This window comes from Triticum urartu, chromosome 2 (genome assembly GCF_003073215.2).
Source record: "Triticum urartu cultivar G1812 chromosome 2, Tu2.1, whole genome shotgun sequence".
Taxonomy (NCBI): Eukaryota; Viridiplantae; Streptophyta; class Magnoliopsida; order Poales; family Poaceae; genus Triticum; species Triticum urartu.
The window spans coordinates 676,224,189-676,296,277 of NC_053023.1; the positions used below are offsets into that span (position 1 = coordinate 676,224,189).

A 72,089-nucleotide genomic window follows, 5' to 3' on the forward strand; every position below is an offset into this window, starting at 1 on the left:
TCAGTTAGAACGGTTGTAGCATATGTTATCGTTGCTTGCATCACCGTAGCACCACAACTACGACTGACTCAGTTCAATAGTTTTATGTTCCAAGCTCCAATTGGATGGTCTTGATCTGTCCTCTCGCTCTGAACGCCAAGCTCCAACTGGATGGTCTTGATCTGTCCTCTCGCTCCGAACGATCTCCTCCTCTCTCTCTCTCTCTCTCTACTATCTTCATGTAGTTGGGGGAACACTCCACTATCTGCATGTAAATATTTGGGGGAAATCAAGCTAGGGTTTCCGGCGAAGTAAATTAGTAGGGGATCGAGATCAACCTAGGGTTTCCCGCAAGAAACTAAGAGAAGAGAAGTAGATTAGTAGGGGACCGAGAAGAGGAAGGAGATGGGGTCGCCGACCTCGAACCGCCGGTGACTGGGTTGAGATCGCCTCTTTTTCGCTCGGCTCCGGTGGCCGTTGTGCTGAGAGTGGAGACTGAATGAGCTGAGCGACTCTTTGGCTAGAGCGCCGGCATTCATACGCACCACTGCTTTGCTATCCAGCTCCACATCAAGTTTGTTCACGTCCATTTCTGAGCATCTGATTCTCACGCACGCCAAGCGAATAAGCAAGTACTCATGTCACAAATTACGAATCAAATTTTGTGATGAAAACAGGCAAGAGCACTGGACTCACAAATTACTAGTACATCAAAGGTGCATTTTACAACTGACCGATACATTTTATTCGGGCACACGCATGTGCGCACAGCATACACGCGCGCGCCAACTACGACACACGGGCAGGATCACTAGCCACACACAAAAAACACTAGCTGCCAGCTCCTGATCCCCCGATCATCTGGCGTCTAGACGTACTTGTCCGTGGTCGGGTACGCGCCGGTGCCCGTGTACGCAGGGTCGGCGGCGGCGCCCGCAGGGCGGTGGTGGCCATGCGGCCCGGTGAGGGGCACGTGCGTGGCACCGTGGCGCCCCGCGGCGGCCTCGGCGCGGTGCTCGGCCTTCTCCTGGTGCATCTCGGCCTTGGCCTGGGCCTCGTTGGCGCGCGTCTCCTCCTTGGCCATCTCCTTCTCGCCGTGCGTGGTCGCCGTGGCCTTGCCCGTCTTGCCCTGCGCCTTGGCCGTGCCCTCCTTCGCCTTCTCCTTGGCCGAGCTCACCGCGTCCTTCACCTTCACCTTGGCCGTCTGCATCCTCGCCGCTCTTCCTCGGGAAAAAAGCTTCTTCCGCTTGCTGTGTGTATGTGTTCTTTGTGTGGGTGCTTGGGTGTCTGGGAATGTTGGATGTCGTGGCGGTCGTGTGGTGTATTTGTAGGCGGAGGATGGGTTGGGTTGGGATGGCGGCGCTGGCGTTTTGGGTTCCGTCGGGAGCGAGACGTGGGGTGCTAGGTGGCGCGCATGCGGTGGTTCCAGAGCAAGCCGGAGTTTACACGTAGCAGCGTGAGGTGGCGCCCAAGGTTGGGGCAGGCGGGCGCGTGTGCTGTGTGGCGCTCTTCGAAGGAGCCGCGTGCCCCTGGGGTGGATGACGGCGGCGTGCTCGTGCTGCGGATCACTCCGGTGCACGTGATGAACGGCATCTGGATCAACATCAAGTGAGTGTAGCTGTGCAGGTCCTGTTCCAGTGCGTGTTTGCTTTTTTTAGGGTGAAAAACAATTTATTTTTTTCATATCATTTCATTGATAGAAGTTAGAATGAATACAAGAGATGATACAATCGCATGACATGAACGCAATAGGCGTGAACATGGTGCCAGAAATAAAGAGACATGAGACATGAGATGCTCGACCCAAATAAAGATAACACAACTAAACTCGTCTACCAGAGAAGCAGTCCCACCGACAACTTGACGACCAACATTTCTAAATCCAACATCGAGGACACCACGAGCAAACAAGACAACGCCTTCACGAAGGAGAACGACATCAAGACGTCGTCGTCGTCCGATCCGGGAACCCGGACCTAGGGTTTCCCCTGATGCTCGAAGAGGGGCACAGTTAACGACCATGACAGCGCCTCCAAGAAGGGAACGAGACCCGCAGGTGTCGCCGCTGCCAGCATAGGATGCAGGGATTTCTCCCTGGCCAAAATCCGAGCAATTCCAAACCATCGGAGCACGAACCGGAGAAGTGGAAGTTTAGCATAGGCCGGAGCTACGACTGCAGGAAGGGGAGCCATGCCCGATGCCGAAGGAGGCACCGGGCGCCGCCGGACGCGCGGGCCTCAGAGGAGGGCAAAGTTGTGTGGCTGAGCGGAATGAAGGCGAAGGGGATGCGACGGTGGCCAGAGACCCGGGTGAGCCATCATCCGGAAGGGAGCGCAGATCCAGGCCACCGGAACCGGAGCAGCAGGGACACCGTCTTGCTCAAAGAGCTAGAAGAGGACGCAGCTCTCAAAGCATGAAGGAATCGACGATGCGCCGGGATGGACGGCCAACCAAGGGCGCCAGCAGGGTGATGGTGGTGCGGAGATGCCAGGGAGTCAACAAACCGAATAGGTCGGAAAGAGCGCAACTTCCAAGGCTTGTTGGATCCAAAGCCGCGCCGACCAACCACGAACACAGGAGGGGCGCAAGTCCATGGTCGTCGGGCCGAAGCCGCCCCTGCCGGGGGTGGGTGGGTGGTGAAGAGGACACACGGGAACTTCCCGACGCGCTACAGGGAGCAGACGCCGCCGGGCACAACCAAGCACCTCCATGGCCGCCTCCCGAAGAAGTCGAACCGAAGCCTAACCAGGGGATGGGGAGGGTCGGGGGAGCGGGGGTGGGGAGCCGCAGCGAGTTGAGCGCGCCCGGCCATCACGAAGGATGGACGGGGAGCACCGTGACCGGTCGGGGTGGCCCCAGATCCCATCTGGGGTGGACCGCAGCAGAGGAACCGCAGCCGGGGGAGGTGACCCAAGCAGTCAGCGCACCGAGGGAGGCCTCCCCTGCCGCCGGTAGAGGCCGCCGGCGCCGCCAGGGTCCGGATCTATGGGAGGGGGCGGAGTGGAGGAGGGGAGGGCAGGAGGCGAGGGGAAGAGAAACAACCCCGCCGCCGCCACCCCAGGGCCCGACGCGGCTTCACCGGCCGTCCCTTCGGCGACGGCGATGAGGGGTTGGAGGGAGGTGGGGACGGGCCGCCGGCGAGCAGGGTTCCCCCCGAGTCGCCCGGCTCGGGCGACGCGAGGGTCGGGAAAAGGAGAGGGACGCGAGGGTCTGTCAATATTCTGTTTAGTTTGGGTTTTGAAGTGGGATACAAGGAGGGTCATGGAGATTCCCAAACCACACATGGCGTCCTGGACCCTGAGAAAGAGCAAATTTCGCTAGTCTATGTGCCTCATAGTTTGCGGCACGACTCTCAAACCCAAACTTACAATTAAACTTAGTAGCTTTGAGATTTATTTCGCTAATGATAGCGCCATACCGGCCTCTGGCCCCCTTAGAAATGTCTAAGACAACTTGCTTGCAATCCGAGGCAATGATGAACTGTTGTAAATTGAGGTCCTCTGCCAATGCTAATGCCTCTCGACATGCAATCGCCTCCAAAACAGTAGGGTCGCAGACATCAAAGATAACAAGTGCAGAGCTTCCAAGATAAAATCATTGGTCATCCCTACAAATAGCAGCTGCGGAACATTCACGCTCGAATCTAACCCCTGCGTCAACATGAATTTTTGTATAGCCCACTGGAGGAGCCTTGGGTCTAGAATTAGGCACCACATGCGATAAAGGTCCCGAGACAGCACGCGTATTGCTGCTGCCAATGATTTCCAAGTCTGATATGAACCTGTTTATAAACGCATGTGTGGAGTGTGGGCTCTAGAATATACCTTCATGTATTGCCTTTCGTCGTGTCGACCAAATAGCCTATATAGTTATCGCGAGCAACGTGAATTTCTGATGTGATAGGGATTCTATTAGAGTAAAAAAGGCATTGTTTGGCTGAGGGTTCAGCAACTTCCATCATTTGCTGCGCCAGTTCACTGTCGTTGAGAGCCCAGATGCATCTTGAAGCGGCACATTCGATGAGCGAATGTCGCCATGAGTCAGGCGCGCCACAAAGCCCGGCTGAATCTGTCATTTGGCGATGCATGCGTACGTCATTCGTTGGTAAGAGTGTTTGGATAGGCGCCACATGAACATCCTCACATTTGCTGGGACACTCGTCCTCCACAGCGTTTTCCAAGCTTTCTCCGCTGTATTGGAGCTGGAAAAGCCCGAGGTTCCCTCCAACCATGCTTCTCTCCATTGTTTTGTCGCTACTAGCATTTTATAAGATGATTTCACAGTGAACGATCCATGCTTCTCAAAATGCCAGCACCAAAAGTCAGGAATATTGCGGGTGCAGAGAGGAATCCCCAAAATAACTCAAGCTTCCATTGGCATGAAAGTCGCCTCCACCATCGCTCTGTTCCAAGTTGCGGACGTGTGGTCAATTAGTTCCGAGATCAAAGATGGCGGGTTCTGTACTCGGTTGCCGTATGGACGAAGCATCTCGTCCCTGGGAAGCCAGTTATCATTCCAGATGTGTGTCGTGTTACCATTACCCACACGCCTTATCAAGCCCTGCTTTAAGATATCTCTTCCTTCAACAATAGCCCTCCATATCTGGCTAGGGTGGCTCCCGAGGCTAGCCTGTAAAATATCAGAGTTTGGGAAGTATATGCTTTTTAATAGCCTTGCACTCAAAGCCTCTGGGTTATGTAGCAACCTCCAAGCCTGTCTAGCAAGCATAGCAAGATTGAACAACTCAAAATCTTTGAAACCTAGGCCCCCCATTCCTTTCGGTTGAGTAATAGTTTGCCAAAAGACCCAATGAGGTTTGCGTTTGCCCTCTTTGCTCCCCCACCAGAATTTCCTTATCAACATGTTGAGGTGTTCACACAATCCTATGGGGAGCTTGAAGCAAGACATAGAAAAACGGGCACTGCCTGAGCTACAGCTTTAACAAGGACTTCTTTACCCGCTGTTGACATTGTGTTTGAAATCCACCCCTATACCTTACTCCACATCCGATCATTTAAATATTTGAAGGCCCCATTCTTTGAGTTACCAATGTCAGACGACATTCCCAAATATTTCTCATTTAGTTTCTCGTTTGGGATGGTAAGCAACTCTTTAATCTGCACTCTCACATTCTCAGGCACTCCTTTGCTGAAGAAGATTGATGATTTTGAAAAATTTATGTGTTGACCAGTAGCCTGACAATTAATATTCAGAACCTGGTTTACCTCATTAGCACCCACACCATTAGCCTTGAAGAACAGCAGACTGCCATCAGCAAATAAAAGATGATTCACTGGTGGAGCTGAGGAAGCTACCTGCAAACCACTTAGATTGGATGACTCACTTCTGGATTTAAGGAGGCACGAAAGGCCCTCTGCTGCTAACAAGAACAAGTATGGGGAAATTGGGTCCCTGACAACCCGAAAGTATAGGGGATCGCAACAGTTTTCGAGGGTAAAGTATTCAACCCAAATTTGTTGATTCAACACACGGGGAGTCAAAGAATACTCTCAAGTATTAGCAGCTGAGTTGTCAATTCAACCACACCTGGAAACTTAGTATCTGTAGCAAAGTGTTTAGTGGCAAAGTAATATGATAGTAGTGATAACGGTAGCAAAAGGTAACGACAGTAAAAGCAATGTTTTTGGTATTTTGTAGTGATGATAGCAATAGCAACGGGAAAGTAAATAAGCGAAGAACAATATGTGGAAAGCTCGTAGTCAATGGATCAGTGATGGAGAATTATGCCGGATGCGGTTCATCATGTAACAGTCATAACCTAGGGTGACACAGAACTAGCTCCAGTTCATTGATATAATGTAGGCATGTATTCCAAACATAGTCATACGTGCTTATGGAAAAGAACTTGCATGACATCTTTTGTCCTACCCTCCCGTGGCAGCGGGGTCCTTACGGAAACTAAGGGATATTAAGGCCTCCTTTTAATAGAGAACCGAAACAAAGCATTAACACATAGTGAATACATGAACTCCTCAAACTACGGTCATCACTGGTAAGTATCCCGATTATTGTCACTTCGGGGTTAACGGATCATAACACATAATAGGTGACTATAGACTTGCAAGATAGGATCAAGAACACTCATATATTGATGAAAACATAATAGGTTCAGATCTGAAATCATGGCACTCGGGCCCTAGTGACAAGCATTAAGCATAGCAAAGTCATAGCAACATCAATCTCAGAACATAGTGGATACTAGGGATCAAACCCTAACAAAACTAACTCGATTACATGATAGATCCCATCCAACCCATCACCGTCCAGCAAGCCTACGATGGAATTACTCACGCACGGCGGTGAGCATCATGAAATTGGTGATGGAGGATGGTTGATGATGACAATGGCGACGGATTCCCCTCTCCGGAGCCCCGAACGGACTCCAGATCAGCCCTCCCGAGAGGTTTTAGGGCTTGGCGGCGGCTCCGTATCGTAAAACGCGGTTATTTCTTCTCCTTGATTTTTTTCTCCCCGAAACTCAATATATGGGGTTGGAGTCGGAGAGGCAACAGGGGGCCCACGAGGTAGGGGGGCGCGCCCTTGGGGGGCAGGCACGCCCCCACCCTCGTGGAGAGGTGGTGGGCCCCCCTGGCCTTCATCTTTTGCAAGTATTTTTCATATTTTCTAAAAAGTTGCTCCGTGAAGTTTCAGGTCATTCCGAGAACGTTTGTTCTTGCACCTAAATAACACCATGGTAATTCTACTGAAAATAGCGTCAGTCCGGGTTAGTTCCATTCAAATCATGCAAGTTAGAGTCCAAAACAAGGGCAAAAGTGTTTAGAAAAGTAGATATGTTGGAGGCGTATCAACTCCCCCAAGCTTAAACCTTTGCTTGTCCTCAAGCAGTTCAGTTGCCAAACTGAAAGTGATAAAGAACAGTTTTTACAAACTCTGTTTGCTCTTGTTGTTGTAAATATGTAAAGCCAGCATTCAGGTTTTCAACAAAGATTATAACTAACCACATTTGCAATAACGCATAGGTCTCAAGTTTACTCATATCAATAGCATAATCAACTAGCGAGCCATAATAATAAATCTCGGATGAAAACACTTTCTCAAAACAATCATAATATGATATAACAAGATGGTATCTCGCTAGCCCTTTCTGAGGCCGCAAAACATAAATGCAGATCATCTTTAAAGACCAAGGACTGACTAGACATTGTAATTCATGGTAAAAGAGATCCAGTCAAGTCATACTCAATGTAAACTAACAGTAATGAATGCAAATGACAGTGGTGCTCTCTAACTGGTGCTTTTTAATAAGAGATTGATGACTCAGCATAAAAGTAAATAGATAGGCCCTTCGCAGAGGGAAGTAGGGATTTGTAGAGGTGCCAGAGCTCGGTTTTGAAATAGAGATGAATAATATTTTGAGCGATATACTTTCATTGTCAACATAACAACCAAGAGATGGCGATATCTTCCATGCTACACACATTATAGGCGGTTCCCAAACAGAATGGTAAAGTTTATACTCCCCCTCCACCAACAAGTATCAATCCATGGTTTGCTCAAAACAACGAGTGCCTCCAACTAACAATAGTCCCAGGGGGAGTTTTGTTTGCAATTATTTTGATTTAGTTTGCATAAAACATGGAACTGGGCATCCCGATGACCAGCCACTTTCTCGTGAGTGAGGAGCGGAGTCCACTCCTCTTGAGAATAACCCGCCTAACATGGAAGATACGGACAGCCCTAGTTGATACATGAGCTATTCGAGCATACAAAATAGGATGATTATTTGAAGGTTTAGAGTTTGGCACATACAAATTTACTTGGAACGGCAGGTAGATACCGCATATAGGAAGGTATAGTGAACTCATCTGGAATAACTTTGGGGTTTAAGGGATTGGATGCACAAGCAGTATTCCCGCTTAGTATAGGTGAAGGCTAGCAAAAGACTGGGAAGCGACCAGCTAGAGAGCGACAACAGTCATGAACATGCATTAAAATTAATCAACACCGAATGCAAGCATGAGTAGGATATAATCCACCATGAACATAAATATCGTGAAGGCTATGTTGATTTTGTTTCAACTACATGCGTGAACATGCGCCAAGTCAAGTCACTTAAATCATTCAGAGGAGGATACCACCCTATCATATCACATCACAACTATTTTAATAGCATGTTGGCACGCAATGTAAACCATTATAACTCATAGCTAATCAAGCATGGCACAAGAAAATATGATCTCTAGTTGTCATTGCAAACATGTTTGTTCATAATAGGCTGAATCAGAAACGATGAACTAATCATATTTACAAAAACAAAAGAGGTCGAGTTCATACTAGCTTTTCTCATCTCAGTCAGTCCATCATATATCGTCATAATTTTCTTTCACTTGCACGACCGAACGATGTGGATAATACTAATAGTGCACGTGCATTGGACTAAGCTGGAATCTGCAAGCATTCAATAAACATGAGAAGACAAAGCAATATGGGCTCTTTTGTTAGATAAACAATAATGCATATAAGAGCCACTTCAATAATTTAATCACGGTCTTCTCCTATCGACCCCAAAGAAAAGAAAAGAAATAAAACTATTTACACGGGAAAGCTCCCAACAAGCAAAAGAAGAACATGAAATATTTTTGGGTTTTCTTTTTAATTACTACTACAAGCATGGAAATTAAACTGATTAAAAGCTACAACTAATTTTTTTTGTTTTTCTTAAGGTTTATTAAACACACAAGAAGAAAGCATAAAAATAAAAATAAACTAGCATGGATGATACAATGAAAAAGTATGAGCACCGACATCTAGCAATGAGTGTGTTGATATAAATGTAATGTCGGTGGGAAATACGTACTCCCCCAAGCTTAGGCTTTTGGCCTAAGTTGGCCTATGGCCACGGCTGGCCTGTCGGATATCCATAATAATAGCAGGGGTCGTACTGCGATGCAGCAACTATCGCCTGCTGAGCTGCAGCATGGCGACGAGCGGCCTCCTCTCTCCTCTCGTATTCATCTGTCTCCTCTCTGGTAATAGTATATCCTCCTCTTTCCTGATAATCAAAGAAGGCAGGGGTAGGGAGAGTAATACGGACATCACGGCGTCTGTCAAAGATTAGTCGATACTGGAGAGGTGATTCGTTCCTCTCAACAAACTGGTGGTGAACCATAGCATTAAAATCTAGATAAGCAGGAGGTAATTCAATATCATCTTCGCGTATGGCTATACCAAGAAAATTAGCTATGCGGGTTGCATAAATTCCACCAAAGAAATCTCCATTAAGTCTATTAAGATGCAACCTACATGCAATAATGGCTCCCAAATTATATGATTTGTCTCCTAACACAGCACTCCTAAGAATACTAAGATCGGGGACACACATGTGACATGCCTCATCTTTACCATTAATGCATCTACCTATGAAGAGAGCAAAATAATGTATAGCAGGAAACTGAATGCTCCCTATGGTAGCTTGTGTAATATCTCTAGATTCTCCCACAGTTATGCTAGCAAGAAAATCTCTAAATTCATATTTGCGAGGATCCCTTATACTACCCCATTGTGGAAGTTTGCAAGCAGTGGTAAAATCCTCTAAGTCCATAGTGTAAGATTTATCATAAAGATCAAACAGGACAGTTGGAGAATTAGGTGAAGTTGAAAATTCAAACCTCCTCACAAAGGTACTGGTGAGGTTGTGATACTGGCTGCACTTCTCTTCCTCGAAGCTCGCGAGATTAGCGTTACACAAATATGCGTTGAATTCTTCCTTAATTCCCGCTCGATCCATAAAGTTCTCAGAAGGCCATTCACAAGGACGCACTGGAGCGTCTCTTGGTGGCTCTTCATCAGCATCACGCATTGCAAGTCTGGGTCCTTACTTCCTTGAGGAACCACCTTGGAACATTTTCCTAAGCATTTTTCTTTCTCTGAAAAATTCTGAAATTTTTTAGTAACTTCAAAATAAAAGTAAACCAAACTCAATAATATTGATAGCAACTACTCCTACAAGTGCCTAGGGCCTATATCATGCATCAAAACTACTTTTGACCATATAAATTTGACATGCAAGCTCAAGAACAGGGTCACCTAAACAACAAAAATTTGCAATGAATAAAGCACTAGAACAAAAACTAATTGGACCAATGGAGGAGTCACATACCAAGAAACAATATCCCCAAGCAGTTTTGTGAGAGGTGCTTTGAGCAAGGAGATCGAAAATGGCAGCAAAATGAGCTTGGACTCGGGTTTGAGCTGGTTATTCGTGTTTGTGGGAGGAAGAAGAATTGTATGGGTGAAAGGATAAGTGGAGGAGGGCCACCGTGGGCCCACGAGACAGGGGGCGCGTCCAGGGGTAGGGCGCGCCCTCCACCCTCGTGGGCAGGTGCTTGACCCCCCTGCTATGTTCTTAGTGCCAAATATTCTAGAAAAAATCATATTTAAATTTCAGGGCATTTGGAGAACTTTTATTTTCGAGGTATTTTTATATTGCACGGATAATCAGATAACAGACAGAAACATATTTATATTTATTTTATTTAATATAAATAACAGAAAGTAAAAGTGGGGTACAGAAGGTTGCGTCTTCTAGTTTCATCCATCTCATGATCATCGAAAGGAATCCACTAACAAGGTTGATCAAGTCTTTTTAACGAACTCATTCCGAATAACATGGAACCGGAGAAATTTTGAATAACACTATGTTACCTCAACGGGGATACGCACATCCCCAATAATAAGAATATCATATTTCTTCTTGACAGTAGGAATAGGAAATTCAAAACCTCCAAATATAATCGATGGAATTTTTCCAATAGAGTTGATACTATGAACTTGAGGTTGTTTCCTCGGAAAGTGTACCGTATGCTCATTACCATTAACATGAAAAGTGACATTGCCTTTAGTGCAATCAATAACAGCCCCTGCAATATTCAAAAAGGGTCTTCCAAGAATAATAGACATACTATCGTCCTCGGGAATATCAAGAATAACAAAGTCCGTTAAAATAGTAACGTTTGCAACTACAACAGGCACATCCTCACAAATACCGACAGGTATAGCAGTTGATTTATCAGCCACTTGCAAAGATATTTCAGTAGGTGTCAACTTATTCAAATCAAGTCTACGATATAAAGAGATAGGCATAACACTAACACCGGCTCCAAGATCACATAAAGCAGTTTTAACATAGTTTCTTTTAATGGAGCATGGTATAGTTGGTACTCCTGGATCTTCAAGTTTCTTTGGCATTCCACCCTTAAAAGTATAATTAGCAAGCATGGTGGAAATTTCAGCTTCCGGTATCTTTTTTTTATTTGTAATAATATCTTTCATGTACTTAGCATAAGGATTGGTTTTGAGTATATGAGTTAATCGCATACGCAAAAAGATAGGGCTAATCATTTCAGCAAAGCGCTCAAAATCCTCATCATCCTTTTTCTTGGATGGTTTGGGAGGAAAAGGCATGGGTTTCTGAACCCATGGTTCTCTTTCTTTACCATGTTTCCTAGCAACAAAGTCTTTCTTATCATAACGTTGATTCTTTGATTGTGGGTTATCAAGATCAACAACAGGTTCAATTTCTATGTCATTATCATTACTAGGTTGAGCATCATTATGAACATTATCATTAACATTACCACTAGTTTCGGGTTCATTACCAGATTGAGTTTCAGTATCAGAAATAGAAAAATCATTTGGATTCTCAGGTGTTTCAACAATAGGATCACTAGAAGCATGCAAAGTCCTATCATTTTTCTTTTTTTCCTTTTAGAAGGACTAGGTGCATCTTATATTATTTATCTGAGAATCTTGCTCAATTCTCTTAGGGTGGCCTTCAGGATACAAAGGTTCCTGAGTCATTCTACCAGTTCTAGTAGCCACTCTAACAGCATTATCATTATCTTTACTATTCAATTCATTGAGCAAATCATTTTGAGTTTTAAGTACTTGTTCTACTTGAGTGGTAACCATAAACGCATGTTTACTAATAAGTTTAAGTTCACCTTTAACATTAGCCATATAATCACCCAAGTGTTCAAGCATATTTGAATTGTATTTCAATTGTCTACCAAAATAAGCATTAAAGTCTTCTTGCTTAGCCATAAATTTATCAAACTCATCTAAGCATGGGCTAGCAAACTTAGTAAATGGGATTTCAGCTTTATCATATCTATAGAGAGAATTTACCTTTACTACCTGTGTCCGGTTATCAAGACCATGAGTTTCTTCAATAGGTAATGGATTAAGATTATATGTTTCTTCAACAGGCGGTAAATTAAGATCATGTATTTCTTCAATAGGAGGTAAATTCTTAACATCTTCGGCTTTAATACCTTTTTCTTTCATAGATTTCTTTGCCTCTTGCATATCTTTAGGACTGAGAAATAGAATACCCCTCTTCTTTGGAGTTGGTTTAGGAATAGGCTCAGGAATTGGCTCCGGAGGTGTCCAATTATTTTCATTTGTCAACATATTATTCAATAGAATTTCAGCTTTATCTGGTGTTCTTTCCCTGAAAACAGAACCAACACAACTATCCAGGTAATCTCTAGAGGCATCGGTTAGTCCATTATAAAAGATATCAAGTATTTCATTTTTCTTAAGAGGATGATCAGGTAAAGCATTAAGTAATTGGAGAAGCCTCCCCAAGCTTGTGGGAGACCCTCTTCTTCAATTTGCACAAAATTATATATATCCCTTAAAGCAGCTTGTTTCTTATAAGCAGGGAAATATTTAGCAGAGAAGTAATAAATCATGTCCTGGGGACTACGCACACAACCAGGATTAAGAGAATTAAACCATATCTTAGCATCACCCTTTAATGAGAATGGAAATATTTTAAGGATATAAAGGTAGCGAGTTCTCTCATCTTTAGTGAACAAGGTGGCTATATCATTTAATTTAGTAAGATGTGCCACAACAGTTTTAGATTCATAACCATGAAAAGGATCAGATTCAACCAAAGTAATTATATCAGGATCAACAGAGAATTCATAATCCTTATCAGTAACAAAGATAGGTGAATTGCAAAAGCAGGGTCAGGTTTCATTCTAGCATTTAGAGATTGCTTACTTCATTTAGCTAATAACCTTTTGAGTTAATTTCTATTTTTGCAAGCTAAAATAGCTAAAAGCTTCTTGATCAAAAACATAACCCTTAGGAATAACAAGTGATTCTTCATCATCACTTTCATCAGTATCATCAGATTCAATATTTTTAATTTCTCTAGCCCTAGCAAGTTGTTCATCAAGAAAATCACTAAGTGGCATAGTAGTATCAGGCATAGAGGTAGTTTCATCATAAGTATCATGCACAGCAGAAGTGGCATCATCAATAACATGCGACATATCAGAACGAATAGCAGAAGCAGGTGTAGGTGTCGCAAGCGTACTCAAAACAGAAGGTGAATCAAGTGCAGAGCTAGATGGCAGTTCCTTACCTCCCCTCGTAGTTGAGGGATAGATCTTGGTTTTTGGATCTCTCAAGTTCTTCATAATGATAAGCAGATATATCTATCCCAAGTGACTCAAAGAATAGAGCTATGCTCCCCGGCAACGGCGCCAGAAAATAGTCTTGATAACCCGCAAGTATAGGCGATCGCAACAGTTTTCGAGGGTAAAGTATTCAACCCAAATTTATTGATTCGACACAAGGGGAGCCAAAGAATACTCTCAAGTATTAGCAGCTGAGTTGTCAATTCAACCACACCTGGAAACTTAATATCTGCAACAAAGTGTTTAGTAGCAAATTAATATGATAGTAGTGATAACGGTAGCAAAAGGTAACGGTAGCAAAAGCAATGTTTTTGGTATTTTGTAGTGATGATAGCAATAGCAACGGGAAAGTAAATAAGCGAAGAACAATATGTGGAAAGCTCATAGGCAATGGATCAGTGATGGAGAATTATGCCGGATGCGGTTCATCATGTAACAGTCATAACCTAGGGTGACACAGAACTAGCTCCAGTTCATTGATATAATGTAGGCATGTATTCCGAACATAGTCATACGTGCTTATGGAAAGGAACTTGCATGACATCTTTTCTCCTACCCTCCCGTGGCAGCGGGGTCCTTACGGAAACTAAGGGATATTAAGGCCTCCTTTTAATAGAGAACCGAAACAAAGCATTAACACATAGTGAATACATGAACTCCTCAAACTACGGTCATCACCGGTAAGTATCCCGATTATTGTCACTTTGGGGTTAACGGATCATAACACATAATAGGTGACTATAGACTTGCAAGATAGGATCAAGAACACTCATATATTGATGAAAACATAATAGGTTCAGATCTGAAATCATGGGACTCGGGCCCTAGTGACAAGCATTAAGCATAGCAAAGTCATAGCAACATCAATCTCAGAACCTAGTGGATACTAGGGATCAAACCCTAACAAAACTAACTCGATTACATGATAGATCCCATCCAACCCATCACCGTCCAGCAAGCCTACGATGGAATTACTCACGCACGGCGGTGAGCCTCATGAAATTGGTGATGGAGGATGGTTGATGATGATGATGGCGACGGATTCCCCTCTCCGGAGCCCCGAACGGACTCCGGATCAGCCCTCCCGAGAGGTTTTAGGGCTTGGCGGCGGCTCCGTATTGTAAAACGTGGTTATTTCTTCTCCTTGATTTTTTTCTCCCCGAAACTCAATATATGGAGTTGGAGTTGGAGTCAGAGAGGCAACGGGGGGGGCCACGAGGTAGGGGGCGCCCTAGGGGGGCAGGCGCGCCCCCACCCTCGTGGAGAGGTGGTGGGCCCCTGGCCTTCATCTTTTGCACGTATTTTTCATATTTTCTGAAAAGTTGCTCCGTGAAGTTTCAGGTCATTCCGAGAACGTTTGTTCCTGCACATAAATAACACCATGGTAATTTTGCTGAAAACAGCGTCAGTCCGGGTTAGTTCCATTCAAATCATGCAAGTTATAGTCCAAAACAAGGGCAAACGTGTTTGGAGAAGTAGATACGTTGGAGACGTATCAGTCACCCTGTCTGATTCCACGAGTTGGCGTAAACTCCTGCAATTTCTTACCATTGAACATGACAGAGAACTTCACTGTGGTCACAAGATTCATTACTATGTCGACCCACCTCTTTGTGAAGCCCAGCTTAAGCATTATAGCTCTCAAATATTCCCACTCGACCCTGTCATATGCCTTCATCATATCAAGTTTCAGTGCACATTATTGATGCTTCTTCGCCTTGTTTCGCTTCATAAAATGCAGGCATTCATAAGCAGTTATAATGTTGTCGGTGATCAATCTGCCTGGGACAAATGTTGACTGCTCCTCAGAAATAATGTTGGGTAGCACTAGCTTTAGGCGGTTTGATATTACCTTTGAAGCTATCTTGTACAATACATTGCACAAAATGATCGGTCGAAACTGGGATAAGAGGGTGGGATTTTTTACCTTGGGGATTAGCACTAGCACAGTCTCATTGATACTCGCAGCTGTCTCCGTACCCTCCACGGTTTTCAGAACCACATTGGTGACTTCGTCCCCACAGATCTTCCAGTGACACTGAAAAAATGTGCAGGACATCCATCCGGGCTGGGTGCTTTAAGTGGGAACATCTGGAAGAAATCATTTTTTTACCTCCATTTGAGTATATGGCGCATTAAGAGATTCATTCATCGATGGGGTAACCTTACGTGGGACTGTGTCCAAGACTTGATTCATATTTTAAACCCCCTCCGATGTGTACAGCTCCTCATAGAAGGCTGTAGTCAGAGACTCCATCTCACTTTTATCTTCAGTTATTTGCCCGTCCGGTCGCTGCAAAGCTTTGATCTGATTTTTCCTTCTCCTTCTGCTAGCTCTAAGGTGGAAGAAATACATATTTTTGTCCCCATGTGTGAGCCACTCCAATCTAGCCCTTTGTCTCCATAGCATTTCTTCTCTGTGGTACAATTCTGTTAGGTGATCAACAATCTTAATCTCCAAATGATTGGGACCTGATCTGCCTTGGGAATCACGTAACTCATGTAACTGTCTCCTCAGCCCTGCTATCTCATGGCGAACATTACCAAAGTGTGTGCGGTCCCATCTTGATAGGTCCCCCGCCAGCTCCTGCATTTTGTCCTTTAGCTCTTGCACCGAGGATACCCCAGTGGATGTCCAGGCGGTCTCCACCACAGCCGGCAACGTTGGGTCTCTTTCCCAGCCAATTTCATATTTAAATGATCTCGGCCCACTGTTGCATGCATGCAAATCGCTATAACGTACCAAGATGGGTACGTGATCGGAGGTAGGTGCTATTTTATGCTCCAACGTAGCTCCAGGGAATGCAATAGACCAAGCCGGGTTTGCAATGCCCCTGTCTAATCTGACTCTAGTAAAAGTTCCTCCAGTAACCTTCTTCCCAAAAGTCCAGCCGTTCCTAGAATATCCCATATCTGAGAGGCCGCATGTATCCAAAGCATCACGGAACAAATCCATCTGAGCCTGACTCCTGTTGCCGACGCCGTCATGTTCGTGCGCATGAAGGACCTCATTGAAATCCCCCACGACTAACCATGGCAAGTCACTCGTTCTGACGATACCCCTCAGCATATCCGAGGTTTTGTATCATTCGTTTACTTGCGCCTCCCCGTACACAAAAGTAACTCTTGTCCTAATATCAACCATTGCATCAACAATAGCATCGATGTGGTAATCAGAATAACCGACAACTTCAAGCTTTATTTCATCATTCCAAGAGATACCTAAGCCTCCACTCCTTCCATGACTACTAACAGCAAAACTTCTATTGAAACATAAAATGCCTGCTAGATTCTCTACTCGAGAGCCCTCTATTTGAGTTTCAACAATACATGCGATAGAGGGGGCAAGTTGCCTCGTGAGATCACGAAGCTCGCAAACTGTCGCGGGTTTGCCAGCCCCGCGGCAGTTCCAGCATAGAAGACTCATTGCGCTCGGCGCGACTCCTCTAGAGAGCCCGCAAAACGCGCATCAGAAGGGTTGTTGCTAGTTTTAGCCTTCAGGATTCCTTGCTCAAACATCATCACAGTGTCTTTCGTCCTCTTTGGTTCTTGCTTGGAGGTTGGACTCTGAGGTACCGCCGCTGGGGTAAGGCCAGAGGCGCTTGACCCGAGCTGTTTTTTGTTGCATAGTCTGGCACCACATGCGCCCCCAGGTTGACTTGTGCCGCTCCACGCTTCCTGTTGCCTTCAGCCCCTATCATGCCTATGTCATCTTTAAGACTGGGGTCATCCCGTTCCATCCACTCCGTGCTATCATGCTGACTTGCACCCCGCTGGTTTGCCCCATGACCTGCTCCACGGCCAGCTCTGCCTCTGCCTCTGCCACCACCTGGCGAACTCCCGGCTCCAGGGCCATGACCTGGACCCTTAAACCAATCAGCACGAAGATTTTTGAAAACTAGTGTCGATGGAGGATGAATTCCATTGCCACATTCTTTGTACAGGTGACCTAACATACCACAGACGGCGCACCAGTCGGGCAATCTCTCATACTTCACCCTGAAGATCTCCCTTTTCTTCTTAATCACCAACGAAACAGCGTTCCTGAGAGGCTTTGTGACATCCATCTTTACACGCACCCTGAAAAAGTTACCCTCAAAGTCCTGAGACTTGGGTTCAGCATAGATGAAGTCTCCGACAGTTGCAGCAAGGGATTTGATCAGGACAAAAAACAGTTCCGGGAGGTCATGAATTTGAATCCACATCTCAATTTTGTTCAAACTAATTGACGATGGTCTGGTGATTCCGTCATATGGCTCAATAATGACCTCCTTGCCCTTGAAGGTCCATGGCCCATCTTCCATTACTCGCCCCCAATCACCGATGCAAGAGAATTGCAGGGTGTATAGGTTATCCTCCAATGGACGGAATTAACTTCTTGCACTAGATCCCATGCAACCCTCATGTTGCGGAAGAACCAATACTGACTATATTGCCTGTCGATGTGCACACGAGCAATTGCCATCCAGCGAGCAGCTTCCTCCGGTATGTCACCATCCTCCACAACTATGTCCACCAGATCATCCTCTTTCAATCCCAACTCCTTCATCATTGCTTCCATGTCGCTCATCGCCGATTCAGACGCCGACATTGAGCCCTCCATCATATCTCTTGCCCGAGAAATAACAGATTCCCCGGGCGGGATGTTCCCTAGGACGGCCTCCAGTCAACCACGATGCCAGCCACCCGAGGGCGTCGGCGATCTGTGGTAGGGAAGCGGAGGGGATCGTGATCTCCACGTCAAGCGAGCGCCGCCAGGAGGAGGAAAAACCCTAGCTAGAGGGGAAGACACGGCCGAGTAGGATTCCCAGACGTACTAGTGTGCGTTTGCTATATTGGAGGCTGCTATACCCTGCATGTAGCACCCATTAATCGCATCGGCCTGCAATCAATACGGCCTTTGGAAAAATAAGTACAGTTTATTCCAGATTTTGATATATACAAATAATTATAACAATCGTGTATTACAGAAATATTTGCCCTATAAAAAAGAAGTATCTATGTAAGTAAAGAAAGTGTTTATATTTTTTTTTAAATATGTTCATGTATGTGTATTATAAAATATGTCCTTGAATTAGAAAATGAATTTGTTTTATAATTATTTATTTAATATAAAAACGTGTTTACATATGTTCAAAAGGTGTCCATGTAATCTTTAATGTTAGTGCAACTTTAAAAGGAGTTCATGTACTCAGTAAAATGTTATTGTAATTTTAAAACGTGTTTATGTATTTCAAAAAGTGTTATTGCAATTTAAAAAGTTTAATGTTTTTAAATGCTTGTGTAATTTATTTAAATTTTTCACATGGTATTCAAAATTGATGATATAAAATTATAAAGTATTCTTATTTTTAGAAAATCAAGTATTTTAAAAAATGTTTTCGCACATTTAGGAAACATGCCTAAAATTATAATTAATGTTCATCTAGTTGTTTAAATTGTTCGTGTAATTTCAAAATGTGCTTATGACTTTTATAAAAAACTTATGTAATTTTAAAAGTGTTAACACATTTACTACAAGTGTTATAGACTTTTCAAAAGTTAATATGAAAACATGAAATAGAAAATTAAAATACATAAAAAATAAACAGAGAAAAGGAAGATCACATAAACCCGGGGAAATCGGACATAAGGTGAAAAAACTAGACGCTAGTGGATCTTGGCCCATGCTTTAGCGCTTCCACATTGCATGATCGCATGATCGTGTGCAGTAGTTTCCCGCGTGCATTTTTAGTAGGGGACAAAGATATCTACAACACAGTTACATGAGATAATTTACAAATCATGTCATATATGATTGAATTTATTTTATAGTATATATGCACTACAATAGTGATGTTTTCTTATGAGCTGAACCAAGGCTCATTCTGACCCCAACAAATGCTCTATCCCGCTAAAAAAACAAATGCACTGTCACAGTTGGAATTACAATGATTTCCCCCTTTTTTCTCGTTACTCGGTTGGATTAGTGTTTGGGCGATTGTTATACGCCACCTATTGCACATGATAGCCCATCGATTGTCCACATTAGGCATATTAGTGGGCATGCGCAGCTCAAACAACTTATGGAACGGTTTTGATCGCGAGCTACGCGGGGATTTCCCTCTTGGTTTTCTTTCAAACTTTGTATGTTTACTTTATTTTCCCCTTTTGATCTTTTAATTTCTATCACCTTAATTGTACTTTTGTTTTATTTTTTTCTATTTCTCGTACAAATGTTATACAAATTATATAAATCTTTATCAAGTAATACACATATATTCTACTCTGCTTTATTATTTTTTTCTGGATTTCTATTCTATTCTATATTCTACTTTTAAATTTTTAGTTTCCATTTCCTTGTTTTTTGTTTTCTGTTTTCTTTGTTTAGTTTTTTCATTTTCCTAATTTATTTGGTTCTGTTTCATTCTACTTTTAAAAAGTAAATACATATAATTCTTAGAAATACATGAATATATTTTTAAACGCGTGACCACTTTTTTGAAACTACTTGAACATTATTTTTAAAAGATGTAGACACAATTAAAACTTATACGATTCTTTAAAGTAGTTGGATCTTTTCAAATGACATGAAATTTATAAAAGACATTTTTAAAACCATGAGAACAATTTTTAGAATACATGAACATTATTTATATTTACAAAAATACTTTCTGAATTTGTTTTGTTTTTTAAAGGAATGCATGAACACCATTTAAAATCAAACTAGCATTTTAAAAATACATGAAAATAAATTAAAATTGCATTTTCAAATATATAAGATGTATTTTTTTCTTTTATGTTTGCATTGGATAAGAGTGGGGGAGATTCTTTATTCATTTTTACAGGTGAGTCCCACATGTAAGCGGTATATCTAAAGTAACCCTTCTATGAGCTACGCATGGGCATTCTGGACAAAGAAAATGATCAAAGGGGTTTTTTGGATCCTGAGTGGCGGGAAGCAAGTGCATCATTGTAAAGATCTCAAATGTTTATTCCTAAGTCTAACATAGTGGTAAAAGTAGTAAAATTATACTGTGGGCATCCCACAAGCCAAAATAATAAAAAATCTCAATTTTGTATTCCTTAGTCTAACATAGCCATAAAAGTAATAAAATTATATTACTTGTGGGCATCCTGAAAGCTTGTGGACTGGCCTTAAGTTTTTGAGCTTGTGCTCAAGTTCTACATTATGTGTAGTTGTTCGTAAGGGCCCGATATTCAATTCGGCGCTCGGGCTCATCTGCACCAGGCGAAGAGTAAAATAAAAATTTATAGTAGAAAAAAATTATGCAAGATGATTTAGTGCGCCAGTGCGTTCAAAGTTTCATGGCTAAATGACATCCGAGGAGCTAGTCGCAAAAAAGAGAAAATGACCTCCGAAGAGTGCTCTTTTCAAAAGTTTCTCACATGCCAAAATTTATCTTTTTTCTAAGAGCTACTGAAATTTCCAAACTCCATGAAATTCGGAAGGGAGTTCACGCACATGAGCATCTCGCAATTTTTTACTATTTTGAAGGATTTTACTGTTCACCCATGACCGTGAGTGCAGATGCACCCGAGAGCTAAAACGCCACTTCCGTAAGGGCAATCCTTTTGTTTGTGGATAATTTATAGCCGCATTGCAGATGCCTTAAGCGAGAGGAGGAAGTTGTCTCAACTCTCAACAACATTCTACTTTGTTATGGGCCGAATAGGATGCAACTAACTAAAAGTTAACCCTTGAGATGCTCCCGCTGGCACTGGCGGAGCTTGAGCATAATCCAAGAAGTGGTAGCCATCGCCACATGTCACGTGTTGGACACTCTCTTTGGACTTTTACTTTTTATTTTTCCATACGCATTTTTTGGTTTTAGATACTTTTCTTTGTTCTTACCTGATTTTCCCTAGGTTTTGAAGGGTGGGGGTTTGATTTTTATTTTTTGCTAGGAAGCAGTCTTTTCCGCAAGAGGTGCTTACGCGCCCTCTGTTGTGCTCCTCCACGAGAAGCGTGTGCTTCTCCAAATGGGAAAAGCAAAACTGTCTTCATCGTAAAGAAGGAAACACATAGTTGTGCTTCCGTGAGAAGCATACCCTTACTTTCGTGAAAGGCACAGTGTGTGTTTCCTTGAATAAAGTGAAAAACACAATATGTGCTTTCAAAAAAGTAAAAATTACAACCGTTCTTCCGGGCTTCAGTTTTTTTCATACTCTTTTTTTATTGCCGGCTTTTCGGTTTTCCTTTTTTGGATTTTGTTTTCGCTTTTTGTTTCCTTTTTTATTTCCTTTTTTTTGTTTTTTTCGTCGAAACTCATTAACTCGGGATCCAGTTTAGAAGATCTCAATGCGAGAAATTCAAAGACGAAAACGGTTCGGTATTTGGACGCACAATTGGGGATAAAATATTTTGAAAGAATAAATCTAGAAAAAGATAGAACTCACATGTTGTGCGCCACTTGTCAACACATGAGAATATAGTGAATGGTCTTTGCAATGGGTTACCTTGAACTAGTGATTGCCCATTATATATTTAAACCATAGGCACAAGTATGGACGAACATAATAAGTGGCCCAACTCTAAATACGCTGCAGCAGTTGTTTGGTTAGCAAGATTTGAAAAACATACAGAAGTTGGAATCCTACAGGAATGAAGTACACAAATATCAACAAGTTGTTTGTTTGTACCATAAGAGCAACTCCAATGGGGCAATCCATTTCGTCCGTCTGCGTTCGTTTGGGTCGGCGCGGGCAAAAATGGTGGCCCAACGCGCCGTCCCAAACTCAAATTTCATCCGCTTTGCGTCCGCGCCGACGCATTTGCGGCCAAAATTTGCGCCCCAAATGCGTCGTCGCGGACGCGGAACGGACGCCACGCGCGCATTCTCGGTGTCTGCCGCGGCCCCATCTGACGGCCGTCCAACCGCCCGCGGTCAACCTGGTCAGCTTAATTTATGACCTCGGGCCCACGCGTCAGCGACGGCGGTCGTCCTTTTTTAAGCCGACCGTGCGGCGGGGTCGTCCTCATCCAAATCGACGTCCACATCTAGCAAACTCTGCCCCCCGTCGCCGGCAAACCCTAGCCACCACCACCACAGTGAGATGGGGCTCTTCTCCGACGCCAGCAGCAGCAAGGCCAAGGGCAAGGCTCCCGCCATCCCTTTTCCCTCGGAGTTCCTTCCGCCTCCGCCGGCGTTGGCTCACCGGCAGAGACAACGTGTGAACGTGCCAGTGCACCAGGCGTAGTGGCACTGGCAGCACCGCGTGTCTCTTCCTACCCCGATGCCACCCTGCCGCACGACTGGCATCTAGATCCGGAAAGGATCCCAGTGCCGGCGGCGCCACGGTCGGCTAGGGCGCATGCGAAGGAGGTGCGGCGCCGGCGGGCGCTGCAGACGCCGGAGCAGCGCCGCGACCCCGCCTACGCAACCGACTCGCCCAACTGGGCAAGGTGGTTCGCCTTCGAGTACGAGGAGGCGAGGCGACGCGGCGTGCGCCAGGTCGACCGCAGCGTGCCGTCGCCGTCGCTCGTCGTCCGCGAGGAGGACCAGGCAGCGGAGGACGCCTACTAGGCGGCCCTTGCGGCGGTCTATCGGGAGAGCGAGGAGGACGAGCGGCGCAGGATGGAGGCGGTGGAGGAAGAGGAGGCTCGGTACGAGGCGGCCATTGCGTAGGTCATTGCCCTCTCCGCGGCAGGCGACTGCGCGCTGCCGCCGATGGCCCCGTCGTCCCCTCTCCGTCGCCGCGTCAAGGCCGAGCCGCAGCCGCAGCCGGAGCCGTCCCCCATCAAGCGCTACTCCTTGATGGGAGTAGTGCGCGAGTGGGTCTCCGCGCCACCGATTTGGATGGAGGCGACGCCGGCGTAGGAGGCGGTGTACCTCGAGATGTGGCGCCAGCGACGGCTGGCCGAGGAGCGTCGTCGCGGCGAGTACAAGGAGATGCTTGAGCGCGACCTCGAGGAGGAGGCGCGCCAGGCCGTGGCTGCACAAGCGGCCGCACAGCTGCCCGCGACTGACATTGCCGCCGCCTGGAACACGGCGTTCCCCTGGACCGGCCCTGCGTCGACGCTCATCGACCTCACCGACCCCGAGGACGACGATGACAACGCCTAGGGCAGCGCACCGCCTCGTAGTTTAGTTTGTTTTTAGTTTTATTTAATGCTAATGTGGACGCGTGGACTCTCGCCGGCCTTCTTGGCTGGCTTTAATGTTTAATTAAGTTGTTTTTTATTTTAAATATGCATGCACTATTTTCTTTTTGTCGACGCCGTCAAAATGGGACGAGCGAGCTTTGGACGCATACGTCAATCCAAACACAAAAGCGGACGTCTATGTTCGTTTGACCGATCCAAACGAACGAAAAGCGAACAAAATTGCCGTCCCTTTGAGTCAGCCCCTTGGAGTTGCTCTAAGAAAAATAAGGAATTTTGTAAAGAGATCAAATTCATATCATGGGTATCATAGGATGACGATCAATGCAGAGTTTGAAACATTTGTTCCTTTGAATCAAATACTAGATTCTATTGGAAAATATCTACAGATTTGCATACCACATGTAATTTATATAAAATTCATTTGAAAAAGAGCCCTCGTCTGCGGTACATCTGGACTCACATTTCAGTAGATTTCTTCCTCTAATTGTAAGTACAATCCAACTACGGAAGACATGCGTTTTATCTTAAGAACAGTACAAGTAGGCTCCGCAAATCGATCAAGTGTAGTTGTTGGCGATGTCGGCGAGGTGGCCCGCAAGTTCCTCCGGCGCGGAGAGCATGGCCATGTGGTCGGCGTCAGCCATCTCCCTCACCTCAGCCACGGGGATGCCTGCGATCATCTGCCTCTGGTACTCCTCGACCATGGCCTGGTCCTGCTTGGCAATCACATAGACCTTGGTCACCGCGCCGTATCGGGCAGCGCTGAACGGCGGCCGTTGCTGCTGGTCGGCCACGTAGTAGGAGCTCACCCGCGCGAGGCTCTGGCACAGCGTGTAGTCCTCTTCGGAGGTCAGCTGGTAGAGCTTCCGGCGCACGAAGTCGGGCCCGAGGAACACCGACGGCGGGACGTGCTCCTCGTCGACCACGCTGTCCATCCAGTCGGACACGGGGACCTGCTCGATGACGCGGGTGCGCGGGCCGGCGCAGTCCGGCATGAAGGCGGTGAGGAACACGGCGGCGGCGACCTTGTCGGGGAACTCCTCGGCGGCGAGCGCGACGCTCATGCCGCCGAAGCTGTGGCCCACGAGCACCGCTCGCTCGCCGTCCGGGAGGGCCCGGAGCGCGTCGAGCAGGGGGCGCGTGTAGTCCTCGAAGGTTGGCGCGTCGCTCAGCCGGCGCGCGTCGGCGCCGCAGGCCGCGAGGTCCGGCGCGTCGACGCGGTGCCCCGCGGCGCGGAGGAGGGTGGCGACCTTGTACCAGCACCACCCGCCGTGGCCCGTGCCGTGCACCAGGATGAGGCGGGTCGACGTCGCCACGGCGGCCGCTGGCGCAGAGGAGGAGGATGACGACATGTGTGCGCCGAGCAGCTAGCAGCTTCGTTTCTTGGCTGCTTGATGGTACGCCTCTGGCTTTATTTATGCATGCGGCCATGCGGGCATCTTCTTCAGGAAAAGTGGGCAGATGGGGTATTGTCATGGCTGATGCAACGTATGCTGGCGTGGGTCAACACGCTGCTTCCTTTCTGCATTGTCATGGCAGCCTGGCTGCGGAGAAGATGAGGTTCAGCCGAAGTTCGTGCCAGTTGCCATCATCGCCATGAATGCGACGGTTTAGAGCTCGCAAAGGGACGACGACTCGCAGCTTTGATTTCTGCAAGGAGCCAGCGGCTGTACGCTTAAGTTAGCGTTGAGAGCAGGGAAGTGCACTGTTAGATAATAAAGAGAAATAAACGAGACAAAGAGACACGGATTTTTATGTAAAAATCCTTGCGGGAGAAAACCACGGACGCACGAAGGCGCAATTATTATCATGGAGGAGTATTACAAGCACGAGACGGCAGACCGTCTGAGGTGCGACTACATAGGATATATAAGAGGGCAATACATGAGATTCCTTGGAGGACAAGTAAACGAGTTGTACTCGTACGCGTCGACGTCAACGCAAAGGCCCATACCAGTTGTACTACGTCTAGTCCAACACGGTATAATTTGGATCACAATTTAACAATCTCCACCTTGATCCAAATTTCCTCCAGTAGTCAAAGAAAATGAATAACTCCATCCAAATCAGCATAAACACCTTGTGCGTCAAAGTCCATAGGACTAGTGAGAAATACCAACTAAGCCTGAGCAAAGCTCAAACTTATTGGTCGAAACTGGCTTTGTCATCATATCAGCAGGATTATCATGAGTACTTATCTTGCATACCTTCAAATCACCTTCAGCAACAACATCTCGAATATAGTGATATCTGACATCAATGTGCTTTGTTCTCTCATGATACATTGGATTCTTTGTAAGATATATAGCACTTTGACTGTCACTAAATACGGTAGGGCAAGATGAGTCTCCACAAAGCTCAGTGTACAAACCTCTCAACCAGATAGCTTCTTTGCATGCCTCAGAAATAGCCATATACTCGGCATCAGTAGTGGAACAAGCCACAATAGACTGCAAAGTTGCTATCCAACTCACAGCACAACCACCAATGGTGAAAACATAACTTGTAAGTGATCTTCTCTTATCCAAATCACCAGCAAAATCAGAATCAACAAAACCAACAAGTCCATCTCCAGTTTTCCCAAACTGTAAATAAGCATTAGAAGTACCTCGCAGGTATCTGAAAATCCACTGAACTGCTCTCCAATGCTCTTTTCCAGGATTAGCCATGTATGTACTGACAACACTCAATGCATATGATAAATCCGGACGAGAACAAACCATGGCATACATAAGTGAACCAACTGCACTCGAATAGGGAACTCTAGACATGTACTCAATATCTGCATCTGACTTAGGACATAAAGCTGATGATAATTTAAAGTGTGCAGCTAACGGAGTACTTACTGGCTTGGCATTATGCATATTAAAACGACGAAGAACTTTATCAATATATCCCTTCTGACTTAGATACACTTTTCCAGACGGTCTATCTCTGGATATTTCCATGCCAAGTATTTTCTTTGCTGCACTCAAATCCTTCATCTCAAATTCATTACTCAATTGCTTCTTTAGTTCATTAATCTCTGACATACTCTTTGCAGCAATTAGCATATCATCAACATAAAGGAGCAAATAAATAGTTGAACCTTTGACAGTTTTCAAATAAAGACAACTATCATAGTTAGACCTTTTGAAACCTTGAGAGAGCATAAAGGTGTCAAATCTCTTGTACCACTGTCTAGGGGATTGCTTCAATCCATAAAGAGATTTCTTTAACTTACAGACAAGCTTTTCTTTTCCAGGAATAACAAAACCTTTAGGTTGTTCCATATAAATATCCTCTTCTAATTCTCCATGTAAAAATGCAGTTTTAACATCCAATTGTTCAAGCTCAAGATTATGCATGGCAACAATACTGAGTAAAGTGTGAATAGAGCTATGCTTCACAACAGGAGAAAAGACTTCGTTATAGTCAATACCTGGAATCTGACTGTAACCTTTAGCAACTAACCTTGCTTTATATCTTGTCTCATCATTAAGAGAAACACCTTCTTTCCTCTTGAAAACCCACTTGCAACGAATAGGTTTCTTCTCTCTAGGCAATTTTACTAAATCCCAAGTGCCATTCTTTTCAAGTGATTCCATCTCATCATGCATAGCGGTCATCCACTTATTACTATCACCAGAAATAATAGCCTCGGAATATGAAGAAGGCTAGAATTACCTTCAATTTCTTCTGCAACAGATAAAGCAAAAGAAACAATATTGCACTCTTCAATTAACCTATCTGGTTTATTAATACCCCGTCTAACTCTGTCACGTGCAAGATTCCAACTGGGCGGAACAATAGGCTGATTTGGAGTCGGAGTGACATGATCATCATTAACGACGGGTTCATCATGTGCATCAACAATTTCATTACTAGATGTATCACCTGAGTTAATAACATGCTCCACCTGAACAGTAGGCTGCTGAATAGGAGGCTGTTGTTCACTCTCAACAGGAACATTAGTAGATGAAACATCATGTAACACAACAGATTCATTAAAGATAACATTTCTACTAATAATAATCTTCTAGGTTTCAGGATTCCACAATTTAAAACCTTTAACACCAGACTTATAACCAAAAAAGATGCACTTAACAGCCCTAGGCTCCAACTTTCCATTATTAACATGAGCATAAGCAGTGCAACCAAAAACTCTCAACTGTGAATAATCAGCAGGTGAATCAGACCATACCTCAATTGGAGTTTTCTTATTAAGAGCAATAGATGGTGAACGGTTAATGAGATAACAAGCAGTGGAAGCGGCCTCAGCCCAAAAACGCCTATGCAAACCTGCATTGGACAACATGCAATGGGCTCTGGAAATAATGGTCCTGTTCATACGCTCAGCAACACCGTTTTGTTGAGGAGTATAAGGAACGGTGTAATGTCTGACAATGCCTTCAGACTTGCAATAATTCTTAAATTGTTTAGAATAGAACTCCATACCATTATCAGTGCGAAGTATCTTTACCTTCTTTTCAGTTTATCTTTCAATCATAATCTTCCACTCCTTAAATGCTGAGAATGCTTCATATTTATGCTTCAAGAAATAAGGCCAAACTTTTCTCGAATAATCATCAATAATAGTCAGCATGTAACTAGCACCACCTAGTGACTTCTTGCGAGATGGTCCCCATAAATCAGAATGCACATAATCAAGAATACCTTCGGTTGTATGAGTCGAAGTGTTGAACTTCACCCTCTTGTGCTTGCCGAAGATACAATGCTCACAAAATTTCAATTTACCAGGTTCATATCCATCAAGAAGACCTCTCTTATTTAACTCTGCCAAACCAAGTTCACTCATATGTCCAAGACGCATATGCCAAAGGTTAGCAGCATCACAATCAGAATCTTTGAAATAACTGGAGTAGCGTTACCTGAAACGGTAGAACCTCGAAGGTAATAAAGACCATTGGTCGAACTTAAGTCACCTTTCATCACAATAAGGGAGTCTTTGGTGACCTTCAAAACACTATCTCCACCTGAATACTTGTACCCCTTTGCATCAAGGGCACTAACAGAGATAAGATTTCTCTTCATCTTCGGAATATACCGAACATCTGTCAAAGTTCTGATTATGCCATCAAACATCTTGATTCGAATAGAACCTATGCCTTCAATCTTGCATGGTGAATTATCAAAACCCAAAACAGAACCAGCAGAAGTATTGGAATCAAAAGTATTAAACCAATCTCTATGTGGACACATATGAAAAGTGCATGCAGTGTCAAGTACCCACTCATCATTGGTCTCAGCACATCCAGCGATAACGGCAAGAGCATCATAGGAACTATCATCACGAGCAACGTTAGCAGAATTTTCACCTTGTTTGTTACCTTTTCTCTTTTCCTTGTTCTGCAACTTGAAACACTCAGAGATGTCATGCCCGTCTCTCTTGCAATACCTGCAATATTTCTTGTCTCTGGATTGCGACCGGCCCCTGTAGCCGTTCTTACTTTTGCCTCTGTTTTCATTATTGGAGTTCTTTTCCTTTGTCCTGCCACGAACAGATAATCCCTCGGCTTGGGATGAACTCGAACCATCATGAGGCACCATTAATTTCATCTTCTCCTTAGAGTTCAAAGCTTCATAAACTTCATTAAGTGTGAGAGTATCACGACTGTATAATATGGTGTCTCGAAAATTGGTATAAGAACTTGGCAGTGAACAAAGTAACATTAGAGCAGTGTCTTCCTCTTCATACTTAACCTCCATTGCAACTAGATCAGATATAATCTCCTTAAATTCTGAAATATGATTCAAAACATTACCTCCCTCGGGTAACCTGTGCAGAAATAATTTTTGCTTCAGATGCATCTTGCTGGTGAGGTCTTTAGTCATGCAAATCCCTTCCAGCTTTAACCATAGAGCGGCGGCAGTTTTCTCGCTTAAAACTTCCTGCAAAATATTATTATGCAAATGGAGTTGAATTTGTGACAAAGCCTTACAATCAATTCTTTTCTCCTCAGCAGTCCAGTCCTCAATTCGGTTCTTCCCAAAACTATTCAGTGCTACATCATAGTCGGCCTGTGCCAACAACGCCCGCATCTTGACTTGTCATAGGGTAAACCTTGTGTCACAGTCCAGCAGCGGAAGATCATACTTCATAAATGCCATGAGTCGATAAACTGTGCACAAAGTAGTACAAACCGGTAGAGAAAATTCTTGATAGAATTAAAGTTGCAGGACAAAGAACCAGAGAGATAGCACCTGGTAGTCTCAAGTGGACGTAGCAGTCGACGAAGAAAAGGAAATAAATCTGAGCAGTACTAGTGGTACTAGCGATCAGATATGCCTCACGTGAGGTAGTAATACCAAATCCAAATAGTGCTCCTGTACTTGTCTTTACGTGAGTAGTACTAGTTCCTTGTGCGATGACCTGGAGCGCGAAGAAGTAGTACTTGTAGATGTGATGCCGCTGTAGCTCCGTGCGCCGATCGAGATGAAGCAGCACGCACTGATTGGACCACCTACCGGACTCGGTGACGTGCAGGTGCAGTAGAAATCGATCCGACTTCGTATCGGCGGATCGCCTGGTCGTGTGCGCCGGCGACATGGACGTGCAACCTAATTCCGATCTCAAATCTCGTATCTGTAACCTCAGCTCTGTATATCACTTGTTAGATAATAACGAGAAATAAACGAAACAAAGAGACACGGATTTTTACATGGAAACCCTTGCGGGAGAAAATCACGGACGCACCAAGGCGCAATCACTATGATGAAGGAGTATTACAAGTATGAGACGACGGACCGTCTGAGGTGCGACTACATGGGGTATATAAGAGGGCAATACACGAGAGTCCTTGGAGGACAAATAAACGAGTTGTACTCGTACGCGTCGGTACCAACGCAAAGGCGCACATCGGTTGTACTACGTTTAGTCCAACACGGTATAGTTTGGATCACAGTTTAACATGCACAGTAGATGCAGGTAATGTTTCCACAGATATGATCGAATCTACAGAATTTTGACTCCGACAAATATTTTGGAACGGAGCGAATACTATTCAAAGTTTTCTTTTATGAAAAATCACAAGGAATAGAACTTCTCTAATGCTTTACATTGGTGTATTCCTGTGTGTCCGCCGGAACAGAGGGAGGGTCAGGCTCCAGTCATCCAGATCCTATTAATGGGGTTCAACCACTTTGAAAAAGGAGATGCTTTACATTGTAAGTTTCTTTGTGGTTGTTGGTGTTTTTTCTTGATGTGTTTGCATGACAGGTGTCTGCTTGTGGACATTCAGCTGTTCGAAAATGCACGTCATTCGTGTGCCAAGTTAATCAGCTAGGGAAAGTAATAGCAATTCACTTGATCGAATCTATTTATATATAAAAAGTACTTTATGGGGTAACCAGAAATTAGAGAAATAAGCTAGAAAATCCCATAATAATCAGTAACATCTGACCTTTAATTGTGTAGATTAGAAAATCATGACCATTTGATCCACTTTAAACCTAAAAAAACAATACCATCTCCTCTCAAAATTACCCACCACTGCCATTACGTAAAATAAACATGTCCACAAATATATTGTATTATCTTCTCTACCATGATACTGTCAAAAAAAAAAATCTCTCCCACGATAGATCTATCTCATGCATATATACGCTTATTCTCTCAAAAAAAAAACATCTCTCCCACGCTAGACTCATGCATATATGCTTATTCTCTCCCAAAACGATAGATCTCACGCATATTCTCTCCCAAAAGCTCCCAAAAGCTTTTTGTGCAATTGGCGTCAGCCCTAAATCATCCATTGCTCGGCATGCATGCCCGTACATCTCTCCTGTACGAGACATGCTGCACCAACGCTGACAGTTCCCCAAATTCAACTTATCATCGGCAGCTCCCAGCAGATCAGAACGATCGGATCCAGTCCTGCATGCTAATTGGTGCCGTGAGCCAAGATGGAGACTTTTGTATATACACAACCCAGTGATAGAAATTGGTACTACGCTAGCTTAAAGACTTCATGCCCACGTACACAACTAGAAATTGGTATGTATGCATCTTTGGTTCCTTTTAAATTCGTTATGTATTCCCCATATATATGTGTGTGTTTGATTCATCTTCTTTTTTCGTATGTGTTGACTGCTGGGCACCACACATGAGACCTGAGAAGAAAAGAGGGATATATTATCACAGTTGCAGTGTATCAATTGATCATGGCACCGGTATATACTAATTTTCAGCTATTTTAGACGAGCAACAGCATCAGAATGCTTCAAGCCCCATCTGCGGTGCTAGGAAAGTGCATAACGATCTTTCAAGCCAGCAATAAGGAGTGAAGTAATTTTTGGTACCACAATATTATGTTCGTCCGTTTAGGTTGACATAGACATAATCGTCTGTTAGTCGACTCAATCAATAGCTGATTAACGAAAGCTGATTGATTTTTTTTACAGCAATTCGTTTATATTTGTGTTGCAGCGCTTCTGCAGCCTGATCAAAACCCGGTCGATTTGAGGTGCATCGTGCCGCCCTAACCCCACCAAAATCTAATGGTACTCATAATGCTCAAAACTGATGAGGTTGTGATGCAAGTTCATGGTGGATCGATGGCCAGCCTGCAGAGGGAACCGCAGTACACACACATACGTGTATGGTGGTTGCATCCCTGTGTGCCTGAATTTTTCATTGGCAATAGCTAGCTCAAATGAGATGGCATTTTAAAAAGTCCATGCTAAAATGATAGAAAATAGGGTTGTCAATGACCGTAATAGTTTGGAGAAGCATGATACGCTCATCCATAGATGAGTGATAAGCATCATGCAAAAGTCTGAACTTACTTATTTACAATGAACGTAATACTACTAGGTTCTCGAAGCACGCATCTTTTGATTTTTACATCTTTATGTGCACACTTGACTACCATGAAGGATGAGTGCTGGTAGGTGAAGGCTGGACACGTACATGTCAGCTTTGCGTATTACACCTTCAGTTCAAGTTAATTATGGGTTTGTCGTTTCTCCAATACTTAGTTTTAAATTTGCATGTATATACATCACACCGCAAATATATGCCTGTATGAGATGATTGATGCATTTGCTAGGAGCAAAGGTTCTATATTTGTGCACGCGCCACTACGACGAAACATTAGTTTCTCCCAAAGTAATCTATAAAACTGAATGCTTGCTAGCGTTTGTATGCTTAGTTGTCCGATGAAGTTTTCTGTGTTTTGTCAAAGGTGAGTAAGGTGAGTAAATGATACGAGAAACAACGGAGTTCTTATGATAGTCTTTCCTCCCTCGGGGGTTTGTTTGTTTGCTTCCGCATCCAACATAGTAGACCTTTGCAGTTGCAACTATGTCTTACAAAGATGCAGCTTCCAGTTTATTTCATGTTATCATTCTATAATAGTACTTGCATATTTTCAACCCACCATTTAATTAATTCAAAATTATTTACATGCATATCTACATTGCAATGGACAGCCACTTGTGAAGATATATAAGCTGGCACATCTTTACTCAGTGTCAGCATAGTTATGACATGTTCTAATATAATATCGTACAATTATTACATTTCTTCTTTCACACAACAATTTGTAGAGGATATTAGTGTTCATACTATTTTTAGGTCAGGCTCATGGCAAGGAATCAAGCACTTAGTCAGACCATAATTTATCATATAAATACAGTATGGTGATGAGCTGAACAAGTATGGAGTAGTTACCTCTAATGAGGTACCATCCCTTTCTTTTACGTGTCCGTGTGTAAAATATGGGCTCCATTATTTCAGTTTGATTATAATATAATAGCTGACATTTGAGGAATCAATTTACTTGGCGGTTCGAGCAAAGGAGTCCATATTGTAAGTTATGTTCTACAAGTATATATATTTCCATGCAGTGCACAAGAGATTTTAAAGCGTGAAATAATTATATCTTGAAATACTGTGGTATGTATATATCACTAAACATGAGTGAAAAATATATTGGTAGAGGTTGAACATGCCAAATAAATATATCGCTATTATTTTTTGCCTAAAATTGTACTCCCTCCGTCCGGAAATACTTGTCAGAAAAATAAATGTATCTAGACGTATTTTGTCGAGTATGAATATGCATGTATGCTTTTCCTTGGATAGCATGCACACTTGCCGAATAAGTTTGTTTTCTTCCTGAGATGTGACATCTGTCGGACGCCTATTGTGTCTTATTTTATTGTTTGGCAATGTTAGGAAATAAGAAAAAGGTCTAGACTTTAAGTGGGTGTTTTCAGTTTTGCCAGCTACCATGTAGGGCTTTAGACACAACTTGTATTTTGATTTAGTTTTTCCTTGTATCACTAGCTATTTTCTCACTTAGCATATGTGAACACGTGTCTGGCAGGTCTGAGAGGAATGATCTTAGTCTAAGATGAAGTTTGGTTTCATACAACCAAGTAGTGAAAAATTGTTTTTGTCTTTGACCATTATTTTGTAGGGTATACATATAGATTTGGTGTTAATAGTTATAATGAGCTGGCTGGCATAAAACATTGTCTAGATGATAGTAATGAGTGGCCCACATCAAACATACCCATGTTACTCATGTTTATTACTCATTTATATTTTATTTCTCTCGCTAGGCATCTATTCTATGACTAGTGAATTAGGAGTGATCATCTAGAACTAATTGAAGTATAGACTTTTCCACACTTCAAATTTGCATCCAACTATATATGGAAATAGCAACTTGAATATATCATGCGTTATTCACCATCTTCTACTCAAGGACCATTGTTCATCTATGTTTTTGTATATCCCTTGATAAAAAATATGGGTTTTTATCAGTTTTGCCATCGGCTGTCTAGCGCTACTCAGTTTTGCCACTAAACATTTTCACTACTCAAAAATGCCACTGTTCTGTTAAATCAAGCTCAAAAAGACCATTTTTCACCGTTATCGTTTGGTCAATACACGTTGACTGAAGTTAGATGACGAAATTACCCCTATCCCATTTGTAAGGGCCGCATGAGAAAAAGAGAAGAAAAATTGGGAGTCTGGGGGTTCGAACCCAAGACCACGGCCTACACAGGCGCACGAGCTAACCAACTGAACCATGGAAAAAATTTGTTTTGTGAGGAGATACAGACCTTATATACAGATGTCTGAACCTAACTAAACAAAATCTTATCTAATCCTTGACCCGATCTGTTCGTGGCAGTTTCCCTTTCCCCAGCCGGAACCAATATCCCCAGTCATCGCCGCCGCCTGCCAAAATCCTCACCTGGCACCGCCGGTCGCCAGGCTGCCCGCCCAGCTCCGGCGCGCCCCCACTCGCCGCAGCTGCGGCGCCTCCCGCCGAGTGCCGCCACCCATCCCAGCTTCGGCTCTTCCTCCCGCTCGGCACCGCCACCGGAGGCAGGCAGCTCCGGCGCTTCTCCCGGCTGACTCCGCAGCTCCTCCCGAGTCTTGAAGTGCAATTGTTCCACGGCAATGGCGACGGACAGCAGGACCGAATCGGAGGCTTGCATCGGCCACAGGACGCCCCAACATGACATATGCTCTGAAATTCCTGCATTGTGAGTATACTAATTCTTAGTGTGCGTGTGTGGTTGAATATAACTTGTAGAGGTCGAAATTTGTACATAGAGTTTGTAGTAGCTGACTTTGCCTTACTGATAATCGCGTGCAATTTGGTACTTGTGTTCCTGATGGTCAGGATGGATGCAGATACTGCTTGTATGCTGACAGTTAGGATGGAAACAAGCCGTGAGAATAGCGATGGTCTCAAGCGATATGTTGGCGGCTTCGATTTTCATCTATTCGTAGAACCTAGTATCACACACAAAACATTGCTGCACAAACTGTGTGATACCTATCCATGGGGGTGGCGTGATTACGTTGAGTTGAAGTACTATGACAGGGAGCAGAATAAATGGGTTGCTGTTGTATGTGATGATGATGCAGCTTTGATGTTTGGAAAACATCAAGATTCAAAGAAAATATCTATGCAAATTGAGGTTCTTCAAAAATCCCAAACTCCTAGCACACCTAGCCATAATCCACCTACACAACCTTGTTACAGTGAGAGTCAACATACAGGGAGTCAGGCAGTTGATGTTGATACAGTCAACATACAGGGAGTCAAGCAGTCTAATAGTGTTGACGATGCTAATAGAGACATAACTGATGATGCTATACCTGATGATGCTATTCTCTCGGATAATGATGATGAGCGGCAGTATCCAGACTTGGTCAAGAAGTCTACCAAAGAAGATGATTCGACAGATATGGAAGAGGAAGATAATCCTCCAGCATATGAATCCACTGACACTGAAGAGGAAGAAGAGAATAGAGACATGGGTTTAGTTGATGAAGAGGAAGAGGAGGAGGAGGACAGACCTGTTGTAGTATATAACAAGGAGAACCCATTATTTGTAGAAGGCTCGGTATTCCCCTCTTTGTTGGACTGCAAGAATGCACTTTCTACTTTTGCAATTAAACGTGAATTTGACTATACAGTCGAAAAGAGTGATTCTAAGAGGCTGAGAGCAAGTTGTGCATATAAGAGGTGTAAGTGGAGAATTCATGGCTCTTATATGAGGAATAGCACAATATTTTAGGTATAACTTGCTAACATCTAATTGATTTGTTTATTGTACCCTTTATTTTGTGGAACTGGTAACTATACAAATGTGGCAAGTTTAACATACTAGCAACATACTAACTGATTTTGTTGTTTCCTACAGATCAAGGTGTGTCCTTTCTCTCATACATGCCCAACTAAGCTGAGAAGTGAGAAGTTCAAGCCGGCAAAGAGCAGGTGGGTTGCTGATGTTGTGCTGGAGTGGGTGAGAAAGAACCCAGATATTGGCCCTACTGCTCTTCAAGAGAAGATCCATGAGAAGTACCACTTCACGGTGCCATACATGCGTGTATCTCGTGGTAAGGACAAAGCAATGGATATGATTAGTGGAAAATGGGAAGATAGCTTCCATCGTCTCTATAGTTTCAAGGCTGAGGTGGAGAAGTGTTCTCCTGGTAGTGTAGTGGAAATAGACAAAGAAACTGTGCAGTACAAGATCAAAGGAAAAGTGAGGGAGAAGGAATGCTTTAGGAGGGTGTTTGTTTCATTCAAGGCATGTTGGCAAGGCTTTTTAAATGGATGTCGACCATACTTGGCCGTAGACTCAACTGCACTAAATGGGAGATTCAAAGGGCAACTAGCTTCTGCTTGTGCCATTGATGGCCGTAATTGGCTTTACCCAGTTGCATATGGGGTGCTAGAGACAGAATCATCTGAAAGTTGGGCTTGGTTTCTTCAAAATCCGTGTGGGCTTATTGGGCATCCTGAAGGACTAGTCATACACACTGACGCTTGCAAAGGTTTAGAGACAGCAGTAGAACAAGTGTGGCCTGGAGTGGAGCATAGGGAGTGTATGAGGCGTCTTGCTGCAAATTTTCGAAAAAAATTCAAGGGCAAGGTCTATGATGATAATCTTTGGGCTGCAAGCTTAACTTTCAGCTCTAGAAAGCACAACTGGCATATGAAACAGATCCTTGCTAAGAAGAGTGTCCAAAAATATATGGCTGAACACCACACAAAGATATGGTATAGAAGCAAGTTCAATGAAATATGCAAGGTTGACTACGTCAACAACAACCTCGCAGAGTCATTTAATAGCAAAGTCAGAAAAGTTAAGTCTCTTCTTATTGTCGACATGTTGGACAAGATTAGGCAGATGATAATGGAGAAGTTTGATCTGCGGATGAGGATAGCATTAGAAAAATGGCTTGGCCATCTCATAATACCAAGTGTGATAAAGGCACTGCATGCCAAATCCAAAGGTAAATATCTTGTACTCTTTCAATTGATTAATTTCATAACAACTCAATTCAATAATTAATGTTTTGTGTTCTTTTCAGGGCTGAAGATGATGGTAATTATACGCAGTGATGTTGAGGCAGAAATTACTGCAGTGGACAAAGAGAATAGGGAATGGAGGTACCCTGTTGACATCGCAAAGGAAACATGTAGCTGCAGGCAATGGCAGGTCAAGGGTTTGCCATGTATCCATGCCCTGTACTTTATTACTTCACTACGAGGTCCAGTATCAGAAATTGAACCATATGTACATGAGTTCTACTCCGTTGCAAAATTTAAGGCTGCGTATGCGGACAACATACCTGCAATGGTAGGCAAGCAACAATGGGACATTGTTGACCCTGGCTTCAAACTACATGCTCCGGTGTTGAGGAGGCCAAAAGGCCGACCAAGGAAGACTAGAATTAGATCTAGTGCTGAAGGTGCTGGCGTGGGCGCCAGGAAAAGGAAGTGCAAGCGATGCGGAGGCTTCGGGCACATTGCCAGATTGTGCACAAATCCAGTTGACCCAACATTTGGAGAAGATGAGGCTGGCCTCCAAGCTAGGGAAGCCCCTTTTGTGGCAGGAGAAGGCGACCCTGAACTATCAATGGTTGCAAGTTCTGCTAGGTAACATCAAAAGAACATGTGCTTTTCTATATGTATTTTCAACATCTATTTTCATTCTTTTTTGCAACATGACTAACTTCTGTACAGCTCAAAGAAAAGTGTGAAGAAAACAAGTGTGAAGAAAACAAGTGTGAAGAACACCAGGAAAAGGAAGGACATGCAAAATGAAGTTTGTACCACAACCGATGGACCTGCAAGTGGATTTCTTTCGTCTCCCATGCATATTCGAATTGCAAATGCGGAACCACCAGACAGTCCTGCTAAAAACACAAGAAGCAAAAAGAAGCTACATATGTGAAGTTTGTGTGATCGTGACCTTTTTCTTGTGAACCTGGACATGTTTCCTTTCAACCTTATGCATGTTTGAGAATTTGGACCTTTATATTTTGACCAACAAGTGGATGTTATTGAACCTTATTTATGTTTGTGAACCTGATTTGTGTGTGCTGAAAAAACAACAAGTTGATATTTCGAATCTTATTTATGTCTGTGAACCACTTTGTGTTTGTGTCATTTTCAGAAAAATGGGCAGCAACCATGCTGAAATTTTCATAGAAATATAGAATAATATGTGATCGTGCTGTCATATGTGTTGTTTCTGTCAATTAGTGTGTGACCATCAAAAAATTTGGGCGTGGCGGTCTGCCTCATTTGTTTATGTCTACTAGTACCAGACAGTTTCTTCTAGCCGGCCAGCCGCTCGTGCGGATCTGTTGTCCATAGTAACTTTCAAACCGAAGTTCAACTATTTAGCAACAGGAAAATATACGAGACATTGTTGTGTTGGAATATTATTCCATATAACATATAATGGATATATCTCCTTCTGCAACATAACATCTCCTTAGCTCAGTTGGTTTGCTCGCTCTTTACTGGAGGTTGTGGTCTTGGGTTCGAAACCCCAAGACGACAATTTTTATTCTATTTTCATGCACACCTTACAAATGGTCCCACAAGTCAACACAGAGAGACGGGGGGACAGGGGTATTTTTGTCATCTACCTCCAGTCAACGTGCATTGACCAGACGGTAACGGTGAAAAATGGCATTTCCGAGTTTGTGTCTAACGGAACAGTGGCATTTTTGATTAGTGAAAACATTTAGTGGCAAAACTGAGTAGCGTTAGACAGCCGATGGCAAAACTGATAAAAACCCAAAAAATATTGTTAAGCATAACAGAATTGGTTATGCTCATAACATAACATGTATGCCGAAGATTCCTCATTTTTGTTGTTCTTTCATAGGTTTTAAGGTGTTGTTAATATGTAGGTTCAACGGTTTTAGTGAGCTTCCTTGCCATGGCTTTTTTCTAGCGGCTCGAGTTAGTGATTAATAGTGCATTCTCATCTCAAATGTATCACCCTAAAGAAAAATACTTAAACTTTTGCACCTTTAACTTTGCAGCCATCTACTCCCTCCGTTCGGAATTACTTGTCGCAGAAATGGATGTATCTACACATATTTTAGTTCTAGATACATCCATATCCGAGACAACTAATTCCGAACGGAGGGAGTAGAAGGAAAGTAATCATGATATAAGTGACACATGAGAGGCACCTTTAACTTTGCAGCCATCTACGACTCTTCCCAATATTGTAATGCAACAAAATATTTCATACATCAGGAAAATACAAATTTATGTAATTTGTGTGAGATGCATGTGTTCTCAAAAGACCATGTGAGAAATTTAATTCATTATTATTGTAGTGAGTTAATTATGACTAACGAGTCAGTAAGTATTCAAGACTAAAAAGTATAATTTATTGAAACTAATATTCATGTTCAGTGGCTTATGTATATGCTTCAATAAGCATTCCATTTCTATCGGTCGAATATTTGTGTTGCACACAATATCAATAAAAGGAGCAAGGTAACAATATAACTTAGGTACACACACGATGATAAATGGACAAAAATATAAAGATTCTAACCCGCGCATTGAGCGGGCCACTCTGCTAGTGGTAATAATGTTAGTAGGTGTATGTAAAGCTAGGTAATTAGCAAGTCAACATGGCCTCGATTGAACAAACGTCGGTTTTTAGTTGCTGGTCAGTTATGTAGCTTGTCTCCAATGACCTTTTTAACTCAAAACATTTCGTCCATCGATCAAATAGACAACAAGGATACGAAACAAATGGAAAGAAAGTAGCAAGTTGTTAAATTCAGAATTTTATTTCTGTGATTTCTGCTTTCATTTTGTGGAACCTAGCTTGTGAAATCTTCCTGTGTTTCTAACTTGAGCGCCTCCTGTGGTTTTAGCAATGGACTTGGCTCTAGCTCTTGAAAAGCTGGTGAGTGAGAAGTTCACAACCTGCACACCGTAAGTTGTGCCTTCATGACTAGTACAAGGAAGTTATTGTAAAATTGATTTGTTTGTGAGTTTGACCAATTGAATTCTTGATTGATTTATCAGAACCAGTATATGCAATGCTACATCACACCATATTATAAAAGTTCATTGGAAATTTCAGAGGTAGCAACAAGGTGCAACGGTCCTCGATGAGTGAGTTTTTTGAGATTACTTCTTTAGGAGCAGGTAAACCGTCTTCATAGAGAGAGATCTGCCATAAACGCACTACCGTCTTGAAACACTTTTATGACACTTTGATCCGATACCGCTTGAAGAAAAGGCCTAAAGGTCAAGACAGGAATGCTCCAAGGGAATATGCATGTAAGGTCACAAATCATAACTCTCGGGTAGCGGATCAACCAACCACTGGATGTGTTCCATGATTTATTTATTTCAATGGGTTTACAAAGTGGTATGTACGGTGCATACGCCCTTCAAAGGTATAATTTCTCTTCAGTTATCTCCTTATGAGTGAAGGAAATATGCCCTAGAGGCAATAATAAAGTTATTATTTCCTTATTCACAATAAATGTTTATTATTCATGCTAGAATTGTATTGATTGGAAACCTTGATACACGTGTGAATACATAGACAAATACCGTGTCCCTAGTGAGCCTCTACTTGACTAGCTCGTTGATCAAAGATGGTTAAGGTTTCTTAACCATAGACATTAGTTGTCATTTGATGAACGGGATCACATCATTAGGAGAATGATGTGATGGACAAGACCCATCCGTTAGCTTAGCATATTGATCGTTCAGTTTTATTGCTATTGCTTTCTTCATGTCATATACATATTCCTTTGACTATGAGATTATGCAACTCCCGGACACCGAAGGAATGCCTTGTGTGCTATCAAACATCACAACATATCTGGGTGATTATAAAGATGCTCTACAGGTATCTCCGAAGGTGTTTGTTGGGTTGGCATAGATCGAGATTAGGATTTGTCGCTCCGAGTATCGGAGAGGTATCTCTAGGCCCTCTCGGTAATGCACATCATAAGAAGCCTTGCAAGCAAAGTGAGTAATGAGTTAGTTACAGGATGATGTATTATGGAACGAGTAAAGAGACTTGTAGGTAACGAGACCGAACTAGGTATGAAGATACCGACGACCGAATCTCGGGCAAATAACATACCGATGACAAAGGAAATAACGTATGTTGTCATAACGGTTCGACCGATAAAGATTTTCGTAGAGGGCCGCACCAGAGGAGACGGAAAGAGCGGAAGAGAGAAGGAAGGGGAGGGATTCGGCCTCCCCCATGGTTGCTCCCCTCCCCCTCCCACCTATATATGTGGGGAGGGGCGCCTAGAACACAGACCAACAATTGTTAGCCGTGTGCGGCACCTCCCTCCACAGTTTACGCCTCCGGTCATATCTTCGTAGTGTTTAGGCGAAGCCCTGCGCGGGTTACTTCGCCATCACCGTCACCACGCCGTCGTGCTGAAGAAACTCATCTACTTCCTCGACACTTTGCTGGCTCAAGAGTTCGAGGAACATCATCGAGCTGAACATGTGCAGAACTCGGAGGTGCCGTACATTCGGTACTTGATCGGTCGGAACAAGAAGAAGTTTGACTACATCAACCGCGTTGTCAAACGCTTCCGCTTTCGGTCTACGAGGGTACGTAGACACACTCTCCTCCTCTCGTTGCTATGCATCTCCTAGATAGATCTTGCGTGAGCATAGGAATTTTTTTTAAATTGCATGCTACATTCCCAACAATGAGTTCTTTGATGCTTGTGAGAATGCGAAGGCTTGATGCGAACTCTGGTGCCGACAGGATATGAATGGCCGGACAATGCGGCATTTTTCTTTTGCACCAAAGTATTTCAGGCCATTATGCTGTTCTTTTTAGTTTGAATCTTCTTCGGAAGTTGCAATGTAAGTTGGAAGATAACAATACACAGTTCATTTTTGTATGTCCATGTAGTAGTGGTTTTGTTATTGACATTCAGGGATGATGATATCAACAACTAAAGCAATGGTAAGGATATGTTGGTTCCATTTTCATCTTATTAGTGGGCTAAATCCGTGGAGCTTTGATACGTTATTATTGATTGATAGACAACTATATATGGATTTTCTTTAGCCTTTTGTTTTTCCTCATGCTGCTACTGTATCAGTTCAATTTGAGAAGCACATTGTTCATGCGCCTATATGTGATATACTAATTTGCACTAATGGAAGTCGGTTGCTATAGATAAATGGATCAATAATGAAACACTCATTACTGCTACGACAATATATTCCATCACAATGCACGGGCACCTATAGTCAAGAGGAGGCACTTATAGATAAAAGTGATAGGAGGTAGCAAGTATGAGCATGATCTAACAATGGACCAATGGTAATTTATGTGAGAGAGAAATGCTTGTGAGAATAATGCATAGTATATTTTACTCCCGTTGCAACGCACAGGCATATTTACTAGTAACTAAGTTTAGGAAATGTTTTTTTTCAAAAATGTGTTCATGTATGTGTAATATAAAATATGTTCTTGAATTAGAAAATGAATTTTTTATAATTATTTATTTAATATAAAAGGTGTTTACATATGTTCAAAAGGTGTCCATGTAATTTTTAATGTTAGTGCAACTTAAAAAGGAGTTCCTGTAATTAATAAAATGTTATTATAATTTTGAAAAGCATTTATGTATTTCAAAAAATGTTATTGCAATTTTAAAACGTTTAATGTTTTTAAATGCTTGTGTAATTTATTAAATTGTTCACATGGTATTTAAAATTGATGATATAAAATTATAAACTATTTGTATTTTTAGAAAATCAAGAATTTTTTTAAAATGTATTCGCACATTTAGGAAATTGCCTAAAATTAGAATTAATGTTCATCTAGTTGTACAAATTGTTCCTGTAATTTCAGAATGTGTTTGAGACTTTTATAAAAACAATTAAGTATTTTTAAAAGTGTTAAAACGTTTACTAAAAGTGTTGTAGACTTTTCAAAAGTTAATATGAAAACATGAAATATAAAATTAAAAAATATAAAAATAAACTGGGAAAAGGAAGATCACATAAACCCGGGGAAATCGGACATAAGGTGAAAAAAATAGACACTAGCGGGCCTCGGCATGATCGCATGCAGTAGTTTCCTGCGTGCAGTTTTAGGAGGGGGCAAAGATATCTAGAACACGGTTGAAGGAGATAATTTATAAATCATGTCGTATATGATTGAATTTATTTTAATTTTTATGGGAAGAATTTATTTATATATGCACTACCATAGTGAAGTTTTCTTATGAGCTGCGACAAGGCTCATTCTGGCCCCCAACAAATGCTCTATCCCCCTTAAAAAACAAATGCTCTGTCATTCGTACAATGGATTTTCCTCTTTTTTTTTTCTCGTTACTCAGTAGGATTAGTGTTTGGGTGATTGTTATACGCCACCTATTGCACATGATAGCGAGTCGATTGTCCACATTAGGCGTATTAGTGGGCATGCGCAGCTCAGACAACCGACGGAACGGTTTTTAATCGCTAGCTACGCGGGGTGTTCTCTCGTGGTTTTCTTCCAAACTTTTTACTTTTAGTTTATGTTCCCTTTTTTTATCTTTTAATGTCTATGCCTTAATTGTAGTTTTGTTTATTTTTTTTTTCTATTTCTCTTACAAATTATATAAACCTTCATCGAGTAATACACACATATTTTACTCGATTTATTTTATTTTTTTCTGGATTTCTGTTTTATTTTATTTTCTACTTTAAAAATTTTAGTTTCCATTTCCTTGTTTTTTTTCTTTTCTGTTTTCCTTCTTTAGTTTTCTCATTTTCCTAATTTATTTGATTTTGTTTCATTCTGCTTTTAAAAATGAACACATACAATACTTAGAAATACATGAATATATTTTTGAAATGCATGAACACTTTTCTGAAACTTCTTGAACATTTTCCTAATAGACGTGGACACTTTTAAAACTTATACCATTCTTTAAAGTAGTTGGATCTTTATCAAATGACACGAAATTTATAAAACAAAATGCTTGTAAACATTTTTAAAACCATGAGAACACATTTAGAATACATGAACACTATTTATATTTACACAAATACTTTCTGAATTTGTTTGATTTTTTAAAGAAATATATGGACACCATTTAAAATTGAACTAACATTTTAAAAATACACGAAAACATATTAAATTTGCATTTTCCAAATATATAACATGTATTCTTTTATTTTTGCATTGGGACACGCCTATAAGAGTGGGCGGGGGAGGGGGGATTATTTGTTCATTTTTACAAGTGGGTCCCACATGTAAGCGGTATATCTAAAGTACTATGGACAAAGAAAATGATCAAAGGGGTTTGACCTGACAGAAATGATGCAAAGGGTAAAAGCGATCAACCATTTTAAGGGAATAGGGATAAAACTGAGTGTTTCTGAATCTTGAGTGGCGGGAAGCAAGTGCAAAATTATAAAGATCTCAATTGTTTATTCCTTAGTCTAACATAGTGGTAAAAGTAGTAAAATTATATTACTGTGGGCATCCCACAAGCCAAAATCATAAAAATCCTAATTTTTTATTCCTTAGTCTAACATAGTCGTAAAAATAATAAAATTATATTACTTATGGGCATCCCGAAAGCTTGTGGATTGCCCTTAAGTTTTTGTGCTTGTGGTCAAGTTCTACATTATATGTAGTTGTTCGTAAGGGTCCGGATATTCAATTCGGTGCCCGGGCTCATCTGCACCTGGTGAATAGTAAAATAAAAATATATAGTAAAAAATGTCAAAAATATATTTTCATGCAAGATGCACCAGTGCGTGCAAAATTTCGTGGCTAAGGAGCTCGTCGCAAAAAACAAAAATGACCTCTGAACCGTGTTCTTTTCAATAGTTTCTCACAGGCCCAAAATTTATCTCTTCTCTGAGAGCTACCGAAATTTCTAAACTCCACGAAACTTGCCAAGGACTTCACGCACATGAGCATCTCACAAATTTTTAAACTATTTTTGAAGGATTTTAAAATTCACCCATGCTTGTGAGTGCAGATGCATCCGAGAGCCAAAACGCGACTTCTGTAAGGTACCCGAGAGCCAAAACGCGACTTCTGTAAGGGCAACCCTTTTGTTTGTGGATAATTTATAGCCGCATCGCGGATGCCGTAAGTGGGAGGAGGGGGTTGTCCCAACTCCCAACAGCATTTTACTTGTTATGGGCCGAATAGGAAGCAACTAACTAAAAGTTAACCCTTGGGACGCTCCCGCACGCAGTGGCGGAGCTTGAGCATAATCCAAGAAGGGGTCATTACTTAAAGGGGAGCAAATTTATAGGATAAGAGGGGCTAATCTCTAATTTAAGCACTAATTAGACCTAATGTATACATATTCTTCAATGAGTGCAAAGATTAGGGGGTAGAGGCATGGCCCCTCTTGGTCTGCATGAAGCCACGCCATTGCTTGCATGAGTCATTATTTGGCATGGGAGCACGTTAAGTGGTATGCCTAGTCATTGCCACGTATCATGTGTTGGGCGCTCTTTTTGAATTTTTTTTGTACACATTTTTTGGCTTTAGATGATTTTTTTTCTTGCCTGATTTTCCCAAGATTTTGAAGGGGGGCGGGGGGTTTGATTTTTTTTGCTAGGAAGCAGTCCTTTTCACAAGAGGTGCTTCCTTGATATGTGTTGTGCTTCTTACGGAAGCAACGATGTGCTTCCGCCAAAAGCATATCGCCTGAGCTACCATCAGATAGCATGTGCTTCTCAAAATGGAAAAAAGCACAACTGTATCTTTCACCAAAGAAAGGAAAACACATAGTTGTGCTTCCGCGAAAATGACACCCTTGCTTCTGTGAAAAGCACAGTCCGCGCTTCCTCAAATAAAGGAAAAAACACAGTATGTGCTTTCAAAAAAGTGAAACTCGCAACCGTTCTTCCCGGCTCTAGTTTTTTTGGTATTCATTTTTGTTGTTGCCGGTTTTTCGGGTTTTTTTTTTGGATTTTTTTGTTTCCTTTTTTTTCGTTGTTTTTTCATCGAAACCCATTAACTTGGAATCTAGTTTCGAAGATCTCGACGAGAGAAATTCAAAGACGAAAATGGTTCGGTGTTTGGACGCACGATTAGAGATAAAATAATTTGAAATAATAAATCTAAAAAAGAGAGAAAACTCACATGTTGTGCTCCACTTGTCAACACCTGAGAATACAGTGAGTGATCTTTGCAAAGGGTGATTTCCCATTATAAATTTAAACTATAGGCACAAGTATCAGACGAACATAATGAGTGGCCCAACTCTAAATACGCTGCCGCAATTATTTGGTTCACAAGATTTAAAAAGCATACAGAAGGCTGAATCCTAAAGGGATGAAGTACACAAAAATCAACAAGTGATTTGTTTGCCCCATAAGAGAATCAAGGAATTTTGTATAGAAATCAAATTCATATCATAGATTCTATTGGAAAATTTCTACAGATTTGCATACTACATAATTTATATAAAATTCATTTGAAGGAAAGAGCCCTCATGTGCGGTACGTCTGCACTCACATTTCAGTAGATTTCTTCGTTTGTTCTTGTAAGTACAATCCAACTACGGAAAAAAAAAACGGCTCCGCATCGGTTAAGTGTAGGTGTTTGCGATGTCGGCGAGGTGGCCCGCCAGTTCATCTGGCGCAGAGAACATGACCATGTGGTCGGCGTTAGCCATCTCCCTCACCTCAACCACGGGGATACCTGCAATCATGTGCCTCTGGTACTCCTCAACCATGGCCATGTCCTGCTTGGCGACCACGTAGACCTTGGTCACCGCGCCGTACCGGGCAGCGCTGAACGGCGGCCGTTGCTGCTGGTCGGCCACGTAGTAGGAGCTCACCCGCGCCAGGCTCTGGCACAACGTGTAGTCCTCCTCCGGGCTCAGCTGGTAGAGCTTCTGGCGCACGAGCTCGGGGCCGAGGAACACCGACGGTGGGGCGTGCTCCTCGTCGATAACACTGTCCATCCAGTCGGACGCGAGAACCTTCTCGATGACGCGGGTGCGCGGGCCGTCGCAGTCGGGCATGAAGGCGGTGAGGAACACGGCGGCGGCGACCTTGTCGGGGAATTCCTCGGCCGCGAGCGCGACGCTCATCCCGCCGAAGCTGTGGCCCACGAGCACCGCCCGCTCGCCGTCCGGGAGGTCCCGGAGCGCGTCGAGCAGGGGGCGCGTGTAGTCCTCAAAGGTGGGCGCGTCGCGCAGCCGGCGCGCGTCGGCGCCGCACGCCACGAGGTCCGGCGCGTCCACGCGGTGCCCCGCGGCACGGAGCAGGGTGGCGACCTTGTACCAGCACCACCCGCCGTGGCCCGTGCCGTGCACCAGGATGAGGCGGGTCGACGTCGCCACGGCAGCCGCTGGCACAGAGGAAGAAGACATGTGTGCGCGCCGAGCACTGGACAGTACACGCCGAGGCAAGTAGGCACCTAGCTAGCTGCTTCCTTTTCTTGGCTGCTTGATTCATGTTACACGTCTCACTTTATTTATGTATGCGGCTATGCGGGCATCTTCTTCAAGAAAAAAGGGCAGATGCCGTATTGTCGGCTGATGCAATGCTGGCGGCGTCCTTTATGCATTGGCAGGCTGCAGAGAAGATAGCTGTTCAGCACAATCTGTTCACGCGGAGAAGATGTAGTAGAAATGAATGTTTTAGGCCCTTTTCGGTATCTCTCCGCGGAGCGAAGCTGGGGAGCTGGATTTTCGCTGCTCCGTCAAAATAAGCTGTAGGCTGATCCGCTCCAGGACTCTAGGAGTAGAGTCAGAGGAGCGAAGAAGAATCAAACAGGCTCTTAGTTAATACAATCAAAAAACCAATCTGATGAAAAAGGTAGTACATTTATACACCACACTTTTTGACATGTGACTTCCTCATGCCTAAACGGAAACCGAAAATGGGCTGCAATTTAATTGCGCTAGTCGGGTCTTGAACTTAATACTTCTTGGCTCTTGTTGAGATATATATTACGTATGTATTACTTGTACAACAAGCCCTTCTCCTTTCTTGTATAGTTGAGGACGTGGTCATCTATTGTACCTATATATGTATTAACCGGAAACATAATACATGTGTGAATACATAGACAAACAGAGTGTCACTAGTATGCCTCTACTTGACTAGCTCGTTAATCAAAGATGGTTATGTTTCCTAACCATGGACAAAGAGTTGTTATTTAATTAACGGGATCACATCATTAGGTGAATGATCTGATTGACATGACCCATTCCATTAGCTTAGCACCCGATCGTTTAGTATGTTGCTATTGCTTTCTCCATGACTTATACATGTTCCTATGACTATGAGATTATGCAACTCCCGTTTGCCGGAGGAACACTTTGTGTGCTACCAAACGTCACAACGTAACTAGGTGATTATAAATGTGCTCTACAGGTGTCTCCAAAGGTACATGTTGGGTTGGCGTATTTCGAGATTAGGATTTGTCACTCCGATTGTCGGAGAGGTATCTCTGGGCCCTCTCGGTAATGCACATCACCTAAGCCTTGCAAGCATTGCAACTAATGAGTTAGTTGCGAGATGATGTATTACGAAACGAGTAAAGAGACTTGCCGGTAAGGAGATTGAACTAGATATTGAGATACCGACGATCGAATCTCGGGCAAGTAACATACCGATGACAAAGGGAACAACGTATGTTGTTATGCGGTCTGACCGATAAAGATCTTCGTAGAATATGTAGGAACCAATATGAGCATCCAGGTTCCGCTATTGGTTATTGACCGGAGACGTGTCTCGGTCATGTCTACATTGTTCTCGAACCGTAGGGTCCGCACGCTTAACGTTACGATGACAGTTTCATTATGAGTTTATGTATTTTGATGTACCGAAGGTTGTTCGGAGTCCCGGATGTGATCATGGACATGACGAGGAGTCTCGAAATGGTCGAGACATAAAGATCGATATATTGGAAGCCTATATTTGGATATCAGAATCATTCCGGGTGAAATCGGGATTTTACCGGAGTACCGGGGGGTTACTGGAACCCCCCCGGGGGTTATTGGGCCTACATGGGCCCTAAGGGAGAAGAGGAAAGGAGGCAAGAGGTGGCCGCGCTCCCCTCCCCTCCCTAGTCCGAATAGGACAAGGAGAGGGGGGCGCCGCCCCCCCTTTCCTTTCCCTCTTCCTCCTCTTTCCCACTTCTCCTTCTCCAACTAGGAAAGAAGGGAGTCCTACTCCCGGTGGGAGTAGGACTCCCCCTTGGCGCGCCCTCCTTGGACGGCCGCCCCCTCCCCTTGGCTCCTTTATATACGGGGGCAGGGGGCACCCTAGAACACACAAGTTGATCTTCGTGATCGTTCCTTAGCCGTGTGCGGTGCCCCCCTCCACCATATTCACCTCGGTCATATTGTAGCGGTGCTTAGGCGAAGCCCTGCGACGGTTGAACATCAAGATCGTCACCATGCCGTCGTGCTGACGGAACTCCTCCCTGAAGCTTTGCTGGATCGGAGCCCGGGGAGCGTCATCGAGCTGAACGTGTGCCAAGAACTCGGAGGTGCCGGAGTAATGGTGCTTGGATCGGTTGGACCGGGAAGACGTACGACTACTTCCTCTACGTTGCGTCAACGCTTCCGCTTCGGTCTACAAGGGTACGTAGACAACACTCTCCCCTCTCGTTGCTATGCATCACCATGATCTTGCATGTGCGTAGGAATTTTTTTGAAATTACTACGTTCCCCGACAGTGGGATCAGAGCCTAGGTTTTATGGTTTGATGTTATATGCACGAGTAGAACACAAGTGAGTTGTGGGCCATATAAGTCATACTGCTTACCAGCATGTCATACTTTGGTTCGGCGGTATTGTTGGACGAAGCGGCCCGGACCGACATTACGCGTACGCTTACGCGAGACCGGTTCTCCCGACGTGCTTTGCACAAAGGTGGCTAGCGGGTGACAGTTTCTCCAACTTTAGTTGAACCGAGTGTGGCTACGCTCGGTCCTTGCGAAGGTTAAAACAGCACCAACTTGACAAACTATCGTTGTGGTTTTGATGCATAGGTAAGATTGGTTCTTGCTTAAGCCCGTAGCAGCCACGTAAAACTTACAACAACAAAGTAGAGGACGTCTAACTTGTTTTTGCAGGGCATGTTGTGATGTGATATGGTCAAGACATGATGCTAAATTTTATTGTATGAGATGATCATGTTTTGTAACCAAGTTATCGGCAACTGGCAGGAGCCATTTGGTTGTCGCTTTATTGTATGCAATGCAATTGCGCTGTAATGCTTTACTTTATCACTAAGCGGTAGCGATAGTCATGGAAGCATAAGATTGGCGAGACGACAACGATGCTATGATGGAGATCAAGGTGTCGCGCCGGTGACGATGGTGATCATGACGATGCTTCAGAGATGGAGATCACAAGCACAAGATGATGATGGCCATATCATAGCACTTATATTGATTGCATGTGATGTTTATCTTTTATGCATCTTATCTTGCTTTGATTGACAGTAGCATTATAAGATAATCTCTCACTAAATTTCAAGATAAAAGTGTTCTCCCTGAGTATGCACCGTTGCCAAAGTTCGTCGTGCCCAGACACCACGTGATGATCGGGTGTGATAAGCTCTACGTCCATCTACAACGGGTGCAAGCCAGTTTTGCACACGCGGAATACTCAGGTTAAACTTGACGAGCCTAGCATATGCAGATATGGCCTCGGAACACTAAGACCGAAAGGTCGAGCGTGAATCATATAGTAGATATGATCAACATAGCGATGTTCACCAATGAAACTGCTCCATCTCACGTGATGATCGGACATGGTTTAGTTGATTTGGATCACGTGATCACTTAGAGGATTAGAGGGATGTCTATCTAAGTGGGAGTTCTTAAGTAATATGATTAATTGAACTTAAATTTATTATGAACTTAGTCCTGGTAGTATTTTGCAAATTATGTTGTAGATCAATAGCTCGCGTTGTTGCTTTCAAATGTTTATGTTGATATGTTCCTAGAGAAAATTGTCTTGAAAGATATTAGTAGCAATGATGCGGATTGGATCCGTTATCTGAGGTTTATCCTCATTGCTGCACAGAAGAATTATGTCCTTGATGCACCGCTAGGTGACAGACCTATTGCAGGAGCAGATGCAGACGTTATGAATGTTTGGCTAGATCAATATGATGACTACTTGATAGTTTAGTGCACCATGCTTAATGGCTTAGAATCGGGACTTCAAAGATGTTTTGAACGTCATGGACCATATGAGATGTTCCAGGAGTTGAAGTTAATATTTCAAGCAAATACCCGAGTTGAGAGATATGAAGTATCCAACAAGTTCTATAGCTAAAAGATGGAGGAGAATCGCTCAACTAGTGAGCATGTGCTCAGATTGTCTGGGTACTACAATCGCTTGAATCAAGTGGGAGTTAATCTTCCAGATAAGATAGTGATTGACAGAATTCTCTAGTCACCATCACCAAGTTAGTAGAACTTCGTGATGAACTATAATATGCAAGGGATAACGGAAACAACTCCCAAGCTCTTCGTGATGCTGAAATCAACAAAGGTAGAAATCAAGAAAAACATCAAGTGTTGATGGTTGACAAGACCACTAGTTTCAAGAAAAGGGCAAAGGGAAGAAGGGGAACTTCAAGAAGAACGGCAAGCAAGTTGCTGCTCAAGTAAAGAAGCCCAAGTCTAATCCTAAGCCTGAGACTAAGTGCTTCTACTGCAAAGGGACTGGTCACTGGAAGTGGAACTGCCCCAAGTATTTGGCGGATAAGAAGGATGGCAAGGTAAACAAAGGTATATTGGATATACGTGTTATTGATGTGTACTTTACTAGTGTTTATAGCAACCCCTCGGCATTTGATACTGGTTCAGTTGCTAAGAGTAGTAACTCAAAACGGGAGTTACAGAATAAACAGAAACTAGTAAAGGGTGAGGTGACGATGTGTATTGGAAGTAGTTCCAAGATTGATATGATCATCATCGCACACTCCCTATACTTTCGGGATTAGTGTTGAAACTAAATAAGTGTTATTTGGTGTTTGCGTTGAGCATGAATATGATTTGATCATGTTTATTGCAATACGGTTATTCATTAAAGTCAGAGAATAATTGTTGTTCTGTTTACATGAATAAAACCTTCGATGGTCATACACCCAATGAAAATAGTTCGTTGGATCTCGATCGTAGTGTTACACATATTCATAATATTGAAGCCAAAAAATGCAAAGTTAATAATGATAGTGCAACTTATTTGTGGCACTGCCGTTTAGGTCATATCGGTGTAAAGCGCATGAAGAAACTCCATACTGATGGGCTTTTGGAATCACTTGATTATGAATCAGTTGATGCTTGCGAACCATGCCTCATGGGCAAGATGACTAAGACTCCGTTTTTCGGAACAATGGAGCGAGCAACAAATTTGTTGGAAATCATACATACTGATGTATGTGGTCCGATGAATATTGAGGCTCGCGACAGGTATCATTATTTTCTGACCTTCACAGATGATTTAAGCAGATATGAGTATATCTACTTGATGAAACATAAGTCTGAAAAGTTCAAAGTATTTAAGAGTGAAGTGGAAAATCATCGTGACAAGAAAATAAAGTTTCTACGATCTGATCGCAGAGACGAATATTTGAGTTATGAGTTTGGTCTTCAATTAAAACAATGTGGAATAGTTTCACAAACTCATGCCACCTGGAACACCGCAACATAATGGTGTGTCCGAACGTCATAACCGTACTTATTGGATATAGTACAATCTATGATGTTTCTTACCGATTTACTAATATCGTTTTGGGATCATGCATTAGAGACAGATGCATTCATGAAAAAAAGGGGCACCATCTAAATCCTTTGAGACAACACTGTATGAACTGTGGTTTAGCAAGAAACCAAAGTTGTCGTTTCTTAAAGTTTGGGGTTGCAATGCTTATAAGAAAAAGTTTCATCCTGATAAGCTCAAACCCAAATCGGAGAAATGTGTCTTCATAGGATACCCAAAGAAGACAGTTGGGTACACCTTCTATCACAGATCCGAAGGCAAGAAATTCATTGCTAAGAATGGATCCTTTCTAGAGAAGGATTTTCTCTCGAAAGAAGTGAGTGGGAGTAAAGTAGAACTTGATGAGGTAACTGTACCTGCTCCCTTATTGGAAAGTAGTTCATCACAGAAAACGGTTTCTGTGACACCTACACCAATTAGTGAGGAAGTTAATGATGATGATCATGAAAGTTCAGATCAAGTTATTACTGAACCTCGTAGATCAACCAGAGTAAGATCCGCACCAGAGTGGTACGGTAATCCTGTTCTGGAAGTCATGCTACTAGATCATGATGAACCTACAAACTATGAAGAAGCGATGGTGAGCCCAAATTCCGCAAAATGGCTTGAAGCCATGAAATCTGAGATGGGATCCATGTATGAAAACAAAGTATGAACTTTGGTTGACTTGCCCGATGATCGGCAAGAAATGAAAATAAATGGATCTTCAAGAGGAAGACGGACGCTCGTAGTAGTGTTACTATCTACAAAGCTAGAATTGTCGCAAAAAGGTTTTCGACAAGTTCAAGATATTGACTACGATGAGACCTTCTCACCCGTAGCGATGCTTAAGTCTGTCCGAATCATGTTAGCAATTGCCGCATTTTATGATTATGAAATTTGGCAAATGGATGTCAAAACTGCATTCCTGAATGGATTTCTGCAAGAAGAGTTGTATATGATGCAGCCGGAAGGTTTTGTCGATCCAAAGGGAGCTAACAAAGTGTGCAAGCTCCAGCGATCCATTTATGGACTGGTGCAAGCCTCTCGGAGTTGGAATAAACGCTTTGATAGTGTGATCAAAGAATTTGGTTTTTTATAGATTTTTGGAGAAGCCTGTATTTACAAGAAAGTGAGTGGGAGTACTACAGCATTTCTGACATGTATATGTGAACGACATATTATTGATCAGAAATAATGTAGAATTATTCCGCAAAGCATAAAGGAGTGTTTGAAAGAAGTTTTTCAAAGAAAGACCTCGGCGAAGCTGCTTACATATTAAGCATCAAGATCTATAGAGATAGATCAAGACACTTGATAAGTTTTTTCAATGAGTACATACCTTGACAATATTTTGAAGTAGTTCAAAATGGAACAGTCAAAGAAAAGAGTTCTTGGCTGTGTTACAAGGTGTGAAATTGAGTAAGACTCAAAGCCCGACCACGGCAGAAGATAGAAAGAGAATGAATGTCATTCCCTATGCCTCAGCCATAGGTTCTATAAAGTATGCCATGCTGTGTACCAGATCTATTGTATACCCTACACTGTGTTAAGCAAGGGAGTACAATAGTGATCTAGGAGTAGATCACTGGACAGTGGTCAAAATTATCCTTAGTGGAATAAGGATATGTTTCTCGATTATGGAGGTGACAAAAGGTTCGTCGTAAAAGGGTTACATCGATACAAGTTTTGGCACTGATCCGAATGACTCTTAGTCTCAATCTGGATGCATATTGAAAGTGGGAGCAATTAGCTAGAGTAGCTCCGTGCAGAGCATTGTTGACATAGAAATTTGCAAAATACATACGGATCTGAATATGGCAGACCCGTTGACTAAACTTCTCTCACAGGCAAAACATGATCACACCTTAGTACTCTTTGGGTGTTAATCACATAGCGATGTGAACTAGATTATTGACTCTAGTAAACCCTTTGAGTGTTGGTCACATAATGATGTGAACTATTGGTGTTAAATCACATGGCAATGTGAACTAGATTATTGACTCTAGTGCAAGTGGGAGACTGAAGGAAATATGCCCTAGAGGCAATAATAAAGTTATTATTTATTTCCTTATTTCATGATAAATGTTTATTATTCATGCTAGAATTGTATTAACCGGGAACATAATACATGTGTGAATACATAGACAAACAGAGTGTCACTAGTATGCCTCTACTTGACTAGCTCGTTAATCAAAGATGGTTATGTTTCCTAACCATGGACAAAGAGTTGTTATTTGATTAACGGGATCACATCATTAGGTGAATGATCTGATTGACATGACCCATTCCATTAGCTTAGCACCCGATCGTTTAGTATGTTGCTATTGCTTTCTTCATGACTTATACATGTTCCTATGACTATGAGATTATGCAACTCCCGTTTTCCGGAGGAACACTTTGTGTGTTACCAAACGTCACAACATAACTGGGTGATTATAAAGGTGCTCTACAGGTGTCTCCAAAGGTACATGTTGGGTTGGCGTATTTCGAGATTAGGATTTGTCACTCCGATTGTCGGAGAGGTATCTCTGGGCCCTCTCGGTAATGCACATCACCTAAGCCTTGCAAGCATTGCAACTAATGAGTTAGTTGCGAGATGATGTATTATGAAACGAGTAAAGAGACTTGCCGGTAACGAGATTGAACTAGGTATTGAGATACCGACGATCGAATCTCGGGCAAGTAACATACCGATGACAAAGGGAACAACGTATGTTGTTATGCGGTCTGACCGATAAAGATCTTCGTAGAATATGTAGGAACCAATATGAGCATCCAGGTTCCGCTATTGGTTATTGACCGGAGACGTGTCTCGGTCATGTCTACATTGTTCTTGAACCATAGGGTCTGCACGCTTAACGTTACGATGACAGTTTCATTATGAGTTTATGTATTTTGATGTACCGAAGGTTGTTCGGAGTCCCGGATGTGATCATGGACATGACGAGGAGTCTTGAAATGGTCGAGACATAAAGATCGATATATTGGAAGCCTATATTTGGATATCGGAATCGTTCCGGGTGAAATCGGGATTTTACCGGAGTACCGGGGGGTTACCGGAACCCCCCCGGGGGTTATTGGGCCTACATGGGCCCTAAGGGAGAAGAGGAAAGGAGGCAAGAGGTGGCCGCGCGCCCCTCCCCTCCCTAGTCCGAATAGGACAAGGAGAGGGGGGCGCCGCCCCCCCTTTCCTTTCCCTCTTCCTCCTCTTTCCCACTTCTCCTTCTCCAACTAGGAAAGAAGGGAGTCCTACTCCCGGTGGGAGTAGGACTCCCCCTTGGCGCGCCCTCCTTGGCCGACCACCCCCTCCCCTTGGCTCCTTTATATACGGGGGCAGGGGGCACCCTAGAACACACAAGTTGATCTTCGTGATCGTTCCTTAGCCGTGTGCGGTGCCCCCCTCCACCATATTCCACCTCGGTCATATTGTAGCGGTGCTTAGGCGAAGCCCTGCGACGGTTGAACATCAAGATCGTCACCACGCCGTCGTGCTGACGGAACTCCTCCCCGAAGCTTTGCTGGATCGGAGCCCGTGGAGCGTCATCGAGCTGAACGTGTACCAAGAACTCGGAGGTGCCGGAGTAACGGTGCTTGGATCAGTTGGACCGGGAAGACGTACGACTACTTCCTCTATGTTGCATCAACACTTCCGCTTCGGTCTATGAGGGTACGTAGACAACACTCTCCCCTCTCGTTGCTATGCATCACCATGATCTTGCATGTGCGTAGGAATTTTTTTGAAATTACTACGTTCCCCAACAAGGATCCCAATGTGTGGTAGTAGCTTTTCATGGATCACAGACACAGAACTCAGTTCCTGAGGACGGTTTCAATGAGACAACCCACCATGTACTCCTACATGGCCTCTCACCGCTACCTTTACCAAATCGTGTTCACACACTTAGCTCTCAACAGTAGAACATGTTCACCACATTCCAATTCATCCCCGATGAATCAGACCTGACTCAACTCTAAGCAGTAGCAGGCATGACAACAAGCATGCATGAGTAGGCACATCAGGGCTTAAACAATTCTTACTCATGCTAGTGGGTTTCATCTATTTACTGTGGCAATGACAGGTCATGCAGAGGAAAGGGGTTCAACTACCGCAGCATGTAACAGTTGAATCGTTGTTGTCCTAATGCAGTAAAAGAGAGCAGGAGCGAGAGAGTGGGATTGTATCGGAATGAACAAGGGGGTTTTGCTTGCCTGGCACTTCTGGAGATGATAAAGCTCTTCATCGGTGTCATCGAACTCATCGTCGGAACATCGTCTACTCAGAGGGGACAAACACCAGCAACAGAGAAAGAACACAATCAATGCAATGAGACAATATGATGCATGATCATGACATGGCAAAATGAGTGTGTTGGGCTAATGCAACTACAACTAGCTGGGTTTCAGTCATTTTGAACCAAAGGTTCAATCCCAAACTCAACTTATGAATTTAAATAGTGCCTTATCATGTTTTGCATTAAACAGCAAGGTTAAGTTGCTTAAACATGCACGAAACCAGTACAGATGGATAGATTGGATTTTTCTGATCATTTTTCATATATAACTTATTTCATTCTGAGTTATGGTTGAATTTCTATGAATTTTAGAAGTTTTGGACATTTTCTGCAATTTCTGAATTATTTTAAATACAGAAACTATTTAATGCATCAGCATTAAGTCATACTGACATCACCTGGTCAACAGACCATTCCAGGTCAAAGCTGACCTGTGCGTCCACGACGTCAGTGTGACAGGGCAGGATTAGAGGCTGACCAGTGGGGCCAGGTCAACACTGATGTGGCAGGGTCAAAATGACATGTGGGACCAGCTAGGTTAATCTAAACTAAGCAGGAAATAAATCACGAGTTAATTAGGGCGTGGGCCCATATGTCAGTGAGAGAGGGGTTAATTAGCTGAGTCATCAGTGGCTACTGACCGCGCCATGTCAGCACGTCGGAGGCCAGCCGGTTGCGACCACAGGACACGGCGGGAGCACGCCGGACTTGCGCTAGAGGCATTGGCTTGGCGCTCTGAGGGCACCAGCACTAGTAGAAAACAGGGCTTTGGTCCAGGCCGGGTCAGCCCGTTAGTCCCGGTTCAGTCCAGAACCGGGACCAATGTGGGCATTGGTCCCGGTTCGTGAGCCCAGGGGGCCGGCCGAGCCGCGTGGGCCATTGGTCCTGGTTCATCTGGACCTTTTGGTCCCGGTTGGTGGGATGAACCGGGACCAATGGGCCTCGCTCCTGGCCCACCACCATTGGTCTCGGTTGGTGGCTTGAACTGGGACCAAAGGCTCCCCTTTAGTCCCGGCTCATGTCACCAACCGGGACCAATGAGGTGCCTATATATACCCCTCGCTTGCGAGCAGAGCACCCCAGTGCTCTATTTTTCTCTAGCCGAGGGGGAGAGAGCTTGGTGGTGCTCTAGCTCACCTCCTATGCACACAAGGTGTTCGATGGAATGCCCGAGCCACACTACTTAAGCTTTCTCCTCTCCAAGCTCGACCTCCAAACTCCATTTTCCATAATATTTGTCTAGGTTTAGCGGTCCATCACGCCCCGTCCCCGTCTTCACCGCCGTCAATCACCCACGCCGAGCTCATCGCCAGCACCACCGTGGTGAGCCTCTTGTTCTTATCTTCTTTCTGAAAGGAAAAATATTCTTGTATGTTTACATATATACTTGTATTATTTTCTTACTTTTATTATTGCATCTTATATAGTGCGATGGTTTTGGTATCCGCCCCCGTCGGCCCTCGTCCTGTCTATGATTCAGATGTGGTATATATATTATCTTTATAACTATTGGTTCATTTATTGTTCATGAAAATTATGCCAACCAACGTGACATAGATTATATTTATGTAGGATGTATGTGAATCGGAAATGCCAACCGACCCTATTGTCGAGAGGTTAAATTTAGTTGAAGAAGAAAACAATTTGTTGAAGGAAAAAATAAAAAAATTGAGGAGGAGAAGATGATATTGGAGTTGCATGTTGCGGATGTCGTCGATGATCACAAGATCAAGATGGATGCAATGCGCTTGAAGATTAGAAAGATTAGAAAATATGCCATTCATACCAAGGCTTGGTATCATTATGCCGTTGGATCAATTGTTACCTTGGTTGCGATTATGATCGCATTTGTTTTCGCATTGAAATGTTTTACATAGTTTCAATGTATGGTTTAATTAATTAGATGCTCTGGAGAGCTATATGTTGTTAGATGAGAACTATGTATGCACTTTGGTTTTAATGTGATGATGAACTTCTATTAATTTGGACACTTAATTATATATAATGCACGCAGATGAACCGGCAATGGATGTACGGTGACAGACACACCCGCGAGTACATTAAGGGCGTGCATGAGTTTCTCGATGCGGCTGAGGCAAACAAGCAGAATGGTTTTATGTGTTGTCCATGCACTGAATGTGGGAATACGAGGTCTTACTCTAACCGGAAAATCCTTCACTCCCACCTGCTTTACAAGGGTTTCATGCCACACTATAATGTTTGAACGAGGCACAGAGAAATAGGGGTTATGATGGAAGATGGCGAAGAAGAAGAGTACGATGACAACTATGTGCCCCCTGAATACGGTGATGCTGCAACGGGGGGAGCTGGTGAAGCTCAAGAGGAACCAGACGATGTGCCCAATGATGCTGCAACGGGTGAAGCTGCTGAAGATCAAGAGGAACCAGACGATGTGCCCGATGATGATGATCTCCGCCGGGTCATTGTCGATGCAAGGACGCAATGCGAAAGTCAAACGGAGAAGCTGAAGTTCGACCGCATGTTAGAGGATCACAAAAAAGGGTTATACCCCAATTGTGAAGATGGCAACACAAAGCTCGGTACCGTACTGGAATTGCTGCAGTGGAAGGCAGGGAATGCTGTGGCTGACAAAGGATTTGAGAAGCTACTGAAAATATTGAAGAAGAAGCTTCCAAAGGATAACGAATTTCCCGATAGTACATACGCAACAAAGAAGGTCGTATGCCCTCTAGGATTGGAGGTGGAGAAGATACATGCATTCCCTAATGACTGCATCCTCTACCGCGGTGCATATAAGGATCTGAACGCATGTCCGGTATGCGGTGCATTGCGGTATAAGATTAGACGAGATGACCCTGGTGATGTTGACGGCGAGCCCCTCAGGAAGAGGGTTCCTGCGAAGGTGATGTGGTATGCTCCTATAATACCACGGTTGAAACATCTGTTCAGAAACGAAGAGCATGCCAAGTTGATGTGATGGCACAGTGAGAACTGAAACAAAGATGGGAAGTTGAGAGCACCCGCTGACGGGTCGCAGTGGAGAAAAATCGAGAGAAAGTACTGGGATGAGTTTGCAAAGGACCCAAGGAATGTATGGTTTGCTTTAAGCGCGGATGGCATTAATCCTTTCGGGGAGCAGAGCAGCAATCACAGCACCTGGCCCGTGACTCTATGTATGTATAACCTTCCTCCTTGGATGTGCATGAAGCGGAAGTTCATTATGATGCCAGTTCTCATCCAAGGCCCTAAGCAACCCGGCAACAAAATTGATGTGTACCTAAGGCCATTAGTTGAAGAACTTTTACAACTGTGGAATGGAAACGGTGTACGTACGTGGGATGAGCACAGACAGGAGGAATTTAACCTTAAGGCATTGCTGTTCGTGACCATCAACGATTGGCCCGCTCTCAGTAACCTTTCAGGACAGACAAACAAAGGATACCACGCATGCACGCACTGTTTAGATGACACTGAAAGTATATACCTAGACAAATGCAGGAAGAATGTGTACCTGGGCCATCGTCGATTTCTTCCGACCAACCATCAATGTCGAAAGAAAGGCAAGCATTTCAAAGGCGAGGCAGATCACCGGAAGAAGCCCGCCATGCGCACCGGTGATCATGTGCTTGCTATGGTCAATGATTTACACTACGTAATCTTTGGGAAGGGTCCCGGTGGACTAGCTGTTCCGAATGACGCTGAGGGACACGCACCCATGTGGAAGAAGAAATCTATATTTTGGGACCTACCCTACTGGAAATACCTAGAGGTCCGCTCCTCAATCGACGTGATGAACGTGACGAAGAACCTTTGCGTGAACCTGCTAGGCTTCTTGGGCGTGTATGGGAAGACAAAAGATACACCTGAGGCACGGGAGGACCTGCAACGTTTGCACGAAAAAGACGGCATGCCTCCGAAGCAGTATAAAGGTCCTTCCAGCTACGCTCTTACGAAAGAAGAGAAAGAAATCTTCTTTGAATGCCTGCTCAGTATGAAGGTCACGACTGGCTTCTCGTCGAATATAAAGGGAATAATAAATATTCCATAGAAAAAGTTTCAGAACCTAAAGTCTCATGACTGCCACGTGATTATGATGCAACTACTTCCGGTTGCATTGAGGGGGCTTCTACTAGAAAACATCCGATTAGCCATTGTGAAGCTATGTGCATTCCTCAATGCAATCTCTCAGAAGGTGATCGATCCAGAAATCGTACCAAGGCTAAGGAGTGATGTGGCGCAATGTCTTGTCAGTTTCGAGCTGGTGTTCCCACCATCCTTCTTCAATATCATGACGCACGTCCTAGTTCATCTAGTCGACGAGATTGTCATCCTGGGGCCCGTATTTCTACACAATATGTTCCCCTTTGAGAGGTTCATGGGAGTCCTAAATAAATATGTCCGTAACCGCGCTAGGCCATAAGGAAGCATCTCCATGGGCCATCAAACAGAGGATGTTATCGGGTTTTGTGTTGACTTCATTCCTGCCCTTAAGAAGATAGGTCTTCCTAAATCGCGGTATGAGGGGAGACTGACTGGAAAAGGCACTCTTGGAAGAGACTCAATAATATGCAGGGACGGATATTCTTGGTCTCAAGCAAACTACACAGTTCTACAGAACTCTACCTTGGTGACCCGTATGTCGATGAACACAAGAACAGTCTGCGCTCCAAACACTCGGAGCAGTGAGACGACTGGATTACATGTGAACACATCAGGACTTTCAGCAGTTGGTTGGAAACACGTCTCAGAGGTGACAACACTGTTTGTGATGAGTTGTACTTGTTGTCCAGGGGACCATCTTTGACTGTATTGACTTACAAAGGATACGAGATAAATGGGAATACATTTTACACGATCGCCCAAGATCAAAAGAGCACCAACCAAAACAGCGGTGTCCGCTTTGATGCAGCAACCGAGAGCGGAAAGGACACATATTATGGTTACATAGTGGACATATGGGAACTTGACTATGGACCTAATTTTAAGGTCCCTTTGTTTAAGTGCAAATGGGTCAATCTATTAGGCGGTGGGGTACAGGTAGACCCACAGTACGGAATGACAACAGTGGATCTGAAAAATCTTGGGTACACTGACGAACCGTTCGTCCTAGCCAATGATGTGGCACAGGTTATCTATGTGAAGGACATGTCTACCAAACCGAGAAAAAGAAAAGATAAGGAAGCGAATACATCACACGATGAGCCAAAGCGCCACATAGTTCTTTCAGGAAAAAGGGACATCCTGGGAGTGGACGACAAGACAGACATGTCTGAATATTATGAAAAGTTTCATGAAATTCCTCCCTTCAATGTCAAGGCTGACCCAAGCATCCTGATAAACAATGAAGATTATCCATGGTTACGGCGCAATAAGCAAATGACACAAGCGAAGAAAAAGTGAAGACTTTCTCCCGCAACTATTATGATGATACCTTGCCAACTTTGTAACACACGAACATGCTACCATTATCCGTTTTGTACATGCACATGCTATGTGGGTGAAATTATGATACCATCCCAACTTTCAACTTTTTCAGAGTTCATTTGAAATGCTTTCATGTCTTATGGTTCGGCCCTCGTAATACCATGACCATTAGTCCCTGGCCCATGCCAACTTTCAACTTTCAACTTTCTAAAACTAATGGCACTAACAGAAAGTTTATAATTTTGCTCCTCGCCCCTGGCCCATGACCATTAGTCCCGGTTTGTGCCACAAACCGGGACTAAAGGGTTGGTCCTCGTTGCGGGCAGAGTTTAGTCCCACCTCGCCAACCAAAGGGGGCTCACACCGGTTTATAAGCCCTTCCCTCTCTGCCTTGTTGAGCTCCTCTCGAAGTGAAAATAGATGCCCTAATAGAGAAAAGTTTAACCTAAATTCATAGTGAATTTCTTTGAAATTCGTAGAAATTTACTAGGAATTTAGGTTGAATTTTCTCTATAAGCGCATCTATTCTCATTTTTTAGTAAGTTAATCACAAACTTGTGATTCAAACAATTTTCAAAGAATTCAAATTTTAACTATTCAAATTTGAAAACTAATGGCACTAACAGAAAGTTTATAATTTTTCTAAAACTAATGGCACTACCAGAAAGTTTATAATTTTGCTAACCTAAAAGCAAACAGAATTAAAAATTAAAGCAAAAAACAAAAGAAAATAAATAATGCAAAAAACAAATCAAAAAAACAGGAAAAAACTATTTTTATAGTAAAGTTAATCACAAAATAAAATAAATAAAGCAACAAAGAAAACAAAAAAACTAAAAAAGTGTTTTCAAATTTGAAAACTAATGGCACTAACAGAAAGTTTATAATTTTTCTAAAACTAAAAGCAAAAAGAATAAAAAAATAAAGCAAAAAACAAAAGAAAATAAATAATGCAGAAAACTAAACAAAAAAACTGGAAAAAAGAGCAACAATAAGTATTTTGTTGTAAGTAGAAACAAAATAAAATAAATAAAGCAACAGAAAGTTTATAATTTTGCTGACCTAAAAGCAAAAAGAATTAAAAAATAAAGCAAAAAACAAAAGAAAATAAACAATACAGAAAAAAAAACAAAAAAACTGGAAAAAAATAAAAATAGCAACAATAAGTATTTTGTTGTAAGTAGAAACAAAATAAAATAAATAAAGCAACAAAGAAAACAAAAAAAACAAAAAAAGTGCCACCTACTGGGCACCCACGACCTGAATACGACTAGAAACCCTACCATGGGCCAGGATTCAGGCCCGCGGGAGGCCCAGTAGGCCCACAGGCACACATTGCACAGTTAGGCCCAAAAGCCTGCTTTAGAGAGGAGCTCGAGAGGGAAGGCGCACCGCACCTTATAAACAGGTGCGGCTCCCACTCAACTAGCGTGGTGGGACTAAACATTTGGGCGCGGGGCAGCACAAGGCCTTTGGTCCCCACGGTTGGTGCCACGAACCGTGACCAATGCCCTGGCACCAACCCGGACTAAAGGGGGCATTGGTCACCGGTTTACGCCACCAACCGGGACTAAAGCTTGGACTATATAACAAACACTTGTGAAAATTTTCAGTTGCATCGCCAGTTCCCCTCTCCCTCGCCGACGACGCTGTCAGGCTGCTCCACCTCGCCGTCTACGCCGCCGCCGCCAACGTTGTCGCCTCCACGAGCCCGCGCCGTCCTCATCGCCGGCATCCCCGAGCTCGCCGTCCTCATCGTCCCCGTCGCTGCGTGCCTCCCCGAGCCCACCCCTCCTCGTCCCTGTCATCGGCCGCGCGCCGTCCCCGTCACCGCGTGCCGCCCCGAGCCCGCCGTCCTCGTCGCCGGACTCCTGCCATCGCCGCCCCCCTCGAAGTGAGCCCCCCCTTTCCCATGGTCCCGATCGAGTGTGGCCCTTGCTCTCTGCCCCTGCTCCATGGTCGCCGCCGGCCCCGATGCATTGAAGAGCAGAAGGAGAGGAGAAGGAGAGGAGAGGAGAGGAGAGGAGAAGGAGTGGAGCAGCAGCAAACTTTTCTGAAATTTTTGAATTTTTTTACAGATATGAACAGTGCATATAGAGGGTGTTTGATCAAATGCTAGATGGCTTTGGGAATTTTTAGGATTTATGATATTTTCTGTGGTGAGGTACTGGTGCAAGACAAAGTTGATGGCAAAATTTCAGAATTTTTTGATTGGTTTAGAATAGGTTTTCAGCAAGGAATTTGAATCTGGTTCAAATTTCATTTGAATGAAATTTAAAAAATTTAAACTATGGATCAGAAGGTTTTTTGGTGAAATGGAGTGTGGGTACTGTCATGAAGTTGGAGTAATTTTTGTGGTTGTAAAAGAGTTAGGAAAATTAAGAATGTGCTAAATATGTCAAAAATGTTTTTTTGTTCATACAAAGTTTTTTGTTCATAGAAAGTTTTTTGTTCATAGGCAGAAAGTTTTTATATATGACTATGGATATATGAGCAATGATGATCCATGGATGTATGCATTGATATATATGAGAAACGATGTTTCATAGAATATTTACCAAGTATATATGTATTTTTGTTCATAGCATTTTTTCCATTTATATATGTATGTGGCTATAGATGGATATATATGAGAGGTTTCCTACTGTCAAAGTATTGAAGAAGTCCATGGCTTCATCATTAGCCAGAAGTAACCAGGGCATGACGAAGTCCTCCAAAGTTATTTTGGAATGGTGTCCCGGATAGGATAATTTGCCTTTTTGTATGAATTTCAGCAAAGGCCTTCCAAATAACGATATTTGGAAGGTTCTTGCTGAACTTTGTACCAAAAAGCGAATTATCCTATCTAGGACTCCTTTCCAAAATAACTTTGGAGAGCTTCGCACCATCATGCACCTGTTACTTTCGCCTAATGATGAAGACATGGTTTTGTTGAATCCTTTGACACTAGGCAACCTCCCGACCCCTCGGCGATCCTCTCGAACATGAGAGGAAGAAGAGGATCGCCGAGGGGTCGAGGGTTCCAGGGTCGTCGAGGGTTCGAGGGGTCGAGGATCACTGAGGGGTCGAGAGAGGTTTCCTAGTGTCAAAGTATTGAAGAAATCCATGGCTTCATCATTAGCCGGAAGTAACCAGGGCATGACGAAGTCCTCCAAAGTTATTTTGGAATGGTGTCCTGGATAGGACAATTTGCCTTTTTGTATGAATTTCAGCAAAGGCCTTCCAAATAACGATATTTGGAAGGTTCTTGCTGAACTTTGTACCAAAAAGCGAATTATCCTATCTAGGACTCCGTTCCAAAATAACTTTGGAGAGCTTCGTACCATCATGCACCTGTTACTTTCTCCTAATGATGAAGACATGGTTTTGTTGAATCCTTTGACACTAGGCAACCTCCTGACCCCTTGGCGATCCTCTCGAACATGAGAGGAAGAAGAGGATAAAAAAAGAAGAGGAAGAAGAAAAAAAAGAGGAGAAGAAAGAATAGAGGAGTTCTTCTCCTCTATTCTTTCTTCTCCTCTTTTTTTCTTCTTCTTCCTCTTTTTTTATCGGGAACGAGGGTCGTCGAGGGACATAGATGTAGTGTCGTCGTTGTCGATATACCTCCTCCCGATAGCTTCAACACGTGGGGGGGGGGGTCGATATTACCCCCTCCTTGAAGCGTTCTCGAGGCCACCCCAAACCCTTGAAGCGTTGTCGAGGCCACCCCAAACCCTAGAGAAGCAGCGTCGAGGCCACTAATTAATATATATGATTCCTTACTATGATTAGGTAGCTAGTTCTACGTTTGCCACTAATATATCCATCTGTCATGTTTAAATAATAATTGCCATGTTGTAAATATTTGTAGAAACTATGGACACCGCCCGAGACGAAGCAAAAGAAGCGTTGTTGAGGGACATAATCGCAGAAGGAAGTGATGCCGTCTCGTTGTTTCTCAACGACACTGATGGTCTGGAAGGAGAGGGTGAAGAAGCTGGCTACGGTGACCTAATGCCGGTGCAAGAAGAAGAACATGAGGACGGCTCCGGTGACCCAATGCTGGTGCAAGAAGGAGACCGTGGTGACGGCTCCGGTGACCGAACCGAGTCCGGCCAGGTATATATATTAGTTAAGCCTATGCTGACTAGCTAATTGATGCATTCATTGTTTTGGTATGTACACATATTAATTAAGTCCTTGTTCTTTTTTCTAGCCCTCCGGATCGAGCACAAATTCGGTAAAGATACGAGGCCCGAAGAAAAAGTTGAGCTCGGATGAAAGGTTTGAGATCATAGCAATCGCGCCCGACGGCCAACCGATTGAACCCATCCGAACAAAGAACACATTTGTTGCTCAGTGCGGGGTTCTGGTTAGGGACAAGATCCCGATCAGCATCCAGCAATGGTTTAAGCTGGCTACACAAGACCCTGAGGTGTCTTATGTCAATGATATGCAGAAAAATGATCTTTGGACTGAGCTGAAGTCAAATTTCACCCTACCGCCAGAGGATAATCTAGAGAACCCAGTTAAAGAGCAATTAATCAAGTCTTTTGCTCTTAAGAGGATGGCAGAACTATTCAGGAGGTGGAAGAAAGAGCTGAATAAGTTTGTCGAAAATAATGAGACACCCGAATTCAAGGGCAGATATGAGAAGATCAGAGATCACTGGCCCGCATTTGTGGCCCACAAGACATCGGAAAAGAGTAAGAAGATGTCGGCGACAAACAAGCAAAATGCTGCGAAGAGGAAGCATCACCATCGCACAGGGTCAGGTGGCTACCTCGTAGCCCGGCCTAAGTGGGCCAAGACTGAGAATGATCTGATTGATAAAGGGATCGAACCAGAGACAATTAACTGGCCAGACCGTTGCCGGACTTGGTTCTTCGGGGCTGGCGGAACCTTGGACCCTGTAACAGGGAAGTGCATTGGGACGAACGATCAACTGGACATACCAGTCAGGAAGCTTCAGCAGTATATCGAAGCAGCGCAGCAAGGGACGTTCTTTCCAGACAAAGAGAACGACGAGCTCACAATGGCCCTCGGGAATCCTGAGCACCCTGGACGGACACGAGGCACGCCAGGCTCCATTCCCTGGAAGGTTGGGTTTCCGGACGCTGGCGGTTACAAATCCCATGAGAGGAGGAAAAAAGTGCAGCAGACCCAAATGCAGGCGCTGCAAGCAAGGGTACAAGCGATAGAGGAATGAGAAGCAAATCGCAGCAAACGTACTGCCGAAGCTTCCCCCGAAGCTACCCCGCCATCTCAGCGAAGAAGCAGCGTGGCTTCCACCGAGCTGCTTTAGCCGGAGCATGCCTTGACGGCTCCTGCCAGCTATCCCGTGGATGCTATCATGGAGTCTCAAAATTGCCATCTTATGACGCAATGGAAGAATTTGAAGGTCAAGGCGGCTGTTGTCTCTGTTTATCCTACTGAACCCGGCGCAACTTTTCACTGCCGGCCGATTCCAGAAGGATATGCTAGGGTGATGGTGGATGAAATAACGGAGGGATTTGAGGACCTCCAGCTTGACCACCCTACCGGTGAAGGGGAGACTAGGCTGGGGTCTGCTCTGAAGACTCCATGCCTATGGCGGAAGGAGCTCATCAACCTTCCGAACTAGATGCCTCCGCCTCCTCCTCCGGCAAGTCAGGGCACTCCGCCTCCTCCACCGCCTCCTCCTCCGGCGAGTCAGGGCAGTCCGCCTCCTCCACCGCGTCCTCCACCGCCTCCTCCTCCGGTGAGTCACGATCAGGGCACTCGACCGGCTCCTTCTCCAGCGCGTGGTGGCACTCCGCCTCCTTCTCCGCCTGCGCCGACGCGCCCGAGCAGCCAGCCTCCTCCTTCTCCGCCTCGTCAGCAAGGGCGGAAGAGACTTGCCGCTGCTCCGGCTGCTCCGGTGCATCGTACTCCTTCTCCTCCGCCTCGTAAGCAAGTAAAGAAGAAAACCGCTCCGTCTGCTCGGCCGGCGTCTAGCAGTACAGCCAGAGGCGAGAGGACATACAGATTCGGTCCTTCTCTGAAGACTCCAGAGAAGTTACCATACGAGAGGACCCCGGAGGAGAACGCCGAGATCGCATGAATCGAAGTGGATGACTGGTTTCAAGGGTCGAAAGAAAAGAGACATCCACTTCCGAAGGAGAAGGTAGATCCGGTGAAAGCGAAGCGCACTCTGGCTGCCCTGACAAAACCACCCAAGTCTCCGCCGAAAGGAAACTATGAGCGCATTATTGGAAAGGAATTTGCCGAAGCGGAGCGGTCGGGAAGTACTGTCAGTGATCAAAGGCTGAAAGAACGACGAGCTGGGAAACAAATTGCCCAGCTCGGCGAACAAGCGAAGCAATCGTGCCCCCCGCTCAAGGTGCCTAGCCACAACGTCGCTAATGATCCGAGGATGGTGCCCGGTTATAGCAATCTTGCTGATTACCTGCCGACGATGTACAATATGAACCCATGGAGGTGCAGATACAAAGATACGAGTACGGGAAGCCTCTCGTCAAAGATGAAAGATCTCTATCAACGATGATGCGAAGATTGCATGATTGGTACTTGAAAATCTCCAGAGACTCTGGGGGGAGTACTTTCTATGTGAAAGTTAAAAAGGAGCATGACCTCATTGGAATTGAACTGTTGCCTGTTCCATTTGAGGAGTTCTATCAGTTTTTCAATCAATTGGCCCTCGATTAAACAACGGTCGCCTGCTACTGTCTGTAAGTAGTACTACTTCTGTCATTAAGTCTCTCTATATAGCTCAGCTCTTTCATTGCATGTATTTATAATCATCCTCACTATATTATGCAGATTGAAGATCGCCGAATTGAAGAAAAGACAAGTTGGTGATATTGGGTTCATTAACACATATCTCATAGATGCAACTCAGGTTAAATTTCATGCCGCAGCTACCAAGGCCAACTTGCTACGATCGTTGGTAATAAATGAAAACAAAGATATAATACGCTTTCCTTACAACTTTAAGTGAGTGTTACTGTCTTGTGCGTATTCGGTTTCCCTTATATATTAGTCAAGGTTATAGTAATGTAATTGATGAGTTATGCATGCGTGTGCAGTTTCCACTATATTCTCCTAGAGATTAAGCTTGAGCAGGGACTAGTAATCGTCTTAGACTCAAGACGAAAAGATCCCCAGGACTATGCAGACATGACTCAAATACTCGAGAAGTAAGTTAAATCGATCATTATCCACCATATCAGCAACTTTGTTCATTTCCTGATATATCAAGTAATTGTTTTCTTTGTCCGGCAGGGTTTGGACAAAATTCACCAGAAAAGCTCCGGGACTGCCGAAGGAGCTGCAATTTAGACACCCGAAAGTAAGTACTATAATAGCATGTTCCGCGCATCTACTAGTCATTCAAGCGCTAGTTTCATCAATACCATTTGGCATTCTTGCTTATCAGTTTGATTGACCTCTATTTCTTGTAAAGTGGTTGTGGCAGGAACAAGGGAATGATTTCTGTGGATACTACGTTTGCGAGTCCATCCGCCACACGACCTGTGAGCGGGGCTACACTGATGAACAATATGAAGTACGTAAATAACAACATTCACAATTTTATTTTATTACCATCATTTGTGTTGAGTTTCATTCATTCATATATATATGTATTGACCCCCTTCTTTAAATTAGATGTTTCGGAAGCGGGATGAACTCCTAGCACCAGCTCGCATGCGAGCAATTCAAGAGGAATTGGCGGCATTCTTTCTTGACCACGTGATCCCTGAAGACGGAGAATTCTATGTGGACCCTGAGTCCATATGATTATATTTGTAAGAGATAATTATTGTATATATGTAGCCGGTAGTGTCGGATAGATATACGAGAACTTGTTTTTCGACCAATCTCTCGGAGAAGGAGAGGTGGTCGATATCACTTCTCTCTGTATGCATATATGTTCATGACGATCTTCTGTTTCCTTCATTTGCTTACTAGCTAGCTAGCGTGTCTAGTCCTCTCTATACGTATGTATAGTACGTAGCGTCGACCAAGCACGGACATAAGAGAGGACACTTCTCTCTATTAATTATAGCTAGCTAACACAATATATGAAACACCTAAATTAACCCCCCAAAACCCACCCCTTTAAAAAAAACAAAAACCCTAGCCACAGAAATGCTGACGCGTGGATGCCTATTGGTCCCGGTTGGTGCCACCAACGGGGACCAAAGGGTCTCCTGCCTGGGCTCCGCGCACAGGCCACGTGGAGGCCCATCCGTCCCGGTTCTGGATTGAACCGGGACTAAAGGGACATGGCATTAGTACCGACCCTTTAGTCCCGGTTCCAGAACTGGGACAAAAGGCCCTTACGAACCGAGACAACATGCCCTTTTTCTACTAGTGCAGGGCATAGCCCTTGCTTGCCCGCATCGAGCAGTAGTGGATTTGGTCGTGGGGGTCGATACGTCTCTGTCGTATCTACTTTTCCAAACACTTTTTCCCTTGTTTTGGACTCTAACTTGTATGATTTGAATGGAACTAACCCGGACTGACGCTGTTTTCAGCAGAATTGCCATGGTGTTATTTTATGTGCAGAAAACAAATATTCTCGGAATGACCTGAAACTCCATGGAACATCTTAGAAAAAATAATAAAAAATCCTCGCCAAAGATGAAGACCAGGGGGCCCACATCCTGTTCACGAGGGTGGGGGGCGCGCCCCCTACCTCGTGGGCCCCCTGGATGCCCTCCGATGCCAACTCCAACTCTATATATTTGCTTTTAGAGAGAGAAGAAATCATCGCATTTTACGATACGGAGCCGCCGCCAAGCCCTAAAACCTCTCGGGAGGGCTGATCTGGAGTCCGTTCGGGGCTCCGGAGAGGGGGATTCATCGCCGTCGTCATCATCAACCATCCTCCATCACCAATTTCATGATGCTCATCGCCGTGCGTGAGTAATTCCATCGTAGGCTTGCTAGACGGTGATGGGTTGGATGAGATTTATCATGTAATCGAGTTAGTTTTGTTAGGGTTTGATCCCTATTATCCATTATGTTCTGAGATTGATGTTGCTATGACTTTGCTATGCTTAATGCTTGTCACTAGGGCCCGAGTGCCATGATTTCAGATATGAACCTATTATGTTTTCATGAATATATGTGAGTTATTGATCCTATCTTGCAAGTCTATAGTCACCTACTATGTGTTATGATTCGGCAACCCCGAAGTGACAATAATCGGGACCACTCCCGGTGATGACCATAGTTTGAGGAGTTCATGTATTCACTATGTGTTAATGCTTTGTTCCGGTTCTCTATTAAAAGGAGGCCTTAATATCCCTTAGTTTCCAATAGGACCCCGCTGCCACAGGAGGGTAGGACAAAAG

At 43.7% G+C, this 72,089-nt stretch overlaps 3 protein-coding genes across 3 annotated transcripts; all 3 read right to left on the reverse strand.

Moving 5' to 3' along the window:
- Nucleotides 1-666: 666 nt before the first annotated feature.
- LOC125534033 (late embryogenesis abundant protein 18-like) lies at nucleotides 667-1,292 on the reverse strand. Its single transcript, XM_048697341.1, has one exon. The coding sequence runs from the start codon at nucleotides 1,187-1,189 to the stop codon at nucleotides 848-850; it is 342 nt and encodes a 113-aa protein (XP_048553298.1). The 5' UTR covers nucleotides 1,190-1,292; the 3' UTR covers nucleotides 667-847.
- Nucleotides 1,293-23,964: 22,672 nt separating this feature from the next.
- LOC125534034 (salicylic acid-binding protein 2-like) lies at nucleotides 23,965-24,973 on the reverse strand. The gene has a single exon (XM_048697342.1). It carries the CDS (start codon nucleotides 24,912-24,914, stop codon nucleotides 24,120-24,122), a length of 795 nt encoding a protein of 264 aa, XP_048553299.1. The 5' UTR covers nucleotides 24,915-24,973; the 3' UTR covers nucleotides 23,965-24,119.
- A 21,828-nt stretch (nucleotides 24,974-46,801) lies between these two features.
- LOC125534035 (methylesterase 3-like) lies at nucleotides 46,802-47,755 on the reverse strand. Its single transcript, XM_048697343.1, has one exon. The coding sequence runs from the start codon at nucleotides 47,705-47,707 to the stop codon at nucleotides 46,919-46,921; it is 789 nt and encodes a 262-aa protein (XP_048553300.1). The 5' UTR covers nucleotides 47,708-47,755; the 3' UTR covers nucleotides 46,802-46,918.
- Nucleotides 47,756-72,089: the final 24,334 nt, after the last annotated feature.

Excerpts from the sequence above, each read along its gene's own strand:
- LOC125534033 (XM_048697341.1), bottom strand. The coding sequence starts at position 1,189 with ATGCAGACGGCCAAGGTGAAGGTGAAGGACGCGGTGAGCTCGGCCAAG.
- LOC125534034 (XM_048697342.1), bottom strand. The coding sequence starts at position 24,914 with ATGTCGTCATCCTCCTCCTCTGCGCCAGCGGCCGCCGTGGCGACGTCG.
- LOC125534035 (XM_048697343.1), bottom strand. The coding sequence starts at position 47,707 with ATGTCTTCTTCCTCTGTGCCAGCGGCTGCCGTGGCGACGTCGACCCGC.